The 62,196-nt window shown below is 42.9% G+C and overlaps 1 long non-coding RNA gene across 1 annotated transcript; it reads left to right on the top strand.

Annotated features, from left to right (window-relative positions):
* Positions 1–2,034: 2,034 nt before the first annotated feature.
* On the top strand, positions 2,035–37,782 carry LOC148866181 (uncharacterized). Its single transcript, XR_016109479.1, has 3 exons — positions 2,035–2,921; positions 12,266–12,324; positions 37,537–37,782. It is a non-coding gene; the product is annotated as an uncharacterized LOC148866181 (long non-coding RNA).
* Positions 37,783–62,196: the final 24,414 nt, after the last annotated feature.

Here is a 62,196-nt window from a genome sequence, read left to right as displayed (position 1 = left end):
ATAGCTGAATTCCGTTTCTCCCAGCCCTCTGACTTTTGATAGGGTAGATATAACCGCCACTGTCAGTCTGCCACACCCACTACTGGCAGGGCTGAGGTGGCACGTGCGAGGCCGTCGTGTAGGGTACGTGTCTGTCAGGTGTGGAACGCCTTCCTAAAGGTGGCAGGCATGGCGAGGGGACACGCCTGCAATTCGTAGGTTTGTCAGGTACGGCGGTCTAGCAGGAAGCCATCCTATGGTATATCGAGCTGCTCTCCTACGAACCTCCCTGAGCTGGGCTGTCTCCTAAGTGACGGACTGCCTGCGGCCGATCATGCCGAGCTAGCGGACCTGAGGTCTTCGTGCCCCGGGATGTTTTAGAGAAGAATCGATGTGTTCTTGCTTGGGAATGGCCTGAGGTCCAATGGGAGGAGCTCGAGTCTCAAAAGGGGTCAAGGTGCCCCGAACTCGGGACCCCTCGAAGTCCCTTGACCCCGGGGAGGAGGTGCGGGCGAGGCGACTTTCGGCGAATAGTTTACCCGCCGAGCTGCCGTGCCGAGCTTGGTGGGAGTTCCCCACTGAGCTGTGCTCTTGCCCGTTGTGCTGTCGTGCTGAGTCACCGTTTGAGCTAGGTCACGCCTACGTGTACCTGAGCTACGAGGTCGGGCCAAATCACCCTCCATCAATTTTCAATTTTGCCCCTAATAAAAATAAAAAATCAGAAAATGCATGAAAATACCAAAATATGTAAAAATTGAAGAAATTTTGCAGGAAATGTAGAAATTACAATAAATTTGCAGCAAATTCAAAAAAATGCATGAAAATACTTAAAATTTGCAGAAATTGCAAAAAAAAAAAATATAGAACTTTTGCAGAAAATTCAGAAAATGCTTGAAAATACTAGAAATTTTGCAGGAAATTGCAGAACAATGCATGAAAATACCTGAAATTTTGCAAAAATTGCAGAAATTTGCAGAAATTGCAAGAAAATTAGAAAATTGCAGAAATTACAATAGTTTTGCAAAAAATTCAGAAATTCTAATGGTATCAGTTTGAACTTTGAATGAACCGAGCAAAAAATCAGGATACAATTGAAACAAAAGAAGTAGCTAAATGGTAATAGATGGAGAAATAAACGAGGAAATTACCTCCACTGGCCTTCCTTTTCATAGTTTTTGTACAGGCCGGCCATGACTTTCTTCTTCAAGTCGGACACAAAGAAGCATTTGAATGAAGGTTAATGATTTGCAATGTCTGATGAGTTGTCAGACGAGAGGAGCTTAACTCGCTCCCTTGAGAGCTGCTGAGAAGAGTTACCGGAGGAGAGGACGATTCCTCATAGACCATCTTGTAACTCGGAATGTACTCTTGGAGCATGCCGGCGACCTCCTTGAAGCGCCAGAGGTAGAGGAGGGATCGAGCTTTGAGCTCCAGAGCCGATTCAAGCCGCGGAGAGAGGGCAAGAGCGGCATTGAGGGGGTTGAGGGCCAAGGCGATCTCCGATTGCTTCTGGGTTGTGATGAGTAGTCGATCGTCTTTTACATATTTGTGTACGATCTGAGAAGCAAATGCAGGCCAGTTAAGATGGAATTCCGGTGTAAACAAGCAATGCCATTGAATAAGGCCTCACTGGTGAGGATGGGTCAATCTGAAATCGTTCAAACCAAACAAAAAACAAGAAGAAAACCCGAAAAAAGAAGATCAACAAAGTCGATCGCAGGGAAGTCCGGAAAACCCAAAATGAAACACCAACAATGGTAGAAAGCTTAATAAAACAAGGGAGGGAAGGCGATAAATTGAATCCCCCACAGTAGATCATCGGTAATAAAAATTTAACTTATATATATGTGCATAATTGGACCAAGCTCGGACGAGTTTGGACTGCCTAAGTGATAGACCCAAGCCTGACCTGAAAGATAAAAATACACTACTTTTTGGGCCCGAGCCCAACCCAAAGACCGAAAGTCCTACTCCAGCCCGTATAAAATTTCGGACTGAGCTCGTTCGGGCTTGAGATAGGCTCGCCTATATTGAGATGGGTGAAACGTGAAAAATAGCATACATGAATTCAAATTTGAAAGTCCCAACTTGTCTAAATAAAACTGCGCCGGTGGGGCGTTGCCTAGTGTTCTTAACGTTCAGGTGACAACATAACGTCACCAAACCCCACTACTTGTCCGTTATCCGATGATTTTACATCTGCGCCCCACAATTCCCCACGGCACATCCTCACCTTGTATTGAAAACATCTTCTGATAACAAGTTCGGGAGATGGTGGGGATGTGCTGTGGGGGCATGGGGCGCAGCTGTGAATTCCTGTTTTGAAGCCACCACCACATGACCGTTGTAAGAATAGTGGTAGTTATTCTGCAACCTTGAGACGCTCTACCCTCGCATGTAATTGATTTTTGCAACGGTCTGAAAAGATCATTTTCTCATTGAGTAATATTTCTATATCAGAGTTGGTGTTTTCCCCTCTCACTATATAATTCGGGGCAAGAGTAAGAAGAGTTATTCTCGCTTCGGAGAAGAGCGATGGGGGAGGGGGTGAGAGAGGGTTTCAGATTTTTCCCCTTTTTGTAAACGATCTCTGTTCTTATTTTATCTTGGATTTTGCGAAGGATTCGCTCGTTTTTCAGGGCTTTTAGGGTTCTTGCTCTCGATAATTTCCGTAATTGTTAGTGCGGAGGAAACGATTACTGGATTTTTGTGTTTGTGTGGGTAACTTGGCAGAGATTTTTTGAAATGTTTTCGCCCACAATTTAGGGTTTTGATTGAAGATATGGGCTCGGAAGATGCCGATCTTTAGGATGATGGAGGCGGTGGAGGGCTCTCACTGGTGGTGCATCGTCGGTTTCATGCTCGATTTGCCTCGAGGCGGTAACGGACAGCGGGGATAGATCGAGGGGCGAAGCTGCAATGCGGGCATGGATTTTATCACGGTATGTAAGAAAAGATTGAATTATTTTGAGAATTATTATTTTCATTGCGACTGATGAACTGTTGAGGTACATATACGAGTTTAGCATGCATGTTAAAGCGAAAATGCGTTTTAGATTTTATTGTGATGCCGATTGAGACTAGAGAGCTAAATTTTTCCTCAATCCACATATTGGTTGTCTGGATTTTGCTCCGTTAATTTTCTCCAACGCTATTACCTCTTGCTCTTTGGTCCTAACCTGTTTCAAATACTTTACCTTCAAAAAAAAAAAGAAAAAAATTAAGTACAAAAATTTTGAAGCTATTTTGACGATGAAGTGCTTATGTAACATATATTGGAGACTGGGATGGGAACTATTTGAAATTATAAGGGTTTAACAATTGCAAACCATTCTAGTCTGAAGTTCAAACTTTACATCTCTACTTAGTGTAGCATCATAGATATTAGGGCATGAAAATGAATATATGCCACAATAAATTGTCATGGCAATATCAGGTAGAGCCAGTCAGTTTGTTAAGGTTACTGCATCTGATACTTTATCCTTGTCCAGATTCTCAAACTCTATCCTGGGCCAAAAAATATTTGAGATTAAGATTGACTTGAGTTGATTGACAATTCTCTATAAATTAGTGGCATCTTGTGTGGAGGCGGAATAATCTTGGTTGAATCCTCATTCTTAGAAAATTTAACTTGGTGCTGGGGTATTTTCCAAGTAGACGGAAGGGTTGGTGCAGTTATGGGACAACGATGGATGTTTTATCAACCTTGTCTTAGTAATAAAAGGAACACTTGCTTTGGACAATATCCTCATTGGTGCCATCTTGGCAATCTGGGGCCAGAGAAACTCTTTTACCACATGGAGTTGCTCCAACCCGAGAAGGTTGTAGATTGTTGCCCATGTTAGTTCATGTATAAATAATTTCCAATAAAATGGCTTTGCCTAGCTATATAGGCCATGATATCTCATCAAGTAGTCAGTCCTTGATTTTGTTCAACCTTGGGAAGTTGACTCACATTGAACATAACCTACCATTTTTTGGTGGATTGCCTTGCAATCATGGTGTCACTGCGATTCACTGACTTTTATGTTGCATGCTTAATCTTCTTTTGGGAAATGAATATTTTGTATGACACTTCTTGGATGCTCTTTATCATGTTTCTTACTTTTATGTGTTATGATTTGCTTCCGATTGCATTGGTTCTGCATCCAATGCAAGGGGAATGATGCAGTGCCCTAATTGCAGAAAAATTGAGAAAGGTCAATGGCGTTGTGCAAATGAGCCCATGATGAGGATGTCTAAGATTTAAGTTATTCTGAAGCGGTAAAATAACAGCCTGTTATTGATTGGTTCACTTTTCTTCTGGTTATCTATTTACGATGGTTGAAAAAGTTATGCAGTCACATCTGCATTTTTTGTTGTCTGCTGCGATTTATCCCAAATGCAATAATCAATAAATTGCATATACTAATATTCCTTGAGTGTGATGCTAGTTACACCACTATTTGAAGAAGGAATTTTGAGTTAAAGACTGATTCTCTTTTGAAGCTATGTTGTTTAGCTTCGGAGAATCAGAGAATCATTTCTTGGAATGAGATTTGAGCCTAAAAAGAGTTTAGTACCAGCAACTTTCATACATCCAAACTCAAAACTGATTCTCAGAATCACAAAATTCATCAGAGTTAATGTTTTGAAAGCATGCCATATGTAACCTGTATCAATCAACTTGTAAAAATTGTCAAAGAATCTGAGACCTGGAAAGCTCAACCATTTCATAGTTTTTTTTGGCAACCATTTCATAGTTTTGATCATCAGATATGATTTGCATCTGACAATATTGATATGATAGAATAACTTATGAGTTAGACTTTAGGCTTCTCTAGTGGTCAACACCTAGAGGGGGCCTACTAGGAGTCATCATCTAGTAGCTTCAAGGAGTGTGTACCAGTTTACCTTCAAGAATGTCTACTGTCTACACCGAACAAGGCAGCTAACACTGCTCATAAATTTGTATTTCATTCACTCCATTCCAAAATTTAGAATATTATTTGTATTCACCGACCAATGACTGAGCTTCATTTAGCTCCAAATCTAAAATAGCATCTTATCTTTTTAAACTTTTAAAACTGATTTAGAACTTCCAAAGAGTTGTGCTCCTTTGAAGAAAGTAAATATATTCCTAACAAAACTCAAAAGCCAAAATAGAAAAATAACAAAGAAGGGACTTTGCAAATCTTGAGAGCAAGGGTTTGAATGGGACAACAAGATCAATTGGTTTGGCTGGCGTATTAGTCAAACAAGGGTTATCTAGGAATTAACTTTTTTGGGCTTATTTTTATGTTTTATGCACAATGTGATATGTGGCACACATAGGAGCACTGATGAGGTGCATTTCAAGGCCTACGCCTAGGGGTGTCCAACCGAACCATGGCACTTTTTTGTAAACCGGACCGGTGGTACTGGTTTTTCCAATTCTCCAAACCGAAACCGAACCAGTACCACCGGTTAACCTCTCCACCGGTTTTGGTTCTTTGGTTTTTTGGTTTTTTATATTTATAAAATATTATACAAATATATATATATATATATATATATAATATTATATTATAAATAATAAATGATATATAATATATTATCAATATTTGAAAAATATATAATATATTTATAAATAGATCATTATAAATATAATATAAGTATATATTTTTATATATAATGAAATATATTTATATATAATACATAGAAAATATGACATATATTAAAAATAAATATAAAATATACATAAAAATATATATATCGGTCGGTTTGGTTAACCATCGGTTTTTTTGTAAGTTAATCGAAAACCGAAGCGGTCCTTCAGTTTTTCAAAAATCTCGAACCGAAACTGAACCGATCGGTTTGGTTTAACTGCATTTGCGGTTCGGTTTTCTCAGTTCGGTTCGGTTTCTCGGTTTTTCGGTTTTCCATGGACTGCGCCTTGCCCAGGTGTGTGCCTTGGCATGTGCCTCAACTCAAAGGCATCATCTGTGTTCTTGTCAGGAATTTTGAAGCTTCTATTCAACATCTTTTACTAGCAATTCTCTTGTGCCTCAGCTTAAAAACATTGTCTATATTATTGTTTGGAATTTTTAAAGCTTTTGTTCAATTTATTTAATCTTCTCTTGCACCCAAATCTCATGCTCTTCAAAGTAGGGCCTAATCCGTTGCCTTCTTTCACTAGAAATTCTTACTTAGGTCTGATGTACAGGGACAATGGTAAACTGAATCTAAATAGATTAATTTCAATGTTCAGTTTATTTAATCCTCTCTAGGAATAAGCACCATAGTTTTGGGTGACACTTGGGGTGCCTAGGCGATTACAATTTTATAAAATAAAGAACTAAATTTTGTCTATTTCCCTAGCAATTAATCCTTATCTTAATTGTGGATTAGATCAGCCAGCTCCTAATCTAATTAGGAAGTTTCCAAATCTAAATCTCATTTAGATCTTGGACTCTCTGAGTGGATAGGGTCTGGGCCCAATCCTATCAGCTGATCTTATCTCAAAATTTGCCCCTTAAAGACCAATCAAATTAGCCCAGTTCGAAATGGGCTTAAGGCCCATTTAGGGTTATGTATCATTAAGCTTTCCAAACTGTTGCCCAGTTGGGCTTCCTTGTATGGCGTGAGACCCAAACATTGATCTACACATTAGCCACATGGGCTCAGCCCAGCCTTTATTACAAGGCCTGGCCGAATACACTGTTATGGACAGTGCACCCCCTGAAACCCATCAGATGGGCTCTATGGGCCCAACACTTACCCTAAGTGGTCCCTGGGCCAAACCACCTTGTAACACCCAAGGACTGTGGGTAGATGCAAGATTAGCCCATCAGGTATTATCCTCAATGGTCTTACACTTAACCTCTCAGCCCATAATGATCATACACTGCCCGACAAGAGAGAACCTCTCCCTCGGCTGCAAGAAACAGTTTGCATCTCTCAAGTATGGATCCCGGGAATTAAAACCTTTTGCAAATCATTTCGAAACCATAATGTATATATACTTTATTATCTCATATAAAATATATTTTGCAAAACAAATCTCAACAATTGAAATCGACTGCCGACAATCTTGGTTTCCATCAGTGAGAATGCATCCCCGATCATTACCTTTGTCTGACAAAGGGGCTGATCCTGTCACTATGATCACCCACTCAGATGAATTCTCAGACTGTCCCAACATACCTAGGTTTTGACCCCCGCTAAGGATCTCACTGATTGGTACATCAAAGACGGCCCAATCCGACACCTAGTGCAGTATCATAATCGAGTCTAGGGGTCGGGTGTAACTTTCCAGTTTTGCCCATCAATCTCCAAGGTCCAGGGAAATACTGGAAATCTGGTCCAGTTCAAAGATTCAATTAATCCCACACTGTGTGTGCCTAGGGTCTCACCCTGGTAACTGAGACAAGCCACCCCAACCGACTTGGTGGCACCACAGTGTCAGCCTTGTCAGGATAGGTCTCCCTAGACCGACCCACTGGCCGTGAACATTCTAAACTAACACGAGCCTCATTAAATGTCCAGTTTAAGGGTATTACACAGAAACATACCAAGGGAACATGAATCAAATATGCACTTTTATTCATTTACAATAAACTCATAAAGTACATCATTTTGATTGAAGCTAAGGGCATACAAAACTGTCTAACATTCTCCTCCTCCATGACACCTAGGAAAGGAGCTCGGTATCAGTAAAAAAAAAAATCATTTGAGTAAGAAACCTACCCGGACTCAGACTGGCCTGGATAAGCTTAGCCTCTGTAAGGTAATCTTTGCACTCGAGCCCAAGCTGGGCCCAAGACTGGAAGGTCTCCGCCATGTCCTTGTCTAACATGGCACTGGGGTCGTGAATAGCCGCCCTCCAATGGGTGGGGAACGGCCACCCCGTAGCACTTTCGGACCACAAAGTAGTCCCGCTTCCACATTGGGACCTTACTTGGAAGCTCGTGTAGAAGCTTAAACTCCGGGCGGGGAGACAAGTAGTAGGCCCGCCTGTGCTCGAGGAAGCTCACATGCTTCTTAAGCGTGCGGAGGAGATTTCTAAATCTAGCTGGAGGACATATTCACAACAGAGGGAGATGGTCCCAATAACGTTGTGGATGGAGTTCGGGTGGAGTTGACCAACGGTGATGCCGAAGTGATTCAAGACCTCGACGATAAGGGAATGAAGAGGAAGGCACAACCCAATGATGATCTGCTCCCGGAAAATCACGATCTCATTCGGACCGTGCTCCCAAGGGAAGTCGCCCATAGGTAAACTATAGGTGTACTCCCCGGGCAGATTGAACTGACGAACAAGAGACCGAAGTCTCTCTGACGTCATAGTGGAAGGTTCGAACTTATTTAGCATCTGAACTCGACGAGAAGTGGATGCCAGGCTGCCAGAGGTGACCCGGACTGAAGGCCCTACCTCCGGCTCATCCAGAAGGCTGTTGAAAGAAGCAGCCCGAGCCGAGGTCCCCACCTTAGGCTCTCCTAGAATACTATCTTAGCTACTTGAACTAGACGTTGAAAGGAAAGGGATTGAAAGAAAAGCTAAGGGGACTCACCAAGGAAAAGCTACCGAACTAGGAAAAGTGACGCAGGCTGAAGACCTTGGACGCGAGCTCAAAGAACAAGTGCTGAAGACTATGGTGAGGGAAAAGTGACCAGGACCCCCACTATTTATAGCCGCTATACCCGTGCATCAACGGCCAAGATCAAAGCCATCCAACGGCTCTCAGGAAAACCACCTGCACGACCCCCGAGGTGAAATCAGTTTAGCGAGAATTTTTGACGTCCGAAATCTAATGATCGTTTGACGTCCGCGCGTGAGCTATATACGCAACCCGGGTTGACCCTTGGTCGAGTCAAGCTCTCCTAGAATACTATCTTAGCTACTTGAACTAGACGTTGAAAGGAAAGGGATTGAAAGAAAAGCTAAGGGCACTCACCAAGGAAAAGCTACCGAACTAGGAAAAGTGACGCGAGCTGAAGACCTTGGATGCGAACTCAAAGAACAAGTGCTGAAGACTATGGTGAGGGAAAAGTGACCAGGACCTCCACTATTTATAGCCGCTATACCCGTGCATCAATGGCCAAGATCAAAGCCATCCAACGGCTCTCAAGAAAACCGGTTGCACGACCCCTGAGGTGAAATCAGTTTAGCGAGAATTTTTGACGTCCGAAATCTAATGATCGTTTGACGTCCGCGCGTGAGCTAACCTTGATCGAGCCAAAGGCATAGGCGGGTCAGACCGGAGGATCACCGAGCTGGACAAAGCGCGCCATGAGGCAAATCCACCCGTCATCCCGTGAACTCCCCGCACCGGGTCAAGATCCCGGGCACGAGGAGTGGGGGGAAATTGATGGAGGGGGATTTGGCCCGACCCCTTGGCCGCGCGACACGTGGAGGCAACCATGTATGACCCGGTAGGAGCGTCGGTTCGGCACAGCGACATAGCCATGGCCCAAGAAGAGGCCTGATCTCCCCAAGGAGAGGCCCCGAGCTCCCCAAGGAGAACCCGTGCTTCCTAGGAGGTAGAACCCGAGCTTTCCTTAGAAATCCCGAGCTCTACAAGGAACACCACGAAAGGCAAAGCCCGGACTGACCCACCTCGGGTAAGTCCGGGCCACGCTCCTATCCGAACTCAAGACTTCACCTCATGCACCACTCCGGCACCTCGGCTTTAGGCCGCGTGACTGAACTATCGTACCTGACACCAAAGAAGTCCGCAACCTGAGGCGGTGCGCTTGACTGATTAGGGATCTGACAAATGACAACCGCACTCCAACGGCCACCTGCTACCGCCATCTCAGTCGTTGCAGAGACGGCTCCGACAGAGAAGACAGTGGCGGTTATGTCTACCCCCCCGTAGAGGCGGATATACTTGATCTGGCAGAGGCTTGGGAGTGAGTGCACCAAGGCAGTTATAAAAGGCCCTCTTCCCCAGAGTAAAAAAAGGTGATACTTTGCGCCTTCTGGTCTAAGAGAATCTCACATCTTCCTTGCCTTCTCAGAGTGCTAACTTGAGCGTCGGAGCATTCCTGCCGGGTTCCTCCCCCGGGGATCTCTTGTTTCCTCCCTGTTTCAGGCATCTCCCACTCTGTCAGAGGCAAGGTTACTGGCCGGATCGTGCATCATCAAGTATTAAAACTATAAAACAAACTATAAATGATATATATAGCATATAATTGAATGCATTACTACAAATATTACTAAGATGTAGCAATATGAATGATGTTATTATAAGGTGCTCGGCTTGTCATTTTGGTTGCCAAAGTGTGCAGCTACCTTGTTGCGAAAAGTCAAGGCGTTTAGCCAAGGATCTCAACCAAGGGTGTCTATTTGCCTATTTGCCTAAGCAATGCCTTGATAACTATGATTAAGTACGTACCTAGAGGACCTATAAAGAGTTGGTACTCAGTGACCTGCTTGAAGGAGTCTGCACCTTTAATAATTGTTGGAGTCTTCAATGATTATTCTATGGTCGATTTAATCAGAGGATGGGGATTAATAGTAGCTGCTTCTACACTGGAGTTGGTAGTGCAAGTTATGTGGTTTTCCTAGCCACAACAGAATTAAATTAAACTTTGATGGAAGCTCCCCTAAATTGAGAAGACAGCTGCATGGTTGGGAATTAGCTGACCTGTTAAGACTTGTTTTAGATGCTATGGAACCAAATTTTGAGACCAGGTTGCGATGATGAGTGGTGTTGGAAATGGGAAAAGATGGTCTCTTTTTTGTCATGTCTTTTGCAAAATCTCTTAGCAGTACCCGCAGTACATTGTTCCCCTCTTCTGTGATGTGGAGAACTCATTACTCCCATCCAAGGTGGGTTTCTTGCTATGGTTAGCCATGTTAGAGAAATGCCTCAACAAGACTTCCTGCAATCTAGAGGGGTACAGATAGCTGACCAGAACTGTGAACTCTATAACCAGGCCATACAGCATGCTAACCACCTAGTTCTGCATTACTAGTTAGCTCATAAAATTTGGCATTATTTTCTGGCCGCTTATACCTGCAGCCATCATTTAGACAATTTATTTAGGCTTACAGAAACAATAGTCTTCCCCAAAGATTGAGATGTGTGGACGAGTCGATCAATGAAGTGATTGGAAGAATTGGTTCCTGGGAATCAGTATCTAGAGATTTTGCTGATTTGCCATTGCCCCATATTTGTAATGGTTTAGTATGTTGCCCTGCCTATCTGTTGTACTATTGGCTTATTTTTAATAAAATTTTAGCTTAACCTTTTTCAAAAAAAAAAAAAAAATAATCTTTGATGGAATCTCCTGTGGGAACCCTGCTCCTTGGGTATAGGGGGAATTTTCAGAGATCGTAGGGGAGTGATATTGACACTTTATTCTGGTCTAATTGGAACAACAGATTCATTGACAATAGAGATCTCAGCCCTTTTACAAGGATCACAGGGGAGTGATACTGACACATTTTTTTGCATCCATCTGCTACATTGGGGCTTATGAATGACATGGACCCGTGGTGCCGCATGAACAGATGTTTTCCTTTTTGTTTCTTGTGGATATGTCATGTACAGATTCCTCTCTCTTGCACATGAACAGATCTTTTCCTTTTTGTAAGGATAATTATCTTTTCCAATCTTTTTCTGTACCATAGATATGGTATATTTGTAATAATGGAAGAAATTTTGAACCTTTGATCATTACCCAGATAACTGAGACTGACATTGGGTAAATGGCCTTTTTCATGACAATTAGCTTGACCATGTTAATTATGCCAATTCATTTGGTGTGGAAAATCATACACTAAGAAGAAACCAGATCCATATTAATTGTATTGTTATCTGTCTTCTTGATTTTCTACTTGCTTTCTGTTAGGTTGTGTTAATCGGGAAAATTAAGGTTGCTGACTTGCTCTTGTTGTGAGTAGTAGTTTTAGGTTCCTATATTCCTTCTACTTTTTCCTCCTTTTTCTTTTTTCTTGAAGCTGTAGTATGCTTGTTTTTTTCCTCCCATTCTTTTGACTACAAATATACTCTGAAAAGATTACATGGAATGAAACGTTAACTTGTTTTTTTTGGGGCTTTATAGTATTTTTGTTATTGGGAATTGTTTTATGGCTTCTGTAATTTTGGGTGAAATGTTAACCTTTTTCTTGCTGTTCAAAAGAATGTTACTAGTTCATTTCTTTTCTTTTCAGTGCTGAATCTATTAAATATCCTCTTGCAATTTGGATTTGTTTTCCTGCAGTTATTTATTAGAACATTTTATGCATAACTGTATGCATAATTTCTATCATTTACCACCTTTCTTATATCCTTGGTTTATGAGTCTCTCTTTGCAGCTATTTGGAGTTCATTGGTGTCCTTTTAGTGGATTGGCTTGAGTTCCTTCATCTTTTGGGTAAGCATGATCTGCCTGTTGTAAGCTTATATTTGGTTATTTTATGCTATACTATTTTTAAGATAAATGTTTGTAAACAACCCTGGCTGTAACCAAGAATTTAAATATCGACATGATATGCCCGATATGGGGCGTATTGTATCGGTATCGGTCAGTAGCGGCACGGGATACACTACAAAAAGAAATGTATCCCGTATGTTGTTTGTATTGAACTGATATGGATGTGTATCGGCTGATACACACCAATACGGATCGATACATGCGATACTCTGGATCTCTATTGTCAGTAAAAAGTGGAATACAATGACTCGAACTCAGGTCACATAAAGCGCATCAATCCTTTGCCGCAATTTTAAACGACCACACTTCGTTTATATTTAAAAGAACACATGTTTATATTTAACTCTTAACTATTCAAAGCAATAATATTCAAAAATAGTACTTTATAAATTAATATCAAATAATCTATCAAATCCAAATTTAATAAAATGATGATTTTTAATATCAAGAAATTTACACAAATAAAATAATTATTTTAAATCTTTAAAATTTATAAATTTGCATATCTTAATTTTTTTTATATATTTTTACAAATTATTAATTAATATTTTAATTTACATTAATAAGTAGTAACAATATATTTATTATTTACAAAAAACAAAAATATTGTTTACAAAATATTGAAAAATATAATATTAAATAGAATCTATCAAATCCATTAATCTACATTTATTTCAAAAAATGATTTTTTTTTTATTTCATACGACTTGTATAAATAAAAATATTAATAATAGAAGAATTATTTTAGTAATTAAAAATTATGAATTTGTATATGATGATATATCAGAAATTTTAACAAATTTGATATACTTAAGTTAAGATTATATTTTTATAGATGATTATTTGATATTTTAATTTGCACTTGAGAATTTAACATTCTTTTGATTTTTTGTTAATGTTAAAAAAAATTAAAATGGTAAAATAAAAAAAAATTGATATAATAATTAAAATATAATAGGTGCATATGTTTAGTGTCTTGGACTTGATTGATGTATTACAAGTAAAATTATATAATATCTAAGCATCTTGGTATGTTAATTGTAATACTTTTCTTTATATAACCATTAGAATATACATTTTTATGTATTTAAAAACTATTAATGACTATTTTAGTCTTAAATTTAGTGTTACAAATATGTTTGTGGAATTTGTATGTATTTTCTTTAGCGTATCTATGCGTTTCCAAAGCATATTTGTATTTGTATCCATATTCATATCTGAATTATCCGATACAATACTCGATACTGATATTTTAATCAACTATCTTGTAATGAGTTATTTGTCTTTATCATTTATTCCTCCCTGTGCAAAAGCTTCTCTATGCTGCATGTATTATGTCTTGCTCTTCAATCTTCGTGGTAGTTTGAGTATGACTATGATATCCAATGATCATAATTACATCATCAAAATTGAATATGCATTTCAACAGTTGGGCTTTTATAGTGCATTATGTTTAGTAGAAGAAAGCTTGGCCTTGTGATTTGTAGGTGCATAAGATGGGTTTTGGTGCCATGAAGGAATTGGATTGAAATGTCCCCCTAGAGACTCCTCATGTTCTACCTCGTTTAATGGGATTTCCACAGGATTTCATCCACATCCTTATCATACCAAGTCCTTTTGGTATGATCCCATAGCCTATTATAATGCCATCTAATCGTTCTGCCATCTATGACACGTAGCGCATGATGGGCCCATCTTGAATTTGTACCCTAGTCATAACTACAACTCAAAGACCCTTTAGTTTGACCCTTAGCGCATAATTTTCCAACCTATTCGTTCCTATTTTATTCCATCCTCGATCATTGACCCATTAAGATGACCATTCGGAGTATTTATGTCCATCTAATCGTTTTCCAGTACTCCCCATCTTGGAGATTTGTTTAATTATCATTTAGTTTAACCCGTAGCCCATGATAGGCCCATGTAGTTGTTTCGTCTTATAGCACAAGATTTATGTCATTTTGGCTTGATTATTTATAGCACAAGATTGGATATCCAAGTAATTGGTTCGTCTCAACCCATGATGGGCCCAATTAGTGCTTTGACTCATTCACCGGTTCAATCCAAACCTAATTTCGTAAAAGTCCGTTAAGACATCTAACTGAAACCTAGTAGTGTTCACGAAACATGTCTAAGTTATCCTTTGGTCGTCCTACTCGAAGTTCTACTATAGGACCTGTTGAACAGTTCAATTTTAGTCTAAATCCCTTAGAGTCATCTGGTCCTATAATATTTGAACAGTCCGGTTATCCTTCGACCATCTTATCTTCCAAACCCTATTTTTTAAACTCTTTCAGTCTTCCTTTGCAGGCCTTACAACCTCCCTATACTCAAATCAAAGCTTAGACATAGTTCAGTCATGGGGTCGTGTTATGGTCCTTTAGTATCCACCAGGTAATAACTTGAGAAATATCTTCATCACTTTTTTTTTCCCTAAAATAATAATATAAAAATAACAAATGATACTTTCCAATTTGTTTTCTTTGTTAGTAAAGTTTCCCCAAGTTGGTTATCCATTGGTGCCTTACAGCTTCAAAAAAAGCTAGTGTGTGAGTTCCTTGAAATTGACTTGTGAACCTTCTCATAAGAAAAAGGGAATTCGTCTACACAACATGTATCCCGCACGTCTCTGCTGGCAGCTGAATCTTCATGGTCCCACGGCCCAAGGACTTCAAGGCCCCCAACTTGGAGTCCTATGATGGCACTACCGATTTGGTTGAACACCTCGGCAGATTCCATGCATTGATGCAACTATACAGGGCCACCGATGTGAGCCTATGCATGGTCTTCCTGACCACTTTCTGAGGCATAGCTCGGATGTGCTACTCGGGATTGATTGTGGGTTCAATCAAGAATTTGAGGCAGTTCGTTGATGTCTTCACCACCCACTTTGCGATGAGCAAGTAGTGTCTGAAGTCAGCAACCAACCTCCTCAACGTAGTCCAACGCCATGATGAGACGCTTCGGGACTACATCAAATAGTTCAACTTGGAACGGCTACAGATCCCTAACCTCAACCCCGTTGTCTAGCTCATCGTGGTAGTTAACGACGTCCAGTACCTTGACTTGTGCTGGGAGGTTGAGTTGAATCCTCCAAGCACCAAGGAGGAGTTCCTCGACCAAGCCGCCAAGTTTAAAAGGCCGAGGAAGCGCTCGGGTTCCGGTTAAAGTTGAGTGGAAAGTGGAAGAGGTCAGAGGATGACCAAGGAAGCAATAAGCAGAGGAAGAAGAGCATGTCTCCAAGACGCAATAGGTCGCCTCATAGCTAATGTAGCAAATATTGCATTGTTAAAGCAGCTCTCCCTATAGGAGCAACAAGTCGTCAGGTCAGCACTCTTGGGCTCCTCCCGTGCAAAATAAGAACTACATTGCCTTGAATGCAAAGAGAGGAGAGATCTTGATGCAGATTAAGTCGGTTGAGTATGCTAGATGGCCATCGCAGATGAGGGGAGATTCGACCAACCGCAACCCCAACAAGTAATGCCACTTCTGTAGGGACATGGGGCACATCACCGAGAATTGTCATAACCTCAAAGACGAGATTGAGGAGTTGATCAGAAGAGGTTACCTTAAGAAATTCATCAAGCAAGAGGATGCAACCGACAAACCAAGAAACGATCCATTGCCAAGGAGAGATCAGCCGCCATAGACCCATCACTAGAAGACTGACCCCTTCATGGCGTCATAAACATGATCACGGGTAGGTTAATAGTTGCAAGCTGAAGTACCTTGGCTGGAAAAAACTCAGTCTGGGAGCTCGTGCACAAAGAGAACCCGCCAAAGCACCCTCGTGTTGAAGAGGTGATCTACTTCATCGAGGATGACGCACGTTGATTCTAAAACGGATTTTGGTTGATTCTGGTAGCTCGAAAGACATACTATTTTTGGAGGCATTTGAGTAGATGGAAATAGAGAGGAAGGATATGCTTCTGGCCGATGTCCCTATAGTCAGTTTCAATGGAGAAGTGGTGCAACCTCTAGGCCAAATTAATCTGCTAGTGATAGCGGGCTCTGCACCAAACAAAGTCCGCTTCAATCACAACTTCCTAGTGGTGGCTACAACCTCATCGTACAATGCCATTTTGGGCTGACCTATCCTGCACACCCTCAGAGCCGTGCTATCGACCTACTATTTGGCGATGAAGTTCTTGATGGACTATGGAGTAGGCTTAGTGCGTAGCGACCAGTTGGAATCGTGAAATTGCTATGTAGCGGTACTGAAGGGGAAATGAAAGCGTGACGTCGACGTTGACCTGGAGCGACCCCTAGAGAACAACGAGGAAAGAGCTTGCCCAATGGAAGGCATTATCCTAGTGTCAGTCTCAAATACCGTCCCTCTAAAGACAATGCAAATCGGTACATTTCTCTAGGAACCATTGTTCTTCAAATTGGTAAGTTTTTTAATTAGTAATCTAGATATTTTTGCTTAGTCGGTTGCCGATATGCCCGACATAGATCCCTTTGTTATAACTCATAGGCCAATCCGATAGAGGAAAAGGAACTTCATCCAGGAGCGGTGGAGGATAGTAGATGAGGCTGTCGAGAAGCTCTTCGTAGTAGATTTCATGAGAGAGGTACAATATTCGAGTTAGATTGCAAATACAGTTCTCGTAAAGAAAGCCAATGGCAAGTGGCGCATGTGAGTTGACTACACCGATCTCAATAGAGCCTATTCCTGCTCCTTAGGATAGATTACCTGGTAGATGCAACATCAGGGTTCGTGCTGTTGAGCTTCATGGATGCCTATTTAGGTTACAATTGGATTCAAATGTATGCTCGTTGATTTGAAAAATGTTGGGGTGACCTACCAACACCTTGCAAACAAAATCTTTTTTGAATTCATTGCAAATAAAATTAAAATTTATATTGATGACATGGTAGTAAAAACTCAATTTTCAAAAACTTTAATCGTTGACCTAAACAACGTTTTTAATGTACTAAGAAAATACAACATAAAGCTCAACCCGAACAAGTTTGTCTTCGGTGTTACGTCGGGCAAGTTTTTTGGTTATATAGTTAGTCGATAAGGCATCAAAGCCAACCTAGATACAATATTGGTCGTCCTAGATATGTGACCTTGTAAGTCGAATAGCCGCCTTGAAACGATTTTTGTCTAAGTCGGTTGGGCAATATGTTTTCCATTCTTTAAGTTCCTAACCTTTGCTAATCAGGCCGAAATTTGAAGATGAGCTAAAACTCTATCTCTCCATGACAAGGTAGTTAGCTCGGTCTTAATTCGAGAGGTGGACAGAGTGCAACTACATGTTTACTACGTAAGCAAGGTCATGCATGCCTTCGAGACCAGATACCCCAACATCGAGAAGCTGGCCTTCTCACTGGTGTTAGCAACTCGCGAATGTGCCCCTACATTCAGGCCCATGTTGTGCTCACCGATAGGCCTCCGAGGCAAGCCTTGCAAAAGCCCAAGGTGTTAGGGATACTAACGAAGTGGGCAATTGAGTTCAACGGATATGATATTTGGATTGAGCCACGTCATATAATAAAGGCCAATGTTTTAGCTGACTTTGTCGCCAAGTGCAAATTTAGCATGCCGACCCCTGAGGATGAACTTGTCAACACTTTGGAGGGTTCAACTAGCGTGACACTCATCCCGACCTGGGATGAAGAGCCCTTGATCCTTCACGTGGATGGCTCATCCAATCAGAGAGGAAGCAAAGCCAAACTAATTTTTAATGGACCGAGTGAGGTCAAGTAAGAGTATGCCCTCCGATTCACGTTTCGAGCATCAAACAACAAAGTTGAGTACGAGGTGTTCATAGCCAGGCTACCATTGGCAAAGGAGGTTGATGTGAAGCACCTCGTCATTTGTAACGACTCGCAGTTGATTGTCAACCAAGTGAATGGGCAATATGAGCCTCGGGAGCCGACCATGTTGGCTTACCTAGCCAAGGTCAAGAGATCCTTTTGTACTTTCGCTCCTGGTACATCTAGCAAGTCTTGAGGTTTGAGAACAACGAGGTCGATGCGCTCTCCAAGTTGGTTGGTGCGACGAACAACACAAAGAGGACTGTGTACATTGAAGACCTGCCACAAGCATAGAAAGATTGGCAGAAGAAGTCGCTCTTGTTATGGTCGTAGAGCCGAGCTAGATAGATTAGCTCATTGATTATCTTTGCCACAGGACCGTACCTGCAGATCATAATGCAGCGCAGAAGTCCACTTGCTAGTGTAATCATTGGCGATTAGCTGTATCGTAGGTCATTCACACTCCCCTACCTGCACTGCTTACGTCAATAGAAGCTGACCAAGTGCTACGTAAGATCCACAAAGTTCTTTACGGAAGACACTTGAGGAGCAGGGCGATAGCTCAAAAGGCCATATGATAAGGGTATTACTAGCCCACAATGAAAGCGGACACAATTGAGTTAGTTCGGAAGTGTGGTAGGTGTTAGACAATTTTGTATGTCCTTAGCTCCAATCAGTTTTGATGTACTTTTGACATTTAGTGTAGATGAATAAAGTGCATGTTTGATTAATTTTGTGTGGTATGTTTCTGTGTAAGACCCTTGAACTAGACACTTAATGAGACTCGTGTTAGTTTAGAATGTTCACAGCCGTTGGATAAGTCTGAGGAGATTTATCCTGCCAAGACTGACACTGGTGTGCTGCCAAGTGTTGGGGTGGACTGTCTCATCTGCCAGGGTAAGATCCAAAGCACATGTAGTGTAAGATTACTTGAATCTTTGAACCAGACCAGATTTTCAATATTGCCCTAGACCTTGGAGATTGATGAGCAAAACTAGAAAGGTACACCTGACCCCTAGACTCGATTATGATACTGCACTATGTGTCAGATTGGATTGTCTTTGATATGCCACTATGTGTCAGATTGGACAGTTTGAGAATTCATCTGAGTGGGTGATGATAGTGATAGGATTAGCCCCTTTGTCAAATAAAGGTAACGATCGGGGATGCACTCTCTCTGATGGAATTTTGGAATTTTGCAAAATTTATATATAAGATATGTAGATATATATCGTTTCAAAATGTTTGCAAATGGTTTTAATTCCTGGGATCCATGTGAGCAGAGAGTGCAACACTGTTGCAGCCGAGGGAGAGGTCCTCTCTTGTCGGGTAGTGTTTGATCATTATGGGTTGAGAGGTTACACCTGACCCCTAGACTCGATTATGATACTGCACTATGTGTCAGATTGGACTGTCTTTGATATGCCACTATGTGTCAGATTGGACAGTTTGAGAATTCATCTGAGTGGGTGATGATAGTGATAGGATTAGCCCCTTTGTCAAACAAAGGTAATGATCGGGGATGCACTCTCTCTGATGGAATTTTGGAATTTTGCAAAATTTTGTTTTGCAAAATTTATATATAAGATATATAGATATGTATCGTTTCAAAATGTTTGCAAATGGTTTTAATTCCTGGGATCCATGTGAGCAGAGAGTGCAACACTGTTGCAGCCGAGGGAGAGGTCCTCTCTTGTCGGGTAGTGTTTGATCATTATGGGTTGAGAGGTTACACCTGACCCCTAGACTCGATTATGATACTGCACTATGTGTCAGATTGGACTATCTTTGATATGCCACTATGTGTCAGATTGGACAGTTTGAGAATTCATCTGAGTGGGTGATGATAGTGATAGGATTAGCCCCTTTGTCAAACAAAGGTAATGATCGGGGATGCACTCTCTCTGATGGAATTTTGGAATTTTGCAAAATTTTGTTTTGCAAAATTTATATATAAGATATATAGATATGTATCGTTTCAAAATGTTTGCAAATGGTTTTAATTCCTGGGATCCATGTGAGCAGAGAGTGCAACACTGTTGCAGCCGAGTGAGAGGTCCTCTCTTGTCGGGTAGTGTTTGATCATTATGGGTTGAGAGGTTACACCTGACCCCTAGACTCGATTATGATACTGCACTATGTGTCAGATTGGACTGTCTTTGATATGCCACTATGTGTCAGATTGGACAGTTTGAGAATTCATCTGAGTGGGTGATGATAGTGATAGGATTAGCCCCTTTGTCAAACAAAGGTAATGATCGGGGATGCACTCTCTCTGATGGAATTTTGGAATTTTGCAAAATTTTGTTTTGCAAAATTTATATATAAGATATATAGATATGTATCGTTTCAAAATGTTTGCAAATGGTTTTAATTCCTGGGATCCATGTGAGCAGAGAGTGCAACACTGTTGCAGCCGAGGGAGAGGTCCTCTCTTGTCGGGTAGTGTTTGATCATTATGGGTTGAGAGGTTAAGTGTAAGGCATTCAGGGTTACACCTGATGGGCTAATCTTGCATCTGCCCGCAGTCCCTGGGTTTTTATAAGATGGCTTGGCCTAGGGACCACTTAGTTTAAGTGTTGGGCTCATATAGTCCATGTAATGGGCTCAAGGGGTTCACTGGGCTCTCTAGTGAATTCGGCTAGGCCTTGTAACAAAAGTTGGGCCGAACGCATGTGGCTGATGTGTAGATTAATGCTTGGGTCCCACGCCATACAAGGAAGCCCAACTAGGTAGCAGTTTGGGAGCCTGTTGAGTACTTAATACTTATTGGGCCTAAAAGCCCATAGAGTCCCTTCCCGTCGCGGCTTCAAGCTCTTATACGAGCTGCCATACAAGATCTCGGCCTAGAAGCGAGACTATTTCGTAGTTTGCAACCCCGAAGGGTGGCCCTTCCCAACTCACTCGAGGGTCGCCATCCAGGATTCGGGGGTTGACTTGGATCCCAAAGTTCGAGAAACGTTGCAGTCCCAGGCAGCAGTTGGCTTCCATTGGTCGGACTACTTGACCGAGGACAAGATCGCGCAGGCCGGCCTAAGCCCTGGTAGGTTGTCTTTTAGGTCGCTTAGTGTCTTGAAATTTTTTTTTGGACTAATACCTTGTGATTCTTGACAACCATCATGTCTGGTATAGACGCACACTGTCTTCTGTCCAACAACCAGAAGCGCAAGGCAAAGAGGTCGCGTCCTGACTGAGCTTCCACTTCTGGGGGTGCTGAGTTCGAGTCTGTTGACCCGGCCTAAGCCCTGGTAGGTTGCCTTTTAGGTCGCGTAGTGTCTTGAATTTTTTTTTTTGGACTAATACCTTGTGATTCTTGGTAGCCATCATGTCTGGTGTAGACGCACACCGCCTTCTGTCCAACAACCAGAAGCGCAAGGCAAAGAGGTCGCGTCCTGACCGAGCTTCCACTTCTGGGGGCGCTAAGTTCGAGTCTGCTGACCTGGCCTTCGCTTCTCCACCACTTGAGATTCCATCAGTCCCATTTGAGGGAGTTGCCACGAAAGGTGGCCTTGAAGAAGGCGAGCTCCCGAGGCAAGGGCAGTTCCCTCTGTTCGGGCCATCCTGCCCCTTCCCCTTTCCGCAATTCCCTGTCGGGAATTGGGAGGGTGTTAATGATCTCATTGTGACTGTGCGAAAGAGCCGAAGGGCGGTCTGCCACGAGGAGGTCGCCCGCTGGGGAGAGATGGACCCCAAAGAGCTCGCTAGGCTAGCCTCCGCTCACTACATGGTGTTAAGTGTCCTTTCTCTTCCTTCTCTTTCTTTTCTCCTTTTTTCTTTTCTGACCTTAGTCTCTTGTTGGCAGGTGAACTCCGCCATCCACGCCATGGCCCTCCAGGCCAACATTCACTCCGGCGACGCTCATGCTCAGAGGTCAACCGTGTAGAAGCTCTAGGGCGAGCTCGATCGGGCCCGAGGTGACGTCCTTTAGGCTCGAAAGGGGAGCGAGGTCCAGGACTTCTCGTCCGGGACCAGGAGGCACAGATCGCCCAATTATCTGAGGAAGTGCTCACTACCGGGAGGAGTCGTCGAGGGTGGCAGTTCGAGACTTGGAGTCCACACTTCAGGACCGAACTCGGAAATTTGACACCATGGTGGAGGCCGAGCGGGCTAAGGCGGTGTGGGACATCAAGGACTACTCCTTGGGTTAAGACCGGTATGCTAGCGAGGTATTTTTTGAGCTTGTCGAACTCAAGCTGGCAATCTTGGGTCCATTCAAACCCTTTGCTTTTAATTGCTTTAAAGAAAGGTAGGCAGTGATCTGCCGATTTGGACATGAAGCGGCTTAGAGCAGCTATTCGGCCATTCAGCCTCTGAACCTCCTTTACCATTCGTGGTGGTCTCCTGTCTAGGATAACCTTTATTTTATCTGAGTTAGCCTCAATGCCGTGCCGGTTAACGATGTATCTCAGGAACTTACTCGAGGTGACACCAAAGGCACAGTTATTTGGGTTCAACTTCATGTTAAATCTACACAGAATTTCAAAAACTGAGTGCAAGTCTTGTATTAATTCATGCGAAAACTGGGTTTTGACGACCATGTCGTCTACATAACATTCTACTTTTCGGCCAATCAATGGCTCAAACGACTTATTTACAAGTCTTTGAAAGGTCGCCCCGACATTTTTTAGCCCAAGGGCATGACCTTGTAACAGTAGAGGCCAAACTCGGTTATGAAGGCAGTCTTTTTTCCATCAGCCGAGTCGATCCTGATCTAGTTGTAGCCCGAATATGCGTCTAGGAAACTCAACAACTCATGCCCCGAGGTCGCGTCCACCAGACGGTCGATCTTGGAAAGTGGGAAGTAGTCCTTTGGGCAAGCTCGGTTCAGGTCGGTGTAGTCGATGCACATGCGCCATTTACCGTTAGCCTTTTTCACTAGAATGGGGTTGGCCACCCAACTCGGGTAATGGACCTCCCTGATAAAATCGACTACAAGGAGCTTCCCGACCTCCTTGTCGACTGCCCTCCATCGCTTTGGGGCTAGGTTGCGTTTTTTCTGTCTAACGGGCCTAACTACAGGATTAGTATTAAACTTATGAGTTATAATGCTGGGGTCTATGCCGGGCATTTCTACTGCGGAATATGCAAAAACATCTAAGTTTTCAAGTAATAAGCGTATCGGTTTAGATCGCAGAGGCTCCTCAGTGGAAGCGCCAATCTGAATGGTCCGGGCTGGGTCCTCTATCGATGTTGGGATGGAGACGCTCTCTTCCATGGGCGCAGCTCACTCCTCGCATTGCTCCGTAGGTCGCTCCAGCTTGAGGTCGTCGGCCACCTTGGTTTTCCCTTTGAGGGTGGCGATGTAGCATTTGCGAGACCCAAGCTGATCACCTCACACTACCTCGATTCCGAAGTCCGTGGGGAACTTCATGGCCAAGTATTAAGTAGAGACCACAGCTCATAAGGCATGGGTGATCGGCCGACCTACTATGGCATTATACCGGGAGGGGGTTGCGACCACTAAGAAATCGTCGTTGAGCCTCACTATGCTAGGCCAAGTGCCGACTTCCACATGTACTGTAATCCTTCCCAAGGGCCTGACTTCCTCTCCGCTGAATCCTACCAGGGGAGTGTTCGTAGGCTTCAGGTCGCTCTCTTGGAGATGAAGTTGGTCGAAGGCTGCTTTGAAGAGGATCTCTGTTGAACTGCCTGAGTCGACGAGGACGTGCCTGACTTCAAAGTCAGTGATCTTCATCTTTATGACGAGCGCGTCATCATGGGGGTAGTGGACCCCGCGCACGTAATCTTCTGTGAAGAAGATTGGGTCTTCCATCCTTGGCCACTTTGGGGGATTCTGTTCTTCCCTGGCAACATCGCGAGCTGATGTCCGAGCTGCAGTTGAGGTGTAGCCCGCCACAATCGAACCTCCAACAATCACGTGGATGGTCCCCCGAACTGTTCTACCTGCCTGCTAGATTCAGGAGCATCTCTACTTTACTCCCCTTGCTGACCTGCTTTATTATTATTTTTATTTTGTACAAAATTTCTCAGATACCCAAACGGATGAGCTCCTCTATCTCGTCGCGGAGGTTTTTATAATACTCGGTGTTGTGACCGTGGTCTTTATGAAAACTACAATACAAATTTTTATTCCTTACATTAGGTTCTGCCTTCAGCCAAGGTGGCTACTTCACATACGAGGCATCATTGATCGCCATGAGGATCTTGGCCTGCTTCGCGTTGAGGGGCGTGTAGTCCCTTTCTGCTGTGGGAGCTCAGAAAGGTTGATTTGGCTTTGCCCCCTGAGCTTGGTCCTTCTTCTTCTTGCTGTCGCCCTGAGTTGGGGGCTCTGGTTCCCTTTTCCTTTTCTCGAGAGCCTATTCGTCCTTCTGGTTGATCTCTTCCTCCGTCCCTATAAACCGATCCACGAGCTTGAGGAACTCGATCACAGTCTTAGGCTGGTTGACAACCACGTGCCACTTGAATTCTTTATGAGTAATACCTCGCTTGGCCGCGGTGAGACGAACTACAGGGTCTAGGTCGGGTATTTGTAAACAAGCATCATTAAACCGCTTGATGTAACTCCGAATGGACTCCCCTTCCTTTTGAACTATGCCGAAGAGGCTTTCTTGAGTTCTTGGACACCTTTTGCTGGTGACAAAGTGGGAGGTGAAGACTTGCACGAACTGCGCCCAACTTCTTATCGATCCGGGCGTGAGGTTTCAGTACCATGTGCGGGCTACCCCTTTGAAGTTGGTGGAGAAAGCCACACACATATAGGATTCACTGGCTCTTGCCAGGTGCATTTGGGACTGAAAAGCGTCCACATGATCATTCGGATCGAAGGATCCATCATACTTATTCAGGGGAGGGAGCTTGAAGTCCCTTGGCATGGGGACAACAAGGAGTTCTGGTGACAGAGGGAAAGGAACTAAAAGGAGAGGAGTAGCTTTTACTTCATCTGAGCTTACCTCTTTCTTACCTCTGAGCTTGGGCAAAATGCGAGTAGCAGTTTGGCGAGTTCGTTGGTTCCTCCGTTGCTGTTTGGCCGGCTTAGCGTTGGTGCTACTTGCTTCGGTATTACCGAGCTTGATGGGGTCGGACTGCTGGTGGTAGCTCTGAACCGAGGGGCCTTGCCCGTAATCTACGGCTACAACCTCAAATGGGTTTTCTGTGAGTGGGAGCTCGAACTGAGAGTGCTGGGGCGATGCGGGCTTGACCGGCTGGGAGGCTCCCGACCTGTCCACAGGCTACGAGGCGGGGGTGGCTAGCCTCTCCTTTCTGCCATGGGATGAGGCTTGGCTTCTAGAAGGATTCTGGGCTTGAGAGGCTTCTCCCCAGCGGGGCCGTTCGCTCCAACGGGAGGGCTTGACTTGCTTCGTGGCCGGGTACCTAGGGGGAAGCGACTACTGGGCCTGAGGCAAGGAAGGGAACTATTGCTGATATTGGTACTGAGAGACTTGGTGCAGCATTTGGTGCTAGTAGAGTTGGAACTGTTGGAACTGTTGCATTTGAGCTTGTATGGCTCGCATGCACTGCACTAGGTCTTCCAACTGGTTCTAGTTGGTCACTAGGGGCACAACCGAAGGTTCAACAAAGGTTGCTCCAACCGTGGAAGGGAGTGGAGCGTTCACGAGTGCCACTATGAGAGGCACGTTCAGGCTGGGGATCCCGTCCACAGAGAGGGGAACGGTGAACTGTCCGATACAGACGGTGGGGAGCTGGGGTTGCTCCCCAGAAGTGTTCTGGTTGGCATCATGTCCGACATTGCTGGAGGTGGCCATGAATGCTAAGTTCTCAAAAGGAAAATGTAGAAACTTAGAGGAAGGCTTTTTCGAAGCGTATCCCACAGACGACACCAAATGTTGGTGTGCAATCCGGGCACTCCTAGTTGGTATCTGACTGGCTCTTAATTGGCGACGGACGATACTTGAGAAGAAGACGATGAAGAATTCCTGGGGGATTTGCCCGATGGGAATACTCTGATGCTTAAGTTAGAACGCTGGAGAAAGCAGTAAAGAGTGTAAAGAAGGCTAAGAGTGCAGGTCGCGTTAGATCACTGAATATTCGAGATAAGCTCGAGATAAAGTTCAGATATGTTCAAGATACCTTTTCCCCTTCGACCCTGGGGCTCTTAAATATGAGTGTTCTTGCCAAATCGGGCGTAACCGCCACTGGCCTCTGTCGCAACCGTTATCTGCCAGGGCTGTGCAAGTGACCGTTGTAGAGTACTACACAATCGGATGAGTGACACATCCCGGAAGGACAGACATGCCACCATCTATCGAGAGACGTGGGTGCAGTCTATCGGGCTGGCAGTGACTGTGTCGCTAGTCAGGAGACGTGGTGCAGTTTGACGGGTATGGTTTTGTCAGATAGAAGCTTCCTGAAAACGTCGCGTCGCTTAGTATCAAGTTACCTTGTAACGAGCCACCCTGTTGCGAGCTACCTTGCAGCGAGCTCCTAAGGGTACTTCAAGGTGATTCCTCTTGAAGTGGCCCTTGAGGCAGTTTATCCTTGCTCGCGAGATGGGATAGACTTGTCTTGGAGTATTCCCTTTCAAGTACATCGGGGGCCCTCGAACTCGCGCTGTAGTGAGTTCACCCTATGGCGAGTTGTGACGTAGCGAGTTATCATGCGGGCTCGTTACTTAGTTGCGGTGAGGCTGTTGTGCTGAGCTGTTACTTGTGTTGAGTCATGTCTAAGTGTCACCGTCCCAAGGGGTCGCGTCAAATCACCCTCCATCACTAACCTCTGTTTTGCAGGTGGTACGAACAATCCACATCTGATTTGTGATTGTCTAAAATCAGAAATATTAATTTCAGATCTTTCTTGAATCGTTTCTTGAATTAAAAATTGGTTTTGGACCGTTTCGGACCAGATTGGACCAAAACTGTTTGGACCAAATCTAGGGTTCGAATGGGGTTGTTTTCATTCTTGATTTCTCCCACTTTCAGGTCTGAAACTAATCTTTAATTGGAAGAACCAATTCGGCCCAACCTGTAAAGCCCTGTTTTAAAGAGTTAAAACTATAAAAGCCCACTTTTGTGTAAAAGCTATATGGACCGAGCTGTTAACTACTATTCAGCCCATATACCTAGATAATGTTAATTGTTAATATTATGGATTATAAATGGGCTTATTAATGGGCTTTACAACAAGTAATTGATTGGATCAGTTCTTCCATTGCATGTGATGTGTGGATGTTTGATGTGCTGCGACCATGGGCTATAAGCATTAGGCCCGTGATGATACGATAGTGGCTCTTGCGCACACCATGGCTGAATGCACATCATTGTCATGGTGTCCCTTACGGTCATTGGATGACCCCTTCCCTTTGTGGTGGGTTCCACATCCCTGAAGGGGTCGCGTGCGAAAACCCTAGCCGAATTGGGCCACCAGAAATCTGATTTTATGAAAGTCAGTGGGAGCCACTTTGGTTTGACCTAAATTAACTAGGTCGTAAATTTTTGTTCCCTCCAACAAATATGAGTGCATGTGATAGGGAGATTCATGTGATGAACTCTTCAAAGGCCTTCCGTCAATAGCACAATGATGGGTCCTTCAGTAATGAAGAAACACCATAAAATTGGGCTATCCATTTGCTGTTGGATCTGTCAGAGTGTTTCATAAGATAATAGGGGCGTCATAGACCGATGTGGGAGGGGCTTCACCAGAAAATGGGAACTCTCTCACGGTACCTTGGCGTAACCTGAATATGATGGGCGAGCACTCACTGGACAAAATGGTTTACCCTAAAATGGCTATGAACCTTGTCTGGCAGAGGCCAAAGGGAAACTCATACAATGAGTGGATATGATTCGTCACTGAAAGGTGGTGGGGTTATGCGGCTAAAACAGTTGGATCTACGCACCCTATGTGATTTCCCACATTTCTAGAGACATCTTGCCGTCTCCGTCACTGAGATAGGAGGGAAATTTCAGAAATGAACAAATGGAAATAGAACATAGATTAAAAGACATATCTATGTAGGTAACATGAATCAAACTAAGGTTGTGGACTAACATTTTGTTGTTTTATCAGAAAATGGCAAACAAACAATTTGCTAAGTTGCTTGACGACAACAAACTTAAGGGCCCAAACTATGTCGAATGGTATAGAAACCTTATGTTGGTCATGACTTCAGAAAAGTTATATAAAGTGGCAAAGAATCCTGCACCGGATCGTCTGGGAGACGGGGCTTCAGAAGCCCGCAGGAGGGAATACCAAGAATGGGAGGAGAAACACTCGCTAGCCCGCTGCTATATCATAGCCTCTTTAGATAATCCGATATAGAGGCAGTTCGATCAAATCGAACTCGCCAAAGACATTGGATAGTCTGAAAACTATGTACGAAGAGTAGAATCGTTCTACTCGCCAAAAGGTCCTGAAGCAGTTTATGACCGCGCAAATGACCAAGGAGTAGCAAGTTCTTGACCATTGTATTCGGATGATGGGTTACATAAACTAACTAGAGGCCCTTGGATCCGGGCTAGATCTGGTCACATAGATAGACGCCATTCTTAACTCCTTGCCTCTATCCTTCAATCCGTTCATTATGAACTATAATATGAACAAGCTTAATGTCAGCATTCAAGAGCTCAATAATATGTTGCAACGAGTCGAGGAACTAATTAGGAAGGATGAGCCGATAGCCATGCTTGTTGAAGTTGGCAAATCTGGCAAGAAGATGAGGGCAAAGAGGAAACCCCAGAAAAATTCCACTAAATCTAAGAAACAAAAGAAAGACAAGGCATCCAATGCCTGTCACTTCTGCAAGTAGGCCGACCACTAGAAGAGGAACTATCCTACTTACCTGGGATCTAAGAAAGGTATTTTCGAAACTTGTGTCATGGAAACTAATTTGTTAGTTGCTTCTGTATCCTGGTGTGTTGACTCCAGGGCTTCAACTCATGCATGTATGTAATTCACTGCACGGGTTCAAAGTAAGCAGAATGCTGAGTGAAGGAGAAGTGACACTTTACTTGGGGACTTCTACAAGTGTTGCAGCTACGGCGATAGGAACCGTAGAATTAGTCTTTAGAGAAGGAATACTTGTATTTAAGGATTGTCTTTATGTACAAAACATGAGAAGAAATCTGATTTTTGTTTCTAAATTGTGTGTTGATGGATATACTGTCTGTTTTAGTAATATGATTACTATTAAAAGGAACAATAAATTCATTGCATGCGGGGAACTAGAGAACGGTGTTGACCGAATCACAAGGCTGGTAAAGGACTCGTGATATAGTTAGTCCCACGTGCCTGTGGCATTACCGACTTGGGCATATCGATGTTGACCGAATCACAAGGCTGGTAAAGGATAGTTCTTTGGATTTTCTAACCGTAGAAGATCTTTCTACTTGTGAGCCTTGCCTCCGAGGTAAGATGACGAAACGACCATTTAACGGTAAGCCTGAAAGATGTATAGGCACGCTTGACCTTATACATACTGATGTATGTGGTCCACTGAGTGTTAGGACTCGTAACCAACACGTGTATTTCATCACCTTCACCGATGATTACTTATGATATGGTTATGTACCTAATGAGACAGAATTTCGAATCCTTTGAAAAGTTCAAGGAGTTCAGACAAGAAGTCAAGAAACAATTAGGGAGAGAAGTTAAGGCCCTTCGATCAGATCGAGGCGGCGAGTATCTCTCTAACGAATTCAAAAGACTACTTGAAGGCCAACGGGATAATATCACAATTGGCTCCTCCTGCAACATCACAACTTAACGGTTTTTCAGAGATGAGGAAAATGACATTGTTAGACATGGTCCGGTCAATTCTCACATGCTCGAAATTACCCACATCCTTTTGGGAATATGCATTAGATACTGCAATCTACGTGCTAAATCGGGTAACCAAATCGGTTTCGAAAACTCCATATGGACATTGGACCGAAAAGAAACCAAGTGTCAGACACTTGAAGATTTGGGGTTGTCTTGCGAACATTAAGAGAACGAGTGTGGACAAGTTGAAATCCAAGACCAGTTGTTGCCTATTTGTAAGCTACCCAAAGGATTTAGTGGGTTATTTATTCTATGACTCAAGTGAGCAGAAAGTGTTCTGCAGTTGAACACCCATCATCAAGAAATAGTTCTTGATGAGGAGAGCTCAGGAGCAGTGGGAGATGTCCCACAAGTTTTAGGTAGTGACCAACCTAGAAGATCCATCCGGGTATCAAGGCCACCAGTCCGTTATGGTTATGACCAAGATAGTTACTTGGTGGAAGCCTTGACTAGTGTGGAGGATGGACTCAATGGAGGCCAATGGAGTCTGGACTCTAGTAGATCCACCCTCCGGGGTAAAAGCAATCGATTGAAAATGAATATATAAGAGGAAAAAGGGCCCTGATGGCAAGGTTGAGACCTTCAAAGCTTGTTTGGTGGCGAAAGGGTATACTCAGAAAGAAGGCATCGACTATGAGGAAACCTTTTCGCCCATGACTATGCTTAAATCTATTAGGATCCTGCTAGCTGTAGCAGCATACCATGATTACAAGATTTGGTAGATGGATGTCAAAACCGCATTCCTGAATGAAAATCTTAGTGAAAATATCTACATGCAACAGCCACAAGGCTTTATTGCTGCTGTTTAGGAACACATGGTATATAAGCTTAATAGATCCATATATGGACTTAAGCAAGTTTCTAGGAGTTGGAACATCCATTTTGACTCTGCAGTCAAATCGTTTGACTTTGAGCAGAATCCGAATGAGCCCTATGTTTACAAGAAGTCCAGTGGGGATAAGGTCACCTTCTTGGTGTTGTATGTGGATGATATCCTACTCATTGAGAATGATGTAGGAATGTTGACTTCAGTCAAGGTGTGGCTTTCGCAGCAATTCTCCATGAAGGATCTTGGAGAAACTTCCTATATACTGGGTCTTCGACTCTATAGAGATAGATCGAAGCAGATAATTGGATTATCCCAGGCTGTTTACATTAACAAAATTGTCAAAAGGTATAGCATGAAGAACTCCAAGAAAGGAAACGTTCCTTTCAGGCACGGAGTCACTATTTCCAAGAAGATGTCTCCCAAGACTTCTGAGGAGATTTAGGGCATGAAAGTCGTTCCCTCTACCTCAGCTGTAGGGAGCATCGTGTATGTCATGCTATGCACTCGACCTGACATTACTCAGGCAATGAGTGTCGTAAGTAGGTTCCAGGCCAACTTAGGGCAGGAGCATTGGACTGCTGTGAAGAACATACTCAAATACCTTCAAAGGAAAAAATAGTTGTCTAGTATCTAATGGTAGTTCACTACAAATTGTAGGGTATACCGATGTCGATTTCTAGTTCGATCCAGATGATAGAAAGTCTACATCTAAGTATGTTTTACAAAAGGATCGTGTGTTGTTTGCTAAAAAAGTAGCAAACAGGGGTCCACGATAGATTCCATGACTGAGGCCGATTACATTGCCGCAAGTGAAGCTGCAAAGGAAGCTGTGTGGATGAAAAAGTTCATTCACGAATTAGGAGTGGTTCCGTCCAGCACATCACCCATCTCGTTGTGTGACAACAATGGATCGATCGCTCAAGCTAAGGAGCCTCGAGCCCACTTGAAGTCAAAGCTAAAGAGCCTCGAGCCCACTTGTAGTTAAAGCACATCGAGAGGATGTACCATGTACTGCGGGAGATTGTTGTAGAGGGGACGTCTTGATTCAGAAGGTAGCATCAGTGGATAATGTGGCAGACCCATTGAATAAGCCACTCACACAGAAAGTGTTTGAGAAACACGTGAAAAGTATGGGACTCCAACTTGTACCAAATTGGACTTAAGTGCAAGTGGGAGTTGTTAGACAGTTTTGTATGCCCTTTGCTCCAATCAGTTTTGATGTACTTTTGACATTTAGTGTAAATGAATAAAGTGCATGTTTGATTCATGTTGTGTTGTATGTTTCTGTGTAAAACCCTTAAACTGGATAATGAGACTCGTGTTAGTTTAGTATGTTCACAGCTGTTGGATAAGTCTGAGAGATTTATCCTACCAAGGTTGACACTGGTGTGCTGCCAAGTGTTGGGGTGGCCTGTCTCAGCTGCAAGGGAGAGACCCAAAGCACATGCAGTGTAGGATTACTTGAATCTTTGAACCGGACCAGATTTTCAGTATTGCCATTGACCTTGGAGATTGATGGGCAAAACTGAAAAGTTACACCGGACCCCTAGACTTGATTATGATACTACACTAGGTGTCAGATTGGGCTGTATTTGATATGCCAATCAGTGAGATCATTAGCGGGGGTCAAAACCTGGGTATGTTGGGACAATCTGAGAATTCATCTGAGTGGGTGATCATAGTGACAGTTGATTTCAATCGTTGGAATTTTGTTTTGCAAAATTTATATATAAGATATATAGATATGTATGGTTTCAAAATGTTTGCAAATGGTTTTAATTCCTGGGATCCATGTGAGCAGAGAGTGTAGCACTGTTCTTTGTTGCTGAGGGAGAGGTCCTTTCTTGTCGGGTTGTGTTTGATCATTATGGGCTGAGAGGTTAAGTGTAAGGCCATTTAGGGTTACACCTGATGGGCTAGTCTTGCATCTGCCCACAGTCCCTGGGTTTTTGTAAGATGACTTGGCCCAGGGACCACTTAGTGTAAGTGTTGGGCCCATAGAGTCCATGTGATGGGTTCAAGGGGTTCACTGGGCTCTCTAGTGAATTCGGTTAGGCCTTGTAACAAAGACTGGGCCGAACCCATGTGACTGATGTGTAGATCAATGCTTGGGTCCCATGCCATACAAAGAAACCCAACTAGGTAGCAGTTTGGAAGCCTGTTGAGCACTTAATACTTATTGGGCATAAAGCCCATTTCGAACTGGCTGGTTTAGCTACCCACATAAAGGGGTGGATCTGAGATTAAGGCAAGTTAAAGGATTGTGTCTTGACCTTATCCACTCTTGGAGACCAAATTCAAATAAAGATTTGAATCTGGTAACCTCCTGGTAAGATCAGGAGTGGACTGACCTAATCTGCAGATAGGGTTTAGATAATTCCCTATCCAAATACATATTTGGATTAGGATAACTCCTAATAGGATTAGGTGGTTTCTTAGTCACTAAGAAGGAGGAGAAACCCTAGTATTGAATTACCAGAATTTGAACCAAGGGTTTTAGAGCAGAAAATTCTCCTGTGATTTGAGATAGGATCTCATAGTTCTCCTCCAGCCGCCGCCGCCATTCACTGCCTAGTTCGATCTCTCTGAGAGGGAAAGATCAAGAAGGTGTTCTTGATATCAGTCTTTGCTGAAAGGCTGATTGTGTACGGTGCTCTTCGCTTCCATCGAATTCTTGTAAAGAATTTGGTTCGTAGGACGAACACTGCTAGTTCTGCTCCAGCATCATTGCGTCATCTTCAGTGGGAGTAGATCTTGGGAGCATTCTTTGGGCATGAACATCGACATTGGGAGATACCGACTCTCTGTATTAGGTATAACCCTTTCCTTTCTCTTTGGTTCAGATCTGGTTCGGTTTTGGTTCGATTAGATCATTGAATATTATATTCTAAAATCAGGGAATATGATTCCTAGTTGGAAGGGAAGAGAGAAATTTTTGAAATTCGCCCACCTATTCCGTTGCATTCTTGGCATCCATACGATGGATCTCTCCCTCCTTTCAGTAGGTGTCAGCGGTATGCTAACATACCCCACCATCCCATAGCCATACGCATAGTGGGAGATAAACATACTCGGCCCCTTCCCACCTGCAATCAGGTAGAGAAGGTTCTTAGTGGTCACGGTGGATTATTTCACTAGGTGGGTAGAAAATGAGTTGCTGGTATCCATCACAGCTCACAACGTCCAAAACTTCTTCTAGAGGAATATTGTGTGTTGCTTCGGACTCCCTAAGGTGTTGTTATCAGACAATAGGAAGTAGTTGGAAGATATCAAGTTCCATAATTAGAGTGTTGAGAAGGGCATTCAACAGAACTTACCCGTAGTGGCTCACCCCAGGCGAACGGACAAGCCGAAGCGACTAACAAGGCAATACTACGCGATCTCAAAGCTTGACTCTCCTAGGCTAAGGGTTTATGGGTGGACAAGTTGCCCAGTGTCCTATGGGCCTATTGAATGACACATTCAAGATGGCAATTGGCGAGACTCCCTTCAAACTTATATATGGGACCGAGGCCATCATCCTAACAGAGATCAAAGTGCTAATCTTGCGGTCTGAGGCGTACGAGGATGAGACGGACGAAGACGAGTTGGGGATTGAAACATACCAACAACAAGTACCTTAGTATTATAATGCCCAAATTAGGAGATGCCAATTCCAAATTAGCGACCTGGTACTCAGGAAGGTTATAGTGCTTGAGCTTGACTCGGAAAAGCTAAGTCCAAATTGGGAGGGACCCTATAGAATATCTAGAGTGATCGATGAAGGAATGTATTAACTCAAAACCTCGGAAGGGAGGCAAGTACCCCATGCATGGAACGTCGACAACCTAAAGAAATATTATCTATGAAGTATTTATAATTTCAACCTATGTCTGCCAGAGTTTGGAATTATACCAAGTACAAAAGCAATGATTGCTCACTATGGTGACATGGTTAAGCCGACCTACGCTATAAGCACTTCGACTGAAAAGTTATTCTAAGGTTATGGTACCTAAGCTGACTTTGGGAGACGTCGATAATAAAAGGCCAACAATTCGACAGCGTTTTGACTTAGCCAAAATCTTAATAGGCCAATTCGCTTTTTGCATCTCGGCATTTGTGCACCTCGTCACCTCAACTCACATTTACACTAAACCCATTTCCTAAATTGGAAAATAAAAGGTACAAAGGAGGGCATAGGTACCATAACCTTGGAAAATAAAAGAACAACTTCATTGAATCTAGAAAAAAGTACCTCACTACTTAAAAATAAAGAGAGATTATAGCAGAAAACTGAGCTCAATGGATCGATGCACAATGTATATTAAGGGGGAGTCCAAGAAAAGAGTAGTTCACATCTCGTCTTCGACATCACACTTTCCAATGCCATCCTCAGCCTCGGCCTCACCGTCCTCCACCATGTTTGAAGTGTTCGGCTTAGCATCCATTTGGTCACTCACTTCGTCTGGAATCGACCTAATCAAAATGTGGCCAAAGTTGAAGTTTAGATACAGGGGCCGGAGGTAACAATGACACAAACGGAATCCCTTCCAAAGGGCTGGTACAACGGCTTCTTACTTTGCGCGCTCAAACTCTAGTGAACTTTGGAATTCTTCAACACCGACCTGCTTCGCTCGTTGGATGTCCTCGACGTATTTGGTTTTGCCTTTCCTTGAGCTGTTGAGCTTGTTCCCCCACCTTGGCGGTCATGCTAGTGATGCTACTCACATAGCTCGGCCCATGCAGTTTGCCTACAAGAAAGTAGTTAGTAAAGGATGTATATACGAATGGACTAACAAAGGGTGGCAACACTTATCAACAACGCGTCCTGGATCATCATCGCACTGAGGTCGGTGATACCCTATTGACCGAAGTCTCTCACATCCCTGAGAAGGATGTCACCACTCATTTCGTAGGCAACGCGAGGGTATCCAGCCTGCAACAATGATATTCTAGTTTGAGAGGTAGATTGGGCCATGCAAATTAGACCCTTTAGGGATGACATCAGGCTCCCTAGCTGGCGGCCTCCTCTCCACTACTTCTTGCTCTGTCTCTTAAGTGTGTGTAGATTTGATCGCCCTCCTCTTCTTCCTAGGAGCCTTCCTCACTATAACTAAAATAGAATCGCTAGTCAGATTTGAAAAGCATAATAGATCAAGGCCTAACAACGTTGGGTATGAGACCCTTATTGTCGGACTGTGGTTGGCTAAGGAGGTTGGCACAAGACACGTGTTGCATGTAACGACTCCCAACTCGTGGTAAACCAAGTGAATGGACACTATGAGGCTCAGGAACCTACGATGATAGCTTACCTGGCGAAGGTACAAGAGCTACTATGGCAATTCAGCTCATTCTATATCTAGTAGATACTGAGGTCCAAGAACGGCAAAGCCAACATGCTTTCCAAGCTGGCCGGCACCATGGACAATATGAGGAGGACCGTATACATTAAAGACCTACTACGACCTAGATAGGGTGGTAGGAGAGGGGGTTGCTCTCATATTGGCAGCTGGGCCGAGGTGGATGGATTTGCTCGTCGAATACTTGCGCCATAAGACCTTACCAACATACCAGAACACAATTTAGAGGGTCAAGCGGTAGTCAGCTCACTATGTTATCATAAGCGAGCAACTGTACCACATTCACGCTCCCCTACTTGCGTTGTCTCCGACCTATCGAGGTGGACTATATGCTCCGAGAGATTCACGAAGGTCTCTATGCCGAACACTTGGGGGGGGGCATGGCACTAGGCTAAAAATCCATGCGACAAGTCTATTGATAACTTTGTATTTTGATGCCTTAAGAGAATCATTTTAGGGGTATTCTATACCTTAGACTGACTAATGTGTACCCTTTTTTCGGTTAAATTCAATGTTGTGACCACTGAGGTTTCCTATGCAAATCCTAGGTAAAAGCTGGGAAATTTATAAAGCTTTTTGCAGATTTTGGGAAGCTGGTGAGAATTCCAATTGAGAGAGGGGGTGTTTCTGTGAAAAATGGAGCATAGGAGGGCACCTCCTATCTGCTAAACCCAGAATGGTGCCCCTCTCACTGTATTAGCATACTCCCCTCTCCTTAGCAAACCCTAGGGCGCCTCTCCGCTCATTATTTTCACCTTTAACAAACCCTACCCGCCCCTAACTGCTAAATTTTCACCTTCCACTCCTCCCTAACATCTAATCTCAACCATCCAAGCCTTAGCAACCTCTCATACCCTTAGATCTTCACCTTGCAATCTCCACCCTCCATTATAGGGTGCCATCTCTTTAGCATTCTAACCCTAGGGTGCCACCTAACTCCTAATCCCTACCATTCAGTCTTTAACCACTAGATCTCAACCCTCTATTTCACTTTCTATCTCAACCACTCACCCTAGGGTGCCACCCACTCCTTTTAATCTCCACCTTTCAGCCCTAGGTGCTCCCAAATCTCCACCATTCAATCTTAGGAGCTTAAATTTTAGTCCTCCATACTTATAGGTGCTCTCTCCTTTTCATTCTAGCCGTAGGATCCCTCTAGTTTAATCCTAACCCTCCATTCCTAAACCTTAAGGGCACCCATTTTCTGCATAAACTCACTATCCGCCCCTCTGTAGCCCAGTTCACAAGGCCAAGGCTTCTTGAGGGGTTCAAGGGTTACAAGAAGGAGGACGCCCAATTCTTGTTAGGAGGGGTTCCTACAAGCAGTTCGTTCAACCTACAACTACCGCCACTAGAGCTGATCCACCATTTTTATTTTGTTTTAATTTCTGTCTTTTTGTTATTCAGTTTTTGTAGAAATTTAATTTCTGGAATTTTTTATTTTGGTTTGATTTAATTTCTATTTTTCTTTGTCTTTTGCAGATCTGAATTCGCCTAGTTCAAGGCTATAAGTTGTCTCGAGGGGTTCGAGGGCTGAACGGAGGAGGAACGACTTGCAATTTGTCTTCCCGGAAAGCTATCGCCACTAGATCCGAATTTCAACATATTTTTACTTATTTTCTTGCTAATTTCAGTTTTATTTATTTTGTGAATTTAATTTCTTGTCCTTTTCAAGTCTGAATATTTAATTTCAGCTTTAATAAATTTTATTTTCTTATTTTCTATAAATCCCAAATCTATTTTCCTTTTATTTGTCTGGAACAAAATAATAATTTTTAACTTTGCTTCCCTGAGGATTTGACCACTAAAGTACGTTCTTTATTTAGTTTTGAGGATTGGAAAAATATAAATTATTAAGCTGGTGTCTTGGGTGTTTGACGACGCATCCAGGGCGCACCATCTATTATTGGTCGACGATGAAGGTGGATGCCATTCAACTCATAAAAATGTTGTTAAGTGCTAACGCCATGCCAACATACCTCGATAGCCAGCCGCCAATTGCAATACTTGACCAGCTCATGGCCTTTTGTGCAATGGGGGATAGATATACTCGATCCCTTCTTGTCGGCAACCTAGCAAAGAAGGTTAAGGCCGAGCCGTTAGTGACCATCACAGTCGGTAATGTACGAAATTTCTTTTGGAGGAGTACTGTCTATTGCTTCGAGTTACCTCGCATGCTGATCTCAAACAATGGCAAGTAATTTGAAGAGATAAAGTTCGAAGACTAGTGTGTTAAGATGGGGATCCAATAGAACTTCACATTGGTAGCACATCCCCAGGTGAACGGCCAAGCTGAGGTGACGAGTAGAACCATATTACGAGGTCTAAAAGTCCGATTTAGTCGAGCTAAGGGATTGTGGGTCGATGAGCTACCTAGCATATTGTGGGCGTACTATACTACAACTAGAACGAAGATTGGCGAGACCCTATTCATCCTAACATATAAGACCAAGGCCATCATCCCATCTGAAATTGAGGTGCCAACCTTGTGGGCTGAGGTGTATGATGAAGAGACCCAAGGCAACAAGTTGTGAACCAACTTGTATTTGGTAGAATTTTGCAACCAGGCCTTTATCCAAACCGCCGCTTACTAGCAGAGGGTAGCCCGATACCATAACGTCGAGTAAAAAGGCATTACTTTTGTGTTGGAAACCTTGTATGAAGGAAACTCATGGTGCCTGAGTCGGGCTCTAGAAAGCTCGGTCCTAATTGGGAAGGCCCTTATAGGGTAGTCAAAGTGTTGAGATCGGGAACATGTGAACTCGGTCATAATTGGTGACCTCGTACTTCCGTAGGATAAAAATCGCTACTTCCGGACTGGTGACCTCGTACTGAGGAAAGTCATGGTGCTTGAGTCGAGCTCTAGGAAGCTTGGTTCTAATTGCAAAGGCACTTATAAGGTAATCAAATTGTTGGGACCGAGAACATACGAACTCGAAACCTTTGAAGGGAGGCAGGTCCCCTGTACGTGGAAAGTTAACAACCCGTTGAAGTACTACTATGTCTAAGTTTTGAGTTGCACTTACCCCGAGGTCTCGAACTCCTAGGTGGAGGAAAGTTGCCAAGTTTTGCTTAGTGTTGAAGGTAATAGCTTGGCTCAATAATGCCGAGCTATGCTCTATGCAACCGCCCACTCAAGTGATTAGGTTTCGACTGACTCACTTTAAGCACCTCGGTTTATTAGAAATGAATACTGACATGCTCTAAGCACCTGAGCTCGTTAACTCAAAAGCTGACCATTCATAGGCATGTTGGCGTAAAGCACCTTGGTGAACGTTTTTAACAAAGAGAAAAAGTACATCGATACTTCAAGAAAACAAAAAATAATAGCAACAAAAGGAAAACTGAGCTTGGAGGCTTGCAGTACATCATATATACAGGCTCTTGATCAACCCGTTCCATCATCTTGATAGTGCATGTCGAGGTCTTCAATTTCCCTTGGTCGTGCTTCATGCTTAGAGACGACACAAGCATGCGGCAGAGCTTGAAGCCTTGACGGAAGGTGTCAGCATCGAACTCATCCCTCTCCTTTTTGAACTCCCGAGAACCTTAATACTTAGCGGCTCACTTGGCCTTGGTAGCATGGATTTCCTTGGTGAATTTGGACCTTTGTTCAGAGAGCTCGATCTCCTTCTGCTCAATCTCAACAACCTGTTCATCCACCTTATTTGCTAGCTCGACCACCCTTGCCTTCTCCATCCCTAGGTCCTTCATTTCTCGAACAAGCTTGGAGGCCTATTCATAGAGGCCATGGGACTCCTCCAAGTTATTGGTTAGGGCTTCGTGCTCCTAGGGCTTCGTGCTCCAAGTTCTTGGTTAGGCCCCGTTCATAGAGGCCATCAGGACGTGTGCAACAGAGTTTTCCTACAAAGAAAACCCTAAAAGGATCAGAAGAAAAGGAAAGAAGTAGATTCATAATGCCATCAGGTGACAATGTAGTTTATCGTCGACCTAAGCAGGCCTCCATGTCGCCTGCTCCACATCTTCCAAAATGATGGCGCCCTTACTCATCTCCAAGGTTGTCATAGGGTCTAGGATTGAATGCCTTGCCCTAGAGTCAGCCTTCGAAGAGCCAACCTTCTCAGCTCTACGAGGTGGGTGACTCTCCTCGGTAGCCTGAACATCGCCCAATCCCGTAGTGTCTCCCACTTTCTACTCATCTTCAACCAAGTTGATGACCTTAGTAGCGGCTAGAGTGACCCACTTGCCAGTCGTGGCGGCTTGAGTGTGCTTATTGTAGGTTATCTTCCTTTTCTTCTTCATGACCTGGAAGAGCCCTGAAGTTGGTACTCTTGACATGCCTCCTACATAAGTAGAATGGAGTAAGCCAAATTGTCGAGGTGAGAAGAAAAAAATTCAAAAGCAAATAAACCTAAGTCTGGCACAACGACCTACCCGGAGGACTCATCCTGGCATAGATCAACTTCTCCTCAGCCAAGAAATCACTCACCTGTGACTTCCTATTGAGTAAGACCTATACTCTCAGCTGTAGGCGCTCACTAAGGGTATCCTCACTGGCATCCCTAATGTCGACCATCCACTCCGTGGTGAAGGGCCACCCACCATGACAATCTAAGAGAAAAATACTTCCTCTTCTAGGCCGACACCTTGGAAGGGAAACCACCCAACAACTTGCAGCCAGAGTGGTAGGACAAATAATAACTATACTTCACGGCAGGATTTCTCTTCAACTGACAGAGGCTGGCAAAGTATTGGATGGTCAAGGGAAAGATGATGTGGTGGAAGAAGGATATGGTGCCAATCAAAGTCCAAATGGAGTTTGGATGAAGTTGAGCATGCCATAGTGGTTTAGGACCTCAGGAATGAAAGGATGCAGAGGAAATTAGAGTTTGGCCTTAGAGCCTCCTCGGAGGCACAAACTTCATCATCATCATGTTTCCATGGATATTGACCTAAGGGAAGGGAGTCTTGATAGTGTGGCCAACTAAAAATAAGAGAAAGAGAAGAAGGAAGAGAGAAGGGAGAAGAGAAGAGGAGAGATTGGCAATTAATAGAACAGTGATGGCGGCGCCAACTTCTATTAGTGTATATAGGGCGACTAAAATAAAAGGGGAAAAGACCCTTGTGCCCCTCTATAAGTGAAGTACAATAACAAAAAAAAGGCTTACCAAGACAAAACTAAAAGATAAGAAATACAATAAACTATTTCAACACTCCCCCCAACTTGGAGCATACATGTCAATCATGCCTAACTTGTCACACAAACCATTATGCCACACATGATTAAGACCCTTGGTGAAAGATGTATGCAAGTTGTTATTTTGAGCTGACATATGGAGTGCACACTTCTCCATTCACAAGTTTCTCTCTAATAAAATGCTTGTCCATTTCAATATGTTTCATCCTATCATGAAGGACTGGATTAGCTACAATGCTGATAGCAACTTTATTATCGCAATGGAGTGACATAGGGTTACTAACTGCAAAACCCAATTCACCTAACGGGTCTTTTATCCACATGATTTCAGCAACCCCATGAGACATAGCTCTGTATTCTGCTTCAACACTAGATCTATCCACCACACTTTGCTTCTTACTTCTCCATGTGACCAAGTTTCCTCCTACAATGGCACAATACCCACTGGTAGACTTTCAGTCATCAACTGCCCCTTCCCAATCAACATAAGTATATATTTTCACCTTTAAATGTCCATGTTTCTAGAACAACAAACCAACTCTAGGAAACTTCTTGAGGTATCTAAAGATCCTCTTGCAGCTTCGAAGTGAGTTGTCCTAGGATTGTGCATGAACTGGCTAAGGACACCCATTGCATAGGCAATATCAGGCTTGGTCATTGACCAAAACAAGAGTCTCCCTACAAGTCTCTGAAACTTCTTTACATTTTTCAAGAACTCCCCTTAATTGTCTCCCAACTGATGGTTAGGTTCAATTGGTTTCACCCCTACTTTGCTTGTATCTTCTAGTAGATCCAATACATATTTCTGTTGGAAAATAAAAATGCCCTTTTGAGAGCAGGCAACGTCAATTCCAAGGAAATAATGTAAGGGTCCTAGATCTTTCACCTCAAATAGGGTGGCTAAGAATTTTTTTAGTTTTTGTATTTTAGTCTCCCAATCTCCTATGATCACTATGTCATCCACATACACAATTGAAGCTACAATTTTCCCTTCACCTTTCTTCACAAATAGAGTGTGGTCTAATTGGTATTGTTTGAACCCCATTTGTTGAACTGTTAAGTGGAACTTACTAAACCAGGCCTGAGGTGATTGTTTTAACCCATATAAAGATTTTTTTTAACCTACACACTTTCTGCTCATTGCCTTTGGCACTAAAACCTGGAGGTTGGGTCATGTACACTTCCTCTTCTAAATCACCATTTAAGAAAGCATTTTTAGTGTCCAATAGGTTAAGTTCCCAATCAAGATTTGCTGTCGATGAAAGAAGAATCCTGATAGAGTTCATCTTGGCTACTAGAGCAAATGTCTCTGCATAGTCCACTCCATATATCTGTGTAAAACCTTTGCCACTAGTCTGGCCTTGTACCTTTCAACAGTTCTATCAGCCTTGTGTTTCACTATGAATACCCACTTGCAATCCATTGGTTCCTTCCCTTCAAGAAGATCTACCAACTCCCAAGTGTCATTTTTGTGTAATGCATGAATTTCTTCCTTCATTGCATCTGCCCATTTTGAATGAATGGGAGATCCATCATATGGATGGCAGAACCCTATAGGAAGGTTGGGCGAAATTTCAAAAATTTCTCTCTCCCATTCGGGAATCGTATTCCCTAATTTAGAAAACTACATTTTCAAGTTTCGTTCTTGAATCAAAACTGGACCAGATCTGAAACCAAAAGGGAAGAGAGGGATATACTTGATACGAAGTAACAGTAACTCCCAACGTAGGTGTTCACGCCCAAAGAGAAGCCCAAAACCTGCTTCCACTGAAGATGACATAGTGTATGCTGAGGTAGGATCAGTAGGATGGTTCTTCAGCAAGAACCTGAATTATTCAGTAAGAATCGAACAAGGGCTGGTGAGTACATTTTCAAATTGTTTATTCTAGCAAGAAACAATATCAATAACTTTTCTTGATCAATTCCACAGGTGGAAATCGAACTGGGTAGGGGTGGCAAGAACTGAGGAGAATTTTGCAGGTTGCTGAGTATGTATAAATTGAAGAACTCGCCCCCCTATTTATATCCTTCTTTGGATCAACCTCCTAATCCAATTAGGAGAGAGTTTCTTGATCCAAATCTGATATTTGGATTTGGACTCTTAAATGGATAAGACTTATCTTATCCTTCAGCTAATCTTAATCAGGTTGTAAATCAGATTTTGTCCCCTTTAATTAACTGACTTAAGCTTAGTTCGAAATGGGCTTTAGGCCCATTAAGTCACATAACTCACTTACCCTTTAAGCCCATAGTCCTTGGATTTTTATAAGGTGGCTTGGCCCAGTGACCACTTATTATAAGTGTTGGCCCCATTAGGAGCCCTTGTGATGGGCTTCAGGGGGTTCACTGTCTTTTTCAATGAATTTGGAAGGCCTTGTAATAGAGACTGGGTTGAACACATGTGGCTGATGTGTAGATCAATGTTTGGGTCCCACACAAGGAAACCTAACTAGGTAGCAGTTTGGAAGGCTACTGAGCACATAAGACTTATTGGGCCTAAAGCCAATTTCAAACTAGTCTAATTTGATTAGTTAAAGAGAGGGGCGGATCTGGGATTGGATCAGCAGATAGGATAGGGAGTTATGCCTATCCACTCAGAGAGTCTAGATCTAAATACATATCTGGATCTAGAATTCTCCTAATCAGATTATGAGAGATATGATCTAATCTACATATAAGATAAGGATTTATCCTTATCACTTGAAGAGAGTTTAGATTCAAATAAGGATTTGAATCAGGAAACTCCTAATGGGATTATGAGCTGATCTCTTTAAGTCTATAAAAGGAGGAGGGGGCGAACCATTCAACCCATCCCAGACATCATATCTCAGATCACACAGAGAGAAGACAACAACAGTGTGACTACGTCATCTTCTCCCTACATTCTCCAGTTGCCACCTACTACTAATTTGATCTTCAGTTTTGTAGGAGCGATCAAGAATAGTTCTTGATATTAGTCTTTAGAGAAAGGCTGATATGAAGTCATGCTCACAGCCTCCATCGAATTCTTGCTGAAGGATTCGGTTGTTGGGAAGAACACTACTGATTTTGCTCCACCCTACACTGTGTCATCTTTAGTGGGAGTAGTCTTTGGAGACTTCTTTGGGCGTGAACACCTTCATTGGAGGATACTATTTCTTTGTATCAGGTATATCCCTCTTCTACCTTTTGGTTTCAAATCTGGTCCAGTTCTCGGTTCAAGATTGATCATTGAAAATGCAGATTTTCTAAAATAGGGAATGTGATTCCTAGGTCGAAGAGAAATTTTTGAAATTTTGCCCTACCTTCCTGTAGGGTTCGGCCATCCATATGATAGATCTCTCATCCTTTCAATGGTATCAGAGCCATGGTTCAAATCTTGAACCGAAATAGACTAGATCTGAACCTGCGCAAATGGGCAGAAGGCGTTCTATCCGATTTGCGCAAATTAGGGTTTTTCTAGGAAATCGGTTCCCAGTTAAAGGGTGAATGATTTGAAATTAATTTTTATAAATCTGGAATATATTTAGAATTGTTCTTTATTATTTTCTTGGTTTATGGGTTGTTCATACAAAGGAGATCGAAATCTTTAATGGCGTAGGAAATCTGCGATTTCGTAGTTTTATTCATTCTAGTCTGTAATTAATTTTTTTTTTTAATTTAGACTGAGTGTATAGGTATTCGATCTACTGTAATATTAATAGAAAATTAGGGTTTTTCTATTTTATTTTATTCAAGATCAAAGCTGAATGCGCTGGAGAAGGAGAACTCGCAGATGGGAAAATCGCTATTTGCGATTTGTAGTTTATGAAACTACAAATTGTGATATGACATTTGTTTTGCAGGTTTGAGATGTGCGAACAACCCTATTACTGATTTCTGATTGTCTTTTATCAGTAAATTTAATTTCAGATCATTTATTGAATTAATTCTTGAATTAAAAATCAAACCCTAGACCCATTCGAACCATATTGAACCAAACTAGTTGGACCGAATCTGTGATTCGATGGGGGCTATTATCAACACTAATTTCCCACTTTTGGGTCAAGGGCTTGATATTTAATTGTGAGACTTAATTCGGCCCACACCTGTAAGGCCTAGTTTTAAGGAGTTAAAACTGCTAGATCCCATCAATTGCATAAAAGCTATATGGGCCGAACTGCTAACTGCTATTCAGCCCATATACCTAGATAATATTAATTAGTAATATTATGGATTAAATTGGGCTTTAATAATGGGCTTTACAGATATATTAATTGATTGGATCAATTCTATCATTGCATGTGAAGTATGGATGTGTGATGTGCTACGTACATGGGCCATAAGTACTTGTCCCATGCAGATACGATAGTGGCTCTTGCGCACACCATGGTTGAATGCATATCATTGCCATGGTGTCCCTAAGATCATTGGATGATCTCCCTTAGTGGTGGATCCCATACTCCTGAAAAAGGATACGTGCGAAACCCTAGTCATTTAAGGGCCCACCACAAATCTGCCTTTATGAAAGTCAGTGGGAGCCACTTTGGTTTGACCTAAATTAAACTAGGGCGTAACTTTTGTTTCTTTTGAAATATGAGTGCATGTGATAGGGAGAGTTCATATGATGAACTCTCTAAAGGCCTTCCATCATTATTATGAAGATGAGTCATTCAGTAATGAGGAAACACATCATAAAATTGGGCTATCCATTTGCTGTTAGATCTGTCGGAGTGTTTCATAAGATGATAGGGGCGTCATAGATCGATGTGGAAATGGCCTTATTAGAAAATTGAAGACTCTCTCACGGTACCTTGGCGTTCACGAATATGATGGGTGAGCACTCACTGGACAGAGGCCAAAGGGAAAGCTCATATGATGAGTGGATATGCAGCTGAAATAATTGGCTCCATGCACCCTATGTGATTTCCCACATTTCCAGAGACAATTCGCAATTTTCATCACTGAGATAGGAGAGGAAAATCTCAGAGATGAATAAATGAGAATGGAACATAGATTAAAAGCCATATCTATGTAGATAAAATGAATCAAATTAGGTTGTGGACTAATGTTTGCTCTTTTATCAAAAAATGACAAACAGACAATTTGTAAAGCTTTTGGACGACAATAAGCTTAAGGGCCCAAATAATGTCAACTAGTATCATAACCTAATGTTGGTCTTGACCTCAGAGAAATTGGATAAGGTGGCTAAGAATCCTGCCCCAGAATGTTCGGGAGATAGGGCTTTTGAGGTACGAAGAAGGGACTATCAAGAATAGGAGGAGAAAAATTCCCTCACCCGGTGCTATATCATTGCCTCCATGGACAATCCAATATAGAGGCGATTTGATCAGATCGAACTTGCCAATAACATATTGGGCAGTCTAAAGACAATGTATGAAGAGCAGAATCGTTTTACTCGGCAAAAGGTCTTGAAACAGGTCATGATTGTGCAAATGTCCAAGGGCTAGTAAGTTCATGACCATTATTTTCGGATGATGGGCTACATCATTGAGGCTCCTCTATGTTCTACATGTTTCTTTAGAAACTAACATAGTCGAAACTACGTCGGCTGATATCCCTAAGAAAAGAATATGTGATACAATTAATCCCATGTGCCTGTGGTATTATTAACTTGGCCATAACAGCATTGATCGTACCACAAGGTTGGTAAATGATGATCCTTTGATTTTCTAACTGTAGAAGATCTTCTCACTTGTGAGCATTGCCTTCAGGGTAAGATGACGAAACGATAATTTAATGGTAAGCCTGAAAGATGTACAAGCACGCTTGACCTTATACATACTGATGTATGTGGTCCCCTGAGTGTTAGGACTTGTAACCAGCACGTGTATTTTATTACATTCATCGATGATTATTCTCGGTATAGTTACGTGTACCTAATGAGACACAAGTCTAAATCATTTGAAAAGTTCAAAGAGTTCAGACAAGAGGTCGAGAAACAGTTAGGGAGAGAAATTAAGACCCTTCGATCGGATCGAGGTGGCGAGTATCTCTCTGATGAATTCAGAGACTACTTGAAGGCCAACGGGATAGTACATCAGTTAGCTCCTCCTGCTACACCACAACTTAACAGTGTTTTAGAGAGGAGGAATAGGAACTTATTGGATATGGTCCGGTCACTTCTCGTACACTCAGAATTACCCGCATCCTTTTGGGGTTACGCATTAGAGACTGCGATATACGTGCTGAATCGGGTTTCAATCAAATTGGTTTCGAATACTCCATATGAACTTTGGATCGGAAAGAAATCAAGTGTCAGACACTTGAAGATTTGGTGTTATCCAGCAAACGTTAAAAGAACGAGTGCGAACAAATTAGAATCCAAGACCAACCGTTGCCTATTTGTAGGCTACCCCAAGGGCTCTCTAGGTTACCTATTCTATGACCCAAGTGAGCAGAAGGTGTTCTGCAACCGAAATGCACATTTGTTGGAGGATGATTACATCCTGAACAATCATCTTCAGGAAGTTGTTCTTGATGAGGAAAGCTCAGGGTCTGTGGGAGATGTCCTACAAGTTCCAGGTAATGACCAACCTAGAAGATCTACCCGAGTATCCAGGCCACCAGTCCATTTTGGCTATGACCAGGATAGTTACCTGGTGGAAGTTATGACTTGTGAGGAGGATTTCGTGACTTATACGGAATCTATGTGGGACATAGATTCCTTGAATTGGATAGATGCCATGAGAGTTGAGATTGACTCAATGGAGACCAATGGAGTCTGGACTTTAGTAGATCTACCCCCCGGGGTAAAAACAATTAGTTGCAAATGGATCTATAAGAGGAAGAAGAGCCCCGATGGTAAGGTTGAGACCTACAAAACTCGTTTAGTGGCGAAAGGGTATACTCAGAAAGAGGGCATCGATTATGAGGAAACCTTTTCGCCCGTGGCCATGCTTAAATCCATTCGGATTCTACTAGTTGTAGTAGTATACCATGACTACGAGATTTGGCAAATGGATGTCAAAACCACGTTCCTGAATGGAGATCTTATTGAATATATCTACATGCAGCAACCACAAGGTTTCATAGCTGCGGGTCAGGAACACATGGTATGTAAATTAAATAGATTTATATATGGACTTGAGCAAGTTTCTAGGAGTTGGAACATCCGGTTTGACTATACTGTCAAAATGTTTGACTTTGAGCAGAATCCGGATGAGCCTTGTGTTTACAAGAAGTCAAGTGGGGACAAGAATGGCTTACACAGCAATTCTCCATGAAAGATCTTGGAGAAGCCTCATATATACTAGGTCTTCGACTCTATAGAGATAGATCGAAGCAGATAATAGGATTTTCCCAATCTGCTTACATTGACAAAATAGTCAAGAGATACAGCATGGAGAACTCCAAGAAGGGAAATGTTCCATTCAGGCACGGAGTCACTCTCTCCAAGAAGATGTCTCCCAAGACTTCTGAGGAGATTGAGGGCATGAAGGACGTTCCCTACGCCTCAGCCGTAGGGAGCATCATGTATGCCATGCTGTGCACTCGTCCTGACATTGCTTAGGCAGTGAGTGTGGTAAGCAGATTTCAGGCCAACCCAGGGCATAAGCACTGGACTGCTGTGAAAAATATACTTAAGTATATTCGAAAGACAAAAGAATTTTGTCTAATATTCGACGGTAGCTCACTACAAATCCAAGGGTATACTGATGCCGATTTCCAATTAGATCCAGATGATAGAAAGTCTACATCTGTGTCTGCCTTCACGATATGATCGTGTGCTGTTTGTTGAAAGTCAACAAACAGGGGTCCTAAGTAGTAAAAATAACAGTCCACACCCAAGCCAAACACATTATCGTAAGTGAGGTTGCTTAATGAATGAAGGTGTTCATTTTGGAATTTGGAATTCCGCACATCACCCATTCCACTATTGTGTGACAACATTAGATTTACAAGAGATTGATGTTAAAAGATAGCATCAGCAAAGAATGTGGCAGACCCATTGACTAAGCCATTGACATAAAAGTGTTTGAGAACCACGTGGAAAGTCTGCGACTCCAGCTTATACCAGATGGGACCTAAGTGCAATTGGGAGCTGTTAGATAGTGTATGCCCTTAGCTACATTCAGATTGATGTACACTATGGCATTTATTATAAATGAATAAAATACATATTTGATTCATGTTATAGTGGTGTGTTTCTATGTAATACCCTTAAACTGGACACATATGAGACTTGTGTTAGTTTAAAATGTTCACAACCGTTGGATAAGTCTGGGGAGATTTATCCTGCCAAGGCTGACACTAATGTGCCGTCAAGTGTTGGGGTAGCCTGTCTCAGCTACTAAGGTGAGACCAAAGGTACATGGAGTGTAAGTTTACTTGAAACCCTAAACCGAACCAGATTTCTAATATTGCCCAGGACCTTGGAGATTGATGGGCAAAACTGAAAAGTTACACTTGACACCTAGACTCGATTATGATACTGCACTACGTGTCGGATTCAGCTGTCTTTGATATGCAAATTAGTGAGATCTTAGAGGGGGCGAAAACCTGGGTATGTTGGGACAGTCTGAGAATTCATCTAAGTGGGTGATCATAGTAACAGGATCAGCCCCTTTGTCGGACAAAGGTAATGATCGGGAATGCACTCTCTCTGATGGAAACCAAGGCTATCGGCAGCCAATTTAAATCATTGAAATTTGTTTTACAAAATATATTTATATACAAATATATATATATATATATATATATATATATTTTACGGTTTCAAAATGTTTGCAAAATGTTTAATTCCCGGGATCCATTTAAGTAAAGAGTGCAACACTGTTCCTTGCAGCCGAGGGAGAGATATTCTCTTATCGAGTAGTGTTTGATCATTATGGGCTGAGAGATTAAATATAAGACCATTGAGGGTAATACCTGATGGGCTAATCTTGCATCTGCCCATAGTCCCTAGGTTTTTATAAGGTGGTTTGGCCCAGTGACCACTTAGTATAAGTGTTGGCCCATTAAGAGCCCATGTGATGGGCTTCAGGGGGTTCATTGTCTTTTTAGTGAATTTGGCTAGGCCTTGTAGCAGAGGCTGTGTTGAACCCATGTGGCTAAAGTGTAGATCAATGTTTGGGTCCCACATCATACAAGGAAGCCCAATTGGGCAACAGTTGAAGGGATGAGAGAACCATCGTATGGACACCCAAATCTTGCAGAATAAAGGGGCGAATTTCAAAAATTTTTCTCTCCCTTTCAACTAGGAATCGCATTCCCTATTTAGAAAATCTTATTTTCAAGGATCAGTCTTGAATAATAAACTGAACCAGATCTGAACCAAAAGGATTAGGAGGGGATTATACCTGATACAGAGAAAGAATATCTCCCAACGAAGGTGTTCACCCCCAAGGAATGATCCAAAGATTGCTTCCACTGAAAATGGCACAGTGTAGGATGGAGCAGAATGAGTAGTGTTCTTCTCCAAGAACTCTGTCCTTCGCAATAAACAACAGGATGGCACGTGAGCACAACTTCCTATCAATTCTTTCTCAAAGAACTGATGTCAAGATCGAATATTGACTTCTCCCAAAATTGGAGATCAAACTGGATGTCTGGCGGCTGGAGGAAGGAGGCGGCAAGAAAGATCTTTGCAGGGATTGCAGAAATCTTTTATCTGTAATTTCAGCTCTGAAGAGGATCTGATTATGTGATTCCTCTAAAGGTTGCCGCCCCCTCCTTCTTTTGTAAACCCTAAGGATAAACCCTTATCTTATCTGCAGATTAGATCAGCCTTCTCCTAATCTCATTAGGAGGTTTCTAATCTGAATAGGGTTAAGACCCTATACTATCTGCTGATCCATCTCAGAATTTGCCCATATTTAACTTATTAAATAAGTCCAGTTCGAAATGGGCTTTAGGCTCATTAAGCTTATGTGCTCACTTAACCTTCTTAACTGCTGCCTATATGGTGTGGGACCCAAGCATTGATCTACACATCAGCCACATGGGTTCGGCCCAGCCTTTATTACAAAGCCTGGCCGAATACACTGCTATGGACAGTGCACCCCCTGAAATCCATCAAATGGGCTCTATGGGCCCAACATTTACCCTAAGTGGTCCTTGGGCCAAGCCACCTTGTAACACCCAAGGACTGTGGGCAGCTGCAAGATTAGCCCATCAGGTATTATCCTCAATGGTCTTACACTTAACCTCTCAGCCCATAATGATCATACACTGCCCGACAAGAGAGGACATTTTCCTCGGCTGCAAGGAACAGTGTTGCACTCTCTTCTTATATGGATCCCGGGAATTAAAACCTTTTGAAAACATTTTAGAAATCATAATATATATACTTTTATATCTCATATAAAATATACTTTGCAAAACAAATCTCAACGATTGAAATCGGTTTCCGGCAGTCTTGGTTTTCATCAGTGAGAGTGCATCCCCGATCATTACCTTTGTCTGACAAAGGGGCTGATCCTGTCACTATGATCACCCACTCAGATGAATTATCAAATTGTCCCAACATACCCAGGTTTTGACCCCCGCTAAGGATCTCACTGGTTGGTACATCAAAGACATCCCAATCCGACACCTAGTATCATAATCGAGTTTAGGGGTCGGGTGTAACTTTTCAGTTTTGCCCATCAATCTCCAAGGTCCAGGGCAATACTGAAAATACGGTTCAGTTCAAAGATTCAATTAATCATACACTGTATATGCTTAGGGTCTCACCCTGGCAGCTGAGACAGGCCACCCCAACCGACTTGGTGGCACAACAGTGTCAGCATTATCAGGATAGGTCTTCCTAGACTGACCCACTGGCTGTGAACATTCTAAACTAACACGAGTCACGTTAAGTGTCCAGTTTAAGGGTATTACACAGAAACATACCAAGGGAACATGAATCAAATATGCACTTTTATTCATTTACAATAAACTCATAAAGTACATCATTCTGATTGAGGCTAAGGGCATACAAAACTGTCTAACAGCTCCCACTTGCACTTAGGTCCAATCAGGTTCAAGCCGGAGTCCCATGCTTTCCACGTGTCTCTCAAACACTTTCTGTGATAGTGGCTTCGTCAATGGGTCTGCTACATTTTCTACTGAAACTACCTTCTGAATCATGATGTCCCATCTACCAACAATCTTCTGCAGTACGTAGTACTTTCTCTTGATGTGCTTCGACTTTGAGTGGGCTCGTGCCTCCTTAGCCTGAGCAATGGCTCCATTGTTGTCACACAACAACGGGATGGGTGATGTGCTAGACGGAACTACTCCCAACTCGTGAACGAACTTCTTCATCCAAACGGCTTCTTTGGTAGCCTCACTTGCGGCAATGTACTCGGCTTCGGTCGTGGAGTCTGGAGTGGACCCCTATTTGCTGCTTTTCCAGCAAACAGCACACGATCCTGGAAATCGGCATCTATATACCCTTGGATCTGTAGTGAATTACCGTCGAATACTAAACAAAACTCTTTTGTCCTTCGAAGGTACTTAAGTATGTTTTTCACAGCAGTCCAATGCTCCTGCCCTGGGTTGGCCTAAAATCTGCTTACTACACTCACTGCCTAAGCAATGTCAGGACGAGTGCACAGCATGGCATACATGATACTCTCTACTGCAGAGGCATAGGGAACGTCTCTCATGCCATCAATTTCCTCAGAAGTCTTGACAGACATCTTCTTGGAGAGAGTGACTCCGTGCCTGAATGGAACATTTCATTTCTTGGAGTTTTCCATGTTGTATCTTTTGACTATTTTGTCAATGTAAGTAGATTGAGATAATCCTATTATCCGCTTCGATCTATCTCTATAGAGTCGAAGACCTAGTATATAGGAGGCTTCTCAAAGATCTTTCATGGAGAATTGTTGTGAAAGCCATACTTTCACCGTAGTTAACATTCCTACATCATTCCCAATGAGTAGAATGTCATCTACATACTGAACCAAGAAGGTAATCTTATCTCCACTGTACTTCCTATAAACATAGGGTTCATCCAGATTCTGTTTGAAGTGAAACGATTTGATAGTAGAGTCAAAACGGATGTTCCAACTTCTAGAAGCTTGCTTAAGTCTATAAATAGATCTATTAAGTTTACATACCATGTTTTCCTAACCTGCAGCAATGAAGCCTTGCGGCTGCTACATATAGATATCTTCAGTAAGATCTCAATTCAGGAATGCAGTTTTGACATCCATCTGCGAAATCTCATAATCATGGTATGCTGCTACAGCTAGCAAAATCCTAATGGATTTAAGCATGGCCACAGGCGAAAAGGTTTCCTCATAATCGATGCCCTCTTTCTAAGTGTACCCTTTCACCACCAGACGAGTTTTGAAGGTCTCAACCTTACCATCGGGGCCCTTGTTCCTCTTGTAAATCCATTTTCAACCGATTGCTTTTACCCCAGAGGGCGGATCTACTAGAGTCCAGACTCCATTGGTCTCCATTGAGTCCATCTCTGCTCTCATGGCCTACACCCACTTCTGGGAATCTATGTCCAACATAGCTTCCGTGTAAGTCACGAGATCCTCTTCACTAGTCAAGGTTTCCACTAGGTAACTATCTTGGTCATAACCATAACGGACTGGTGGCCTAGATACCCGAGTGGATTTTCTAGGTTGGTCACTACCTGGAACTTGTGGGACATCTCCCACTGCTCCTGAGCTCTCTTCATCAAGAACAACTTCCTGACAATGGGTGTCCAGGATGTAATCAGTTTCCAAGAATTGTGCATTTCGACTGCAAAACACCTTCTGCTCACTTGGCTCATAGAATAGGTAACCCATAGAGCCTTTTGGGTAGCTTACAAATAGGTAACGACTGGTCTTGGATTCCAACTTGTCTGCACTCATTCTTTTAACGTGTGCTGGACAACCCCAAATTTTCAATTGTCTGGCACTTGGTTTCTTTCCGGTCCAAAGTTCATTTGGAGTGTTCGGAACCGATTTGGTTGGAACCCAACTCAGCACGTAAATCGCAGTCTCTAATGCGTAACCCCAAAAGGATGTGGGTAACTCTGAGTGTATGAGAAGTGACTGGACCATATCCAATAAAGTCTTATTCCTCCTCTCTGAAACACCGTTGAGTTGTGGTGTAGCAGGAGGAGGTAACTGTGATACTATCCCATTGTCCTTTAAGTAGTCTCTAAATTCGTCAGAGAGATACTCACCACCTCGATCTGATCAAAGGGCTTTAGTTTCTCTCCCTAATTGTTTCTCGACCTCTTGTCTGAACTCTTTGAACTTTTCAAAGGATTCAGACTTGTGTTTCATTAGGTACACGTAACCATATCATGAAAAATCATTTGTGAAGGTGATGAAATACACGTGTTGATTCCATGTCCTAACACTCAGGGGACTACATACATCAGTATGTATAAGGTCAAGTGTGCTTGTACATCTTTCAGGCTTACCGTTAAATGGTCATTTCGTCATCTTGCCTTACACAAGTGGGAAGATATCTACAGTTAGAAAATCCAAAAGACCATCATTTACCAACCTTGTGATTCAGTCAATACCGATGTTGCCAAGTCGGTAATATCACAGGCACGTGGGATTAATTGTATCTCGGGCTCTCTTCTTGGGGATTTCATCCGACGTAGTTTCGGTTAAGTTAGTTTCTAGAGAAGCATGTAGAACATAGAGACCGTTTTCCAGTTCCCCATATGCGATGAATCTATTATTTCTTTTAATAGTAATCATATTACTAAAGAAGATAGAATAACCATCTGCACACAGTTTTGATGCAGAAATCAAATTTCTTCTTAAATTTTGTACATAAAGGAAATCTTTCAATACAATAATTCATTCTCTAAAAAGTAACTCCACGGTTCCTATGGTCGCGGCTGCAACAGTTGCAGTGGTCCCCAAGTAGAGCGTGACTTCTCCTTCACTCAGCCTTCTACTTACCTTGAACCCCTGCAGTGAGTTACACGCATGATTTGAAGCCCCGGAGTCAATACACCAGGACGCAGAAGCTACCAATAAATTGGTTTCTATAACACAAGTTTCGAAATTACCTTTCTTGGATTCCAGATAGGTAAGACAATTCATTTTCTAGTGGCTGGTCTTCTTACAAAAATGACAGGCATCTGAGTTCCTACAAGATGACGTTCAATTTGTTCATGTTGTAGTTCATGATGAATGGATTAAATAATGGAGGCAGAGAGTTGAGAATAGCATCGATCTGTGTTACCAGATCCAACCTGGATCCAAGAGCCTCCAGTTCGTTGATATAACCCATCATCCGGAGACAATGGTCGTGAACTTGTTGGCCCTTGGACATCTGTGCAGTCATGAACTATTTCAAGACCTTCTGTCGAGTAGAATGATTCTGCTATTTGTACATTGTCTTGAGACTGTCTAATATGTCCTTAGCAAGTTCGATTTGATCGAACTGCCTCTGAATTGGGTTGTCCAAAGAGGCAATGATATAACAGCGGGCAAGGGAGTTTTTCTCCTCCCATTCTTGGTATTCTCTTCTCCGGGCCTCAGAAGCCCTATCTCCCGGACGATCCGGGGTAGGATTCTTGGCTACCTTGTCCAATTTCTCAGAGGTTAAGACCAACATAAGGTTCCTGTACCATTCGGCATATTTTGGGCCCTTCAGCTTGTTGTCATCAAGCAGCTTTGCAAATTGTCCGTTTGCCATTTTCTGATAAAAAGGCAAACATCAGTCCACAACCTAATTTGATCCATGTTCATTACATAGATATGGATTTTAATCTACGTTCCATTTCCATTTATTCATCTCTGAGATTTTCCTCTTTTCTCAGTGACGGAGACCACGGATTGTCTCTGGAAATGTAGGAAATCACATAGGGTGCATGGAGCCAACTGTTTCAGCTGCAAAACCCCACCACCTTTTTGTGAAGGATCATATCCACTCATCATACGAGTTTTCCCTTTGGCCTCTATCAGACATGGTTCAAAACTATTTTCAGGTAAACCTTTCTGTCTAGTGAGTGCTTACCCATCATGTTCGTGAACGTCAAGGTACCGTGAGAGAGTTCCCATTTTCTGGTGAAGCCCCTCCACATCGATCTATGACACCTCTATCATCTTATGAAACATTCAAACAAGCCCAACAGCAAATGGATAGCTCATTTTCTGGTGTGTTTCCTCATTACTGAATGACCCATCCTCATGCTAATGATGGAAGGCCTTTAGAGAGTTCATCATATGAATCTCCCTATCACTTGCACTCATATTATGCCCTAGTTTGATCTAGGTCAAACCCAAGTGGCTCCCACTGACTTTCATAAAGTTAGATTTCGGTGGGCCCAAATTGGCTAGGGTTCTGCACGTAACCTCTTGATGAGGTGTGGGGCCCACCACTGAGGGAGGTCCTCCAATGACCAAAAGGGACACCATGGCAATGATGTGCATTTAGCCATGGTGTGCGCAAGAGCCACTGTCAATTGAGCGTGGACCAAGTACTTATGGCCCATGTACGTAGCACATCACACATCCATACATCACATGCTAGGATAAATTGATCCAATCAATTAATTATCTGTAAAGCCCATTTGAAGCCCATAATATTAACCATTTAATATTATCTAGGTATATGGGCCGAAGTCGAATTAGGGTTCATGGGTTCAGCCCATATAGCTTTATCCGTAGAGTGGGCTTTTAGTAGTTTTAACCATTTAAAACTGGGCCTTTACAGGTTGGGCCAAATTAACCATTTAATTAAATATCAATCCTTAGGCTCATTAGTGGGAAAATTAGGGCTGACTTTCAGCCTTGAACAAACCCTAGATTTGGCCCAAACAATTTGAACCAATCTTGGTTCGAATGGGTCTAGGGTTTGATCTTTAATTAAATATTAAATTCAAGAAAATAATCTGAAATTAAATTCTGATAAAAGAACAATCAAGAATCAGTCTATCAGGGTTGTTCGCACAATCCTTCTTGCAAATCAGAGGTTAGATCATAGGTTACAGTTTCACAAACTACAAATTGCAGATAGCGATTCTCCCATTTGTGAAATCTCCTCCTTTGCGAGTCCTCCTTGTTTGCGCCGCCATCTTCGATCCAAAATAAAATAAATAGAAATCCTAATTTCTATTAATAATTACATCACATTGAATACCTATACATTCAGTCTAAAAAATAAAAAAATATATTTTACAGACCAAATGTAATAAAGTAATCCATAAACTGCAAAATCGCAGGTTCCCTATGCAAAACAAGAATTCGATATCCTCTTGTACGAACAGCCCATAAATCAAGAAAATTATAAAGAACAATTCTAAATAATAATAAGATTTATATAAAAATTAATTTCAGATTATTCGCCCATAATTTTGGGAACAAATTTCCCAAAACCCATATCTACGCAAATGGGTAGAACGCCTTTTACCCATTTGCGCAGGTTCAGATCTGAAACAAATTGGTTCAAGATTTGAACCATGGCTTTGATACCATTGAAGGGATGAGAGATCCATTGTATGGACGTCCAAATCTTGCGGAATAAAGGGGAAAATTTCAAAAATTTTTCTCTCCCTTTCAACTGAGAATCACATTCCCTATTTAGAAAATTATATTTTCAAGGATCAATCTTGAACTATAAACTGAACCATATCTGAACCAAAAGGAGTAGGAGAGGATTATACCTGATACGGAGAAATAGTATCTCCCAACGAAGATGTTCACGCTCAAGGAATGATCCAAAGACTGCTCCCACTGTAGATGGCGCATTGTAGGATGGAGCAGAATTAGTAGTGTTCTTCTCCAAGAACTCCGTCATTCGCAAGAAACAACAGGATGGCATGTGAGCATAGCTTTCTATCAATTCTTTCTCAAAGAACTGATGTCAAGATCGAATCTTGACTTCTCCCACAATGGGAGATCGAACTGGATGTCTGGCGGCTGCAGGAAAGAGGCGGCAAGAAAGATCTTTGCAGGGATTGCAGAAATCTTTCATCTGTAATTTCAGCTCTGAAGAGGATCTGATTATGTGATTCTTCTAAAGGCTGCTGCCCTCTCCTTCTTTTGTAAACCCAAAGGATCAGCTCCTAATCCAATCAGAAGTTGCTAACCCAAATCATATTTGGATCAGACATCCCTTTAGGTGATAAGGATAATCCTTATCTTATTTGCAAATTAGATTAGCCCTCTCCTAATCTCATTAGGAGGCTTCTAGATCTGAATATGATTCAGATCTGGACTCTCGGAGTGGATAGGGTTAAGACCCTATAACCCTATCCTATCTGCTGATCCATCTCAGAATTCACCCATATTTAACTTATTAAATAAGTCTAGTTCGAAATGGGCTTTAGGCCCATTAAGCTTATGTGCTCACTTAACCTTCCTAACTGCTGCCTAGTTGGGCTTCCTTGTATGGCGTGGGACCCAAGCATTGATTTACACATCAGCCACATGGGTTCGGCCCAACCTTTGTTACAAGGCCTGGCCGAATACACTGCTATGGACAGTGCACCCCCTGAAATCCATCAAATGGGCTCTATGGGCCCAACATTTACCCTAAGTGGTCCTTGGGCCAAGCCACCTTGTAACACCCAAGGACTGTGGGCAGCTGCAAGATTAGCCCATCAGGTATTATCCTCAATGGTCTTACACTTAACCTCTCAGCCCATAATGATCATACACTGCCCGACAAGAGAGGACATTTTCCTCGGCTGCAAGGAACAGTGTTGCACTCTCTTCTTATATGGATCCCGGGAATTAAAACCTTTTGAAAACATTTTAGAAATCATAATATATATACTTTTATATCTCATATAAAATATACTTTGCAAAACAAATCTCAACGATTGAAATCGGTTTCCGGCAGTCTTGGTTTTCATCAGTGAGAGTGCATCCCTGATCATTACCTTTGTCTGACAAAGGGGCTGATCCTGTCACTATGATCACCCACTCAGATGAATTATCAAATTGTCCCAACATACCCAGGTTTTGACCCCTGCTAAGGATCTCACTGATTAGTACATCAAAGACATCCCAATCCGACACCTAATGCAGTATCATAATCGAGTCTAGGGGTCGGGTGTAAGTTTCCAGTTTTGCCCATCAATCTCCAAGGTGTAGGGCAATACTGAAAATCTGGTCCAGTTCAAAGATTCAATTAATCCTACACTGTATGTGCCTAGGGTCTCACCCTGGCAGCTGAGACAAGCAACCCCAACCGACCCACTGGCTGTGAACATTGTAAACTAACACGAGTCTCATTAAGTGTCCAGTTTAAGGGTATTATACAAAAACATACCAAGGGAACATGAATCAAATATGCACTTTTATTCATTTACAATAAACTCATAAAGTACATCATTTTGATTGAAGTTAAGGGCATACAAAACTATCTAACAGTTTGGAAAGCTACTGAGCACATAAGACTTACTGGGCCTAAAGCCCATTTTAAACTAGTCTAATTTGATTAGTTAAAGAGAGGGGCAGATCTGGGATTGGATCAACAGATAGGATAGGGAGTTATCCCTATCCACTCATAGAGTCTAGATCTAAATATAGATTTGGATCTAAAATCCTCCTAATGAGATTAGGAGAGAGATGATCTAATCTGCAGATAAGATAAGGATTTATCATTATCACTTGAAGAGAGTCCAGAGTCAAATAAGCATTTGAATCAGGAAACTCCTAATGGGATTAAGAGCTGATCTCTTTAAGTCTATAAAAGGAAGAGGGGGTGAACCATTCAGCCCATCCTACACATCAGACCTCAGATCACACAGAGAGAAGATAGCAACAGTGTGACTGCACCATCTTCCCCTTGTGTTCTCCTCCAGTTGCCACCTACTGCCAGTTTGATCTCTAGTTTTGTAGGACCGATCAAGAATAGTTTTTGATATCAGTTTTTTGAGAAAGGCTGATATGAAGTCGTGTTCACAGCCTCCATCGAATTATTGCTGAAGGATTCGGTTCTTGGGAAGAACACTGTTGATTCTGCTCCACCATACACTGTGTCATCTTTAGTGGGAGCAGTCTTTGGAGACTTCTTTGGGTGTGAACACCTTCATTGGAGGATATTGTTTCTTCGTATCAGGTATATCCCTCTCCTACCTTTTGGTTTCAGATTTGATCTGGTTCTCGGTTCAAGATTGATCCTTGAAAATGCAGATTTTCTAAAACACGGAATATGATTCCTAGGTGGGAGAGAGATAAATTTTTGAAATTTCGCCCTACCTTCTTGTAGGGTTCGGCCATCCATATGATGGATCTCTCATCCCTTCAGATCGCCACGAAGGAGAGGCCGACCACCAGCACAGGGGCCTAGAGAAGAAGGAAAAGAATTGGGACCACTGCAACAACAACAATAACAAGGACAACAAGAATTCAGCTGCCTCGGCCCTGGCTTTAAATCAGTACACGCCATTCAACTCCACTCAAATGCAGATCTCGATGCAGGTCGAAAAGGAGGAGTATGTGAAGTGACCAAAAAAGTTGAAGAGGAACCCTAAGAGGGGGAACCCGAGAAAATACTACAAGTATCACCGCAGCACCGACCATGACACTGGGGACTGCTATGAGTTAAGGAATGAAATAGAGTCTCTCATCCATCGCGGTCACCACAAGTAGTACATCGGGGGCGAGATCGCTCCCCTCCCCACTAGTAGGGGCCTAAGGCCGAGGTGTCCTCTCAAGAAGTACCAATGTCCTCTCAGTCGGCGCAGGAACCCTCTCTACGAGCTTCTTCGGCACCTGCCCCTCGAACGTGCCTACAATTAGGGCCTTCTTCTTCGCCAGCGTTCTCTCCAACAGCATTATCTTCGCGTTTAACGACGTCTCTACAAAAATGAACATGGAATTAGTGCCTCCAAGAAGGTCAAAAGCCAATGTGTTAAGAAGCTGATAGTAGGCCTTCTCTTACTGAGGTAGGCAGGGCTGAGCCCAGGAAAAACCAAGGAAAACTCCTTCGACACAAGAGGCTTGGCCCGGATCATCCCCAACACTAGGATGTGGGTCATCACTGTGGCTTTATCATCCCAAAGAAGAGGCGTGGCCTTCTCGGCAGATAGGTACATCTCCCCCTAGCAAGCCTTCTCTTACCGAGGTAGGCAGGGCTGAGCCCAGGAAAAACCAAGGTAAACTCCTTTGACACAAGAGGCTTGGCCCGGAACATCCCCAACACTAGGATGTGGGTCATCACTGTTGCTTCATCATCCCAAAGAAGAGGCGAGGCCTTCTTGGCAGATAGGTACATCTCCCCCTAGCCCGACTTAAATGGCCAACCCTCGGGGTAGGAAACAAAGAAAAAATTATTCTTTCAATTGTGGATGGACGAGGGGTTATATATAGGTTGGCTTCTCCGAGGCTAAAAATAGTATACCCCAAGCGCGACAGACACTAAAATGTTGTCATGCTCCAAGCGCGATAGACACTATGTTTACCCCTCGGGCAGCACACTCGACCACCGTCTTCGGGCTAGGCTCGGGGACCTCCTCCCTCTCTACCACTAGGGGGACCCCTCGGCCTCCTTTGGCATCGCGGATGCGGTGCTCTCACAGGGAGAGCCTTCACCCTATCAGCTGCACTCTGCACTTCCGGGGGTAATCCTCTCCCTCAGCACCTCGACCTCCCGCCTCGAGGCAAGGATCTCGACTACCAAGGAGCCTCGATTGGAGCTGATGGGTGACGGGGTCTGATAGGAGCTCACCTCCAAAGGACCCAGGAGCTCATAGCACTCTGGAGCAGAATTGGAGTAAGACATGGTGTCGAGGTGTTTACTTAAGAAGAACAAGACGAGGGCTGGGAAGTTCTAAGAAAGGCAATCTACCCAAGGGCTCTAGAAGAAAAAGGCTCTTGAATGCAAGAGCACTCGAAGGCGATGGCCCAAATCACACCTAATCCAACAACTGTGCAGTGATCGCCTCTATGGCCCCGTTCGCTAATCGATCAACCCTCTCACCACAACTCGCTGGTCCGCCCAACCACGCTGACCTAGTGAACGTGCGAACTGGTTCAACTGGATCCGTCTCCCCTATGGACACAGTCTCATAACCCGTCGCAAGCGCGACCCAGACCTAGCATCGAGGTCCATCTCCTCCACGGCTCGCAAGCTGATGGTAGCAAGTT

This window comes from Nelumbo lutea, chromosome 3 (assembly GCF_056320005.1).
Source record: "Nelumbo lutea isolate HS-2025 chromosome 3, American lotus-T2T, whole genome shotgun sequence".
NCBI classification, from domain to species: Eukaryota; Viridiplantae; Streptophyta; class Magnoliopsida; order Proteales; family Nelumbonaceae; genus Nelumbo; species Nelumbo lutea.
The sequence above is the reverse complement of the archived record's forward strand: the minus strand, read 5'-3'. Positions and strand labels throughout refer to the sequence as shown.